The sequence below is a fragment of the Pipistrellus kuhlii genome, unplaced genomic scaffold (genome assembly GCF_014108245.1).
Source record: "Pipistrellus kuhlii isolate mPipKuh1 unplaced genomic scaffold, mPipKuh1.p scaffold_m20_p_6, whole genome shotgun sequence".
Lineage (NCBI taxonomy): Eukaryota > Metazoa > Chordata > Mammalia > Chiroptera > Vespertilionidae > Pipistrellus > Pipistrellus kuhlii.
This window is the reverse complement of record NW_023425562.1, coordinates 2,368,889-2,440,977: the sequence shown is the minus strand read 5'-3', so window position 1 is coordinate 2,440,977 and position 72,089 is coordinate 2,368,889.

Genomic DNA, 72,089 nt, shown 5'->3' with positions numbered 1-72,089 from the left:
CACATTCTATCATTAGAAATAATTTCTGAATGTATCAAAGCAACATTATAGAATTGTAAAATTGTGATGTCATTCCTTGAAATTACTATAAGAACAATTACATTATGAAACAACTATGCATGTTATTACATATGTGTGTGTCATTGTACCCACACATGTATATGTATATGTATATATGTGGAAATGCTAAGGGAATATTTATCCAAAAATATTACAAGTAATTATTTTTTGTATACCTGAAGTAAGAATGGGGTTATTTGTTAGCTTTTAGAATTAAATAGATGACAAAATCTCCGTAATGTTGTGACTATGGTGCTTTAATTCTTTGAAATAGTTCACCTTAAATCTACAATAAAAACTGCTTTTTCTGAGTAATTCTTATAAACCAAGCCATTTCTGTAAGGTTCAACAAATTAAATGTTTGGCATTATTATGCCACTTCCCAGAAGAAGAAAGCAAGGGTTTGAAAGACTAAGAAGCATTTCAAAAACCTCACTGTGAGTAGGGAAAATGGTTTGAGTTTAAGATATGATTTTCCTGATTTCCAAGTGCATCCCTTTACCTATTCTGACAATGTTACAATATTCTGTTTGATATTCATTATATTAACTGGTTTTTGTGCTACATGTTTTTTCTTTCTCCAAGGTTGAATTAAATTAGCAATCATTAGCTCAGACAATAGGAATCTTTTTGTTTATTTTTATCTTTGATATCTAATAAATTGGACTTGATTGACTCACTATCTTGTCATATTTTATCATTGTTGAAGCTTTATAAAGTCCTTGAATTTTTTAAATAATTGAATAGAAATAATTACCTTTGGAATGGATAAGCCAATATAGAGGCTGTCAAAGAAAGGAAGGACGGCTTTCTCCAGGGACAGATTCAGTGTAAAAACCCTCACCTCAATTGTGTGTAAGCAAAGCACAAATCTAAGATACATTTATCCAAAAGACATAAAAAATAACTATTATTTGTATACCTCAAGTAAGAATAGTTATTTGCTAGTTTGTAGAGTTAAAACTTTCCTCAGAATTTCCAAATAATAGACACACTAGAGGCCAAGTGAAAGGATTTGTGCACGAGTGGGGTCCCGCAGTCTTTCCTGCGCCCTCTTGCAATCCGGGATGCCTCGGGGAATGTCTGAGAGCCAGTTTTGGCCCAATCCCCGCAGGCCAGGCAAGGGACCTCACCTGTGCACAAACCTGTGCACTGGGCCTCTAGTATGCATATAAGATCTTTGGTTAATCTCTTCTGTCCTCCCCCCTCCCACCTCCCTGCTTCCCTCTGAGTTTCATCAGTCTGTTCCCTGTTTCTCCACCTGTGGTTTCTTGCTCCTGTGTTGAGTGTCTGCCCCCTGGTGGTCAGTGCACGTCATATCAGCCTGGCGGGGAGGGTCACTTAGGCTTTTCTATATATAGATACATGTGTTGGTCCCATCTTATAGTCAGTTCAGAATGTTGGAACCAATTGGCTCACTCGTGTTACTTTTATTTGTAGCATGGCTGTGGGCCAGATCCTTCTCGGCACTCTGAATACCTTCACACAGGGGCTGTTCCTTTTATAACAACTCTGCGACTCCAGGTGCCCAAAAGATGAAGATGAGTCTTCTAACATTACTGGTGAGTTTTAAAATGGTTCAATTATATCTAAAGAAAAACAAAGTAAGATAGACTGCAGACATGCCCCCCCCCCCTTTTCACTATGTTTATTATTTCCCTAATCTTAGACGGAAAGGCTAAATGAACTTCCTGCTTTGAAGTTGATGTTTATTAATATATGAATAATTACATATAAATCCTAGTTCTATTTTCTTTTCAAATTAATAAAATTTCTGTGTTAACATTCTTTGTAGAGACCAGAGTATTTACAAATAAAATGTTATCAATTGATATATGTGTATATTTCAAAGAATTTTTTAAACAGAAAACATTTTTCTTTCTAAACCAATTTTTAAATTTGTTGATACTCTTAATTACATTAGTTTCAACATATAATAGTTCAATGTTCTGTCTTACTCATTGGAAGATTAATTTTCCTGAAATATACCACATGAGTAATACTTTTTGTCTGAAATATAAATAATTAATAACCTTTAATTAGTAGACTAAAACAGAATGGAACCTTTCTACAAGTATCATTGAAATCAATAGGTTAAAGAAACTCATACTCAAAAATAAGAAGGTCAATATTTGTTAGTTATTTCAATAAATATCCATGTGTAAATTATGTAAGTACTATTTATACTATTGATTTGATTTATAAACCAGCTGGAGAAAGGAAGAGTTCCTTTATTATTTATTTTAGACATTTCAGAAATAGTTTTCCACTTGAATGGTTATGGCAGTGGATGAAATTCTTGATTATATTTTCCTGCTTTCTGGCACTATGTGCTGTATTTATCTTTTGAGGCATAGAAATGTAACTGCACAGAACTCCTATTTGACAGTCATTTTGTGACTTTGTAATGCAGCAATACATTTTAATATGAAGGAACATCAGGTATTGGGGTCTATATTTCACATACCTGTATGATTTAGCCATTCCTATGGAAAGAGATGGCATGAATAAAAAAAGAAGTAATTTCAGAAGCTGGTGAATAAACAGCAAAAAGGGGGAAGGAAAGGATTCAAGAAATAGAATTGTGAAAGACCTACAGTGAAAGAGGGCAGCATTAAAATTGAACTTGAGCAGAAGCAAAGCTACATTTTGTCCTGGTTAAATGCCTTTAATTTCTGGAAACTCTCCTCCTGTCATATACTGTATATGAATGCTGTCACAAATTTATTAAAATAGATCTACAGATAGGAAAGGAGGGAGATAGAGAGATAGACAGACAGATAGATAGACATACAACAACACATAGGTCTATTCACATATTTGACATATATTTTTGAGTTCCTGTTACAGATAAGACATTGTTCTAAGCACTGGAAATATATTAGATAAAATCAAGGACTAATTAAAATAAATGAACAATAAAAATCTGAAAACATGAATAGGAAATGAGTGATAACTTTTGCAGGATATCCACTTGATCTAGACAAAATTTTTAAAGCAATGTGCAGACTTAGGGACTGGTTTATGTAGTATACCCTTTCTGTCATTTAATTTCTACTTGCTCTTGCAGTCAAAGGTACAAATACCATTATAAAATCGTCCATCTTAATAACTCATTTGTACTGAATTCTACAGAAAAGTATATTCCTCACCTACTGTTCTTCAGATGACATGTTTCCTTTATACCATAAATAGCGGATTGCTGCCTCGTTGCTAGATCTCAAAGAAAAAAGAAAGTGGTCTTTCTAAGGTCATGGTTATTAATAGTCAAAGAGAAAACTATAAGTTAAAAATTGCTGCTCTTTGTAAAAAGTTTTTTAATTTTGCATATTCTTTTTAAAAATAAAATCTTTAAACTACTTGCTAAATCAGAAACAGGATTTTAAAAACACTATGAATGTCCAATTGTTATAAATTTGGAAGACCAAGAGAAACAATTGAAGGTTTTCTTTATACCAATAGGTAAACTCAACTGTGTTTCATTATGGAAAGCATTCCTTAAAAACCTTTAAACTTCAGGTTCAACAATGAAAGAGAAAGAAATAAGGTAGAGTTTTACCTATGGCTTTATGATCAACCCAAGTAAGATTTTCAAATCTATGCTGAAGTTCTCTGGCTTCCTTAGTGGCTGTTTCATGCCAATGAAATGGTGATGTGTGTGAATTTCTGAGCTGTGTTTTAAATTTGCAAGCTGTATTTTGTCCGACTAGTTACACACAGAGCTTGCTCCTCCAGATGGAGATTGTAGCCAGAGGTAAGTCAGTGGTGTCTGGGAAATATTACAGGCCTGGCTCTTGGGGGAGGGATGCTGATCCTGCACCTCTGCCCACTTATGTGGTGCAGAAATGTCCCTGGGTCTAACTTCAAGCCACCAACTTGCCATCCCCGGGAACACTGTCGGGATGAGATGCACTCGTGCTAGTATAGTGCAAGGAGAGCCAGGGGGATCTGGCCTCAGCCCACCACTGGGCGACCTGATCAAACACGAGATGATGTTGATGGTGTGACATCCTTTTCGTTACCAGTAAGAAGAAAGTAGTGCCGCCAATTAAATTCTGACTAAATGCTGTCTTATCATTCTATGTATTCATTGTATATTCATCAAAAAGCTCTTTCCAAGGTCCTCTGGCCCCAGAAGTGTTCCCTATCCTCCATTAGCCTGAGTGAAGGGGACAGGAAGCTATGTAGCACATCATAGTACATAGTATATCACATGTGCAGAGAGAGAGACATACTAGTAGACAGTTCTGGAAGGAAGTGTGAGAGCCAATAGGTACTATAAAGGGTTTTGACCCAAAGGAATCGGAGTTGCCTTGAGTGTGCTTGCCAGGTGGAGGAGTCAGTGTAGGGGTGTTAAGGCTCATGCTTGCCGTGAAGGAATTGGTACAAAGGGACTGCATAGACAGGGCCTGGGTGGGGACCACATAGAAAGGACCTGCGCGGGTACCCCCAACCATAAAATTATTTCCGTTGCTGCTTCATAACTGTAATTTTGCTACTGTTATGAATTGTAAATATCTGTGTTTTCTTGATGGTCTTAAGCTTTACAGCAGCGGTTCTCAACTTTTCTAATGCCATGACCCACAGGTAGAGAACCACTGCTGTGGAGCCTAAGACCATGGGAAAACATAGATATTTACATTATGATCCATAACAGTAGCAAAATTACAGTTATGAAGTAGCAAAGGAAATAGTTTTATGGTTGGGGTCACCACCACGTGAGGAGCTGAATCAAAGGGTCCCAGCATTAGGAAGGCTGAGAACCACTGTTTTAAGGGGACAGCATTTAAGCAACAAACATTTCAAGCCATGTTTTCACAGGACCAGCAGCACCACTTGCTTCGGGAACTATTCTTCCGATGGGCTCGGAGGAGAGGATCATGAAAGGAACAATAAACAAGGTGCGTTTCTTTATGTCTGCTGTTCCTGCAGTCTGTGTGCCGCAGCGTGCACAGTGATCGCCAGGTGAACAGCGAGACTATTGTCTGGGCTCCTTTTACGGCTTTGAACTTGAAGAGAAGTCAGCATCCAGGACACCAAAACCACAAAAGAGGAAACAAACGGGACACTCTAACACCAGACACGTCGGGAAGCAATTTAATCTGAAGAAACGTTTACTGTCTTGAAGCAAGGCCTGTGCGCTGCCCAGCGCAGACACCGCTGTGTTGATGAGTCCTTTGGCCACATCAGAGCAGCACGGCCTTCAGAAACTCTCAGAGCACCAGCCAATTATGCCCTAAGACAGCTTCCGTACCCAGACTTCAACATGATGAGGATGAGTAGTTGAAAAAGGGGAAGAATGTGGAAAGGGAGCTGCGGCAGACTGCAGTGCTCCAAGGAATTATTAAAATAGAAGATAAAAGAAGGAAGATGTTTCTGAGGGGGGAAAAATGTTGTTTTCTAGGGAAAAAAAAAGCTTTTAACTTGACTCTTATGTTTAGAGCTTTTACACTGTGAACTGTTTGGCTTTATGAGTACACAAAATGCTGTGAGGTTTCTCTGTGACTTTGTATGCATGTGTTGTGCGCTTTCACTCTTTAGATAGTTCTCTCTCTTCAAAATGTTATCCGTTCCCCACCGGAAAAAATATACAAGTTTGCCAGTGCGCGGTAAATACGCCCACATCCTGGCCCTTTTGTTAATTAAATTTAAAACAACAAAGTACAGAGATAAATATAAGCCTCATTAGTGTTTGAATATGCAACTACTTCTAAGTATATCATAAAACTAATTGCTTGACGTTAGCAGATGGAGAAGGTTAAAGTAATAATTTACAGTAAAGCTAAAGTCTAAAAGGCCAGGAAGGAGAATGGGAGCGTTATATGTTAAGAAACAGATACTATCAAATAAAACACGGTAGCCTGTTGAAATTTGCTTAAATATACATAATTTAGAGTGTAAGCCAGCCTTTTCCAAGCACAGCTTTGTGAAAACCATATCTACAAAAAATAATGTACTGAATGTGTGTGTTTTTCTAAGTCTGTATCAAATAGGCCAGTGGCCACCATGTAAAAAGCAAAGGACTGCCCCTCCCTTGTTAAAAGGTGTGGTCCCAGTGCCCGCCACAGGCGCTGGCCTGCGTGGAAATGGCACCCATCACTGCCACAAGGAAACAGGAAAAGGACAGAAGCAGATCCAGGAGGCTGGATGCGCCTTCATGGCCCAGGTCCTCCCATCATGCCTCAGCCTCATCCAGCTGCCTTCTCACCATGCCAGAGAGGTACCTGCCTAACTTTTTCTTTAAAATCTACTACAGGGAAACCAAAAAATGCGGAGTGTTTTGAGTCCCAGTTCTTGTCTTGTGAAAATTGAAGGATGATGTCCTGGACAAAAACAATTCATGGAAGCGAGGTTTGCTGAGAGCATCCATGCAAATTACAGGCTATAAGTGCATGTGTGAGGTCCCCGGCCAGGAGCCCCGTGGAGGCAGGGATGTGGGGTGTCCGCTCCTTGGGAGACTAAAAGGGGCCTAGAGCTTCCTTTTTGTATATGGATCCTGCCTCACTGCCTTGGGATGGTCTATCTGCAAGCGGTGTGTCTTACCCACATCCAGACATGTTCAAAGTCATGGCTCTGATGCCCCCCCTTCCTCTCACCCAGTTGGGGTGTCTTAGTAACTCCGCCTCCTGGGTTCTGGGTTCACCTCCTCCCCCCAGTCCAGCCCCTACCTGACTGCTTCCATCTCCATGGGCCACCAAAGAGAACAGAGCAGTCTCCTGCCTCTCCTAATTCTGTTTACTAGTTTTTGAGGATTCATTGAGGATTCATAAATTCTAAATCAACTTATTTTTTTCTGTATGCAAGTCATGTTTGCATATGTGCCAGAAGTAACCCTGACACCTTTGGAAGAAGCTGGTTTAGTTGATTGTTAAACTTTGGTGACCAATATGGGTCTATGCCAACCCGCCCTATAAAGAAATCACAAGTCTGTATCTTGGTTATTGACTTGGAATAAGATTTGCCCCGGTTCTCAGGAAATCTGAGTAGAAATATTTCCCCAGAGAAAGATAAAAATATGATTGTGTCAGAGGAAAGGTAGAAAGGATTCTCCTGCAGGAAATAGAGGAACCAAGCTCTGCTCTTAGCAAGGGCAGTGTTTGCATACTAAGCGCTCAGTACATCAGAGCAGCACTGAGGGTACAGATGCCTTCGCTGTCCGAAGAGGTGCTGGCTGAACACACCAGGACTGTGCCGTGGGACCTGTAGACCCTCAGGCCAAATCATTCAATCCAGAATAACCCAGTTACTCATCTGGATGGAAAGACACCAGCCCAGCCAACGTTAGAGAGAAATCAAATTGCTGGACACTCTGGGATACAATGAAATCACTACGTGAGGGTTTTTTCAGATCCTGGTCCCTGGACTACTCACCTAAAATCACTTGAGCTGCTTGATAAATGTTCAGATTCCCGAGCCTCAGCCAGACCTTTAGAAGAGGAACTGTGGAGTTTCTTTAGGGAATCAGAAGCTTTATTACACATTCTGGATGATTTTGATATTCACGCAAGTTTGAGAACCAGTGTAGTATCGGTACAGATCAACTTAACGGGAGCATTCAAGGACAAAGTTCCAGGTGAGTTAGCTCTGTAGAGAGAAGTACGTGGCATTGTGACTCTAACCACAACAGAAACAAAAGATGCAGTCAGTACATCTGTCCAAGAGTGAGTGTTTACATGAGTGCAATGAAAATGGAGTGATACGGTGCTCCCTGCGTTTTTCTACGGTAAGGGATACCTCTATGAACTTTACTCAGTTTGATATGTTTCCTAAATTTCTAGTTAAGAAATTAAATCAATTTAAATAATGACTACTTAATCAATTACAGAGAAGTAATTAATGCACGTGTTTTAAGCTCATTCTCTTTTCAATCTTCTACAAAAATTGAAAATACATATTTAGCATCATTCATTGAGATGTTTGTCTACTCCTTCCTGCCACACCAAGCAGACAAGATCTTTCTAGTCAGTGGAGAGGCATGCTTTGTTATAACAGTAGGTAATCCATTCTAGATAGGAAAAGAGCTTCCCTAAAAGATTTACTTTCCTTGTTCTGATTCCATACATCCCAAGTCACTCCATATTTACAAATTCCAGTTTTCTAAATTCTCTGATACCAGTAAAGTACCCATTGGTATTGTGTTATATGAATATACCGGAGATTAGTTTGTGTTAATTCCATTGTGTTAATCAACTTTCAATAGCTGGGCAGTAATCATGTTTCCAGATTTTTAGTTTAGAATATCAAGTCCAACTGATGACCCAAGAAATACACTGTTCAAGAATATTTTACACTTCTCTTTTCAAATGCATTATCTCTTCGACTGCTCAAAAAATTGGCCGGGCTGGTATGGCTCAGTCTGTCCAGGAGGTCACAGTCCAGGACGTCACAGTTCAATTCCTGGTCAGGGCACATGCCTGGGTTTTGGACTCAATCTCCAAGAGAAGGTATGCAGGAGGCAGGCGATCAATGATTCTCACTCATCATTGGTGTTTCTATTTCTTTCTCCCTCTCCCTTAAATTGGTGAAGCATATTAGCAATAAATCAAAAACAACTGCTTGAAAATACTGTTACATTGGTCCCCATGCTAAGGCACTACTAATAACACAATGAAACTTTTCAAGAGGAAACCATTTCTTCTCTCACATATAACAATGTGATATTACCTATTTGCCAATATTTTTAAATTAATCCTAATCTTAATCTAAACCTTGTGTTTTGAAATTTTGAATTATTTTGTTATCCTTCCACTTATCTAGCAGTAGAATAGAATCTTGACTATGCTTCTGAAGTAAGATAAGGAAAGTATGTTTCATCTGGTTGGCATTGTATAATTTTCTTGTCCCATCATGAGTCACTTTAATATTTAGAATCTAGTGTCTATGTTTTTATTTATTCATTCATTGCTTTTTTCCAGGAAACACTATTCATCCAGTAAACATGTTTAAGCACTTACCAGAATGCCAGGCCTGGAGCACTGAATCACACTCCTGGTGAGGGCTCTCTTCTCTATTAGAATTTGCAGAAAGAATAATGCTGGCCTTTGAAAACTAAAGGCTAAGTTAATTCATTTCTTCATCTAGAACAGGAAACTCATGGCCAACAGACGACTTCAGCTGAAATGAATGGTCATGGATATCCCTCACCCTGGAAGGCAACAGTTGAGACAGAAATCTGGAAAACTAGCCAATATGTGTAAGACCACACCAGATGTCAGCTTTTTGTTTGGATTCAGAACCCATTTTGGTGATGACAAGACAACTGGCTTTGGCATGACTTAGAACTTTTTGGATTATGCAAAGAAAAGTGTGCCCAGACCCAGGCCAGGCATCTTAGTTTGTTGGAGCATTGTCCCAATACTCCAAGGTTGTAGGTTTGATGCCGGGTCAGGGCATATGCAGGAATCAACCAATGAATGCATGAATAAGTGGAACAATAAATCCATGTATTATATTTCTCTGACTCTCTTTCAAATCAACAAAATTATTTTTTTAAATGACCCCAAACATAGACTTGCAAGACATGGCCCATATGGGAAGAAGATCTCAAGAAAACAGAAAGGAACACAAGAAGAGAATGAAGGAAGTCAGGAGACTGCAAAGGTAAATGTTGGTGCTGGCAGAGAGGAGCAAAAATTCTTCAGTGACTCATCTGATGTGATTCTGCAGATTTTTCATCGAGAAGATTAATAGACTAGAAACTTTTGCATCAAAAAATTGTATGTTTGGAGTCAGATGATCCAAGGTGCGACCCTAGTAACCACATGACTTATAAAAGTTACTGAAAGATTTCAGGCTTCACTTCCCCTTCTACAGAATGATTTCCAGTGACATGTGGATATATGGACAGGGTGGGGAAACAGTGCTGATTTTTACAAAGCAACCATTTCCGCCTTCTAGGGGCTAAGCTGAAACCTGTCCTTCCATGTGAATTTAGAATTTTCATATGCAGAGATAAGGGCCTATTCCTGCTTCTTAAAAATATGTATATATACACACACATATATATATATATTTCAGAGAGGAAGTGAGAAGGAGAAGGAGAGAGAGAGGGAAGCACTCATGATGAGAGAGAATCACTGATCGGCTGCCAACGGCATGCCTCACACTGGGAATTGAGCCCACAAGCAGGCACATGCTGTGACCCTATTCATAGGTCAATGCTCAACCACTAAGTCATGCCGACTGGGTGCCCTTCTTCCTTAAAAAATATATGCATATGGAGAGGAAGTCACATGTACATACTTGAGACAGGGCTCTAGGAATTATCTCTATTGTACAACCCCTTGGCCATGATGCCGTGACGGCCAAAGACTGGTTACCATGAGGCTGTGTGTGAAGCAAGGTGTGAACGGGTGGGAATGGGACTTGATTCTGGCCTACTTAATACAGACTTTGAAAAACACATGTATTTAATTCACCATTTTTTATAGATATGGTTTTCAGAAAGCTGTGCTTGGAAAAGTCTGACTTAGACTCTAAATTATGTATATTTAAGCAAATTTCAACAGGCTATCATGTTTTATTTTATATCTGTTTCTTAACATACAATGCTTTCTCCAGGTGGGGAGAGGTGTCCTTCAAGGTGACCAGCACCATAGTCCTCTCCTCAGGGCCTCTCCTGGTGTGCTGCTGCAGGGCGGGCTCCGAGCTGGACTCCGTTGTTCAGAGAGCTTGGGAACCTTGGGTTCAAGTGCACAAGGCAGTGGCATGCAGCTGGCAATTGCTGGTCATGTCCTCATGCACACCCTCTCCTGAAAGCCCCGCTCCTGTGTGGACACCTACACTAACAGGGTCCTGTTCTCCCAGCCAAGTGGCCATAGTTTGTGGGCTGGGTTACTGTCTGGCAGTAACAAGAGCCTATCTCTGCGAGGCCTCTCCACGTGTTACTCCTGTGAAACTAAGGAAATGCATAGATGTGAACGTTTATGTCTTGGTTAAGTACATGGGCACATCTTCCAGAAGTAGAAATTAGAGGAATATATATATTTAGTTAACAATAATTCATTAAATACTTTCTATGGTTCAACTACCGCACTGGTTGTAAACTGATAAAGTTTTTTTTAATTTTTTTTATTGATTAAGGTATCACATATTTGTCCTTATCCCCCCTTCAAATTTACAAGAACATAAATATTCTAAAGTTCCATTTTTATTGTAATGAATACGTATGAGTTGTAATTTTTTTATTACGATGGCCTTTGTTTGTGGGAACTCTCTGAACATCCAGGCAGCGAGTCCTTGCTATTTCAGGAGAGTAAATACCAGAGGAAGTGAAGTGTGCCAAGGAAACAGACACAACAGTCTGTATACCGTTCTACACTAAATGCCAACTTTTTCTTCTTGCCCACAAGTGACTATCTCTTACATTGTTTTCAGATATCTGTAGGCAGTAGCTATGCCAGTGGTGGCATCCAGTGTGCCTGGCCAGCAGTTGCATCCAGTGTGCCTGGCCAGCGGTGGCATCCAGTGTGCCTGGCCAGCGGTGCCACCATAGACGTGCATTTATCCGCTGCCTTTAGCAGCAGCTCACGCTGTTCCTAGAAGCAGCACCTGGCCGGTGCTGGGGAGGACGGACTGGGCCAGGAGCCATCTGCTGCCGCTCCGCTGGCTCCTCTGCTCCTGGCTCTGCTCGCTGGGCGGCTCAGCACGGCTGCCCTTCAGGAGGGAGACTCCACAAGGACACTCGCCTCACCCTCTTTCTGGGCTGCCTGTCCTCAGTGGGGAGGGGAGACTCGCACATGCGTTCTCTGCTGGACCAGGATCTGAGAAGAGGTGCGCTCTGTCCAAACAAGTCAGTGCTCACAGGAGAGGCCCGGGCTGAGAATCCACACAAAGGTGCTGCTTCTGGGACAGACCCCGAGCTGCTTAGGTCCAATCCCGCTGAACTGTGTCTGTCTGCCTCATGGAACAGCCTCAACCATCTGTGACTAGGAGGAACAGTTGGAAAAATAACTCCTTTTACTTGGTCTTCCAATTTATTTTTATTTTATGGTCTGACTACACACACAAAAAATAAATAAATAAGAAAAGAAATAAAACTTAGAAAATGTGTTTACTTTTTTATATCGACTTTCTGAGACTTAGCAATATAATGCCTGAAGATTGAATGTAATATACCTCATCTTTTTTTTTTTTTCTCATGAAGTGGAATTACTTAGCCAATTGATTATCTTTTCTCTCTCTCTCTCTCTCTCTTTTTAAAACATTTTTTTTCTAGCCCACTGGCTTGTTCTCTGATTGTTTCCATGGCAAAGATTGCTAGCCAATGATGCATTCTGGAGTAACATCTATCAATCCATTGGAATTCAGTAATTTGGGGCTATGATTGCATATTGATCTAGAGACTAAGGTACACTTTCCACTTTCTCTTATATATTTTCCTTTTGGCAAAGGAGTTTGTGAGCTTTGGAAAGGCTCTTTGGCTTTAGTCTTTGCTTGAAAATTCAAGAATATTTTTAAATGTTTATTTATTCTAAATGAAACAACATAAGTATTTATATTATACAGAACAAAAAAAAATCCTGAATCTCAGAAATGATAGATTTTAATGTATTAGTAAGTCCATTAAATCAGTAAGTACATTCTGGTGTATCAAATTGGTGTCAAGACAAAATGAATTTTAAAACTATCATTTTATAAATTAAATGAAATATAGAGCTTCTGATTTTTATTTCATGATTTGGACAAATGGAAATACTGGCATTTTATTCATCTAGACCGCAAATATTTAACTAGTACCTGCTTTGCTGTACAAAGTTACTTTAAGTGTCAGAGATAAAATAAATTATAGACACAAATGCTTCCCTCCTAAAGAACATAGGCACAGGTAAGCAGGAGATATAAAATTGGTTTACATTCAAAATGCAAGGTTAAAAAGGAAGAGAATGTATAAACGATAACCTAGAATTAGCATAGCATATAGTCTATTTGATTATCTTTCTCCTGCAATCCCAGAGTCACAGGTATTAAATTATTTTGTTTCTGCACCAATGATGCGGTATGTCCCTTTTCACTTTAGGAGAGAAAATAAGATAAAATGTGAGCCATGAAACTGAAAGCTGTGGGAAGAGAAGCCCTGTTACATTTGGTGGTGGTTAGGTTAATCTCTTATTTCAGATAGGCTTTATTTTATTATCTGCATACGATGGAAATAATCCCATATAATAGAAGTCTAATATGCAAATGGGATCCTCAGGCTGTCTTTCCACTGGGAGTTCAACCTAGAGACTGGGAGTTTGACCTCCCACTATGATGTGTGCTGACCACCAGGGGGTGGAGGGGAACATGGTGGGTGTCAGAGATGCTGCACTGGCAGCAGAGGGCCCAACGAGCCCTGACAAGAGCAGGATTGCAATGGGATAGTGGAGCAGGTGAGGTGCAAACAGGGCAAGGCAGGTGCAAGGGGGGACCAATCACCCAGCAATTGGTAGTGGCTGCAGGTGGTGAGGAGGTGCAGGGGGAGGGGGGTACCCAATCAATCAGCCCACAAGCCAGATGGTAGAGCAGGTGAGGAAGTAGCCCCGGACAATACAAGGTGCCAAGCAAGGCTGCAGGGCTGCAAGGTTAGAGGCAGGAGCCGGGGCTGTAAGCCTGGGGGTGCAGCTGGGCTTGATCCCTGCAGCCACCCCGAGGGACCCAGAACATGCACGAATTCATGCACCGGGTATCTAATATGTAATAATGAAGAACAGAAATGTACAAATGAAATACCAATATTTCCATTTCTACATCACTGCTAAGAATATTTTCCCCCCTAAACAGTTAATCTACTATGGTTTTTTTAAAAAATATATATTTGATTGATTTCAGAGAGGAAGGCCCGGGGCTGTCAAAGCTAACAAGTGAACACTGATGCAGTGCTTGAACTGGACTAGAGGCTTGTGTTTCCCTTGTCTTTCACTAACAGCCCTTTTCTGTTGGGGGATCTAACTGAGAACCCCGCACTGCGTTAAGCCCCCCTAGGCAGTGTCTCTCAGTGGTCCTTGTTCTTAATGAACCTGACTAGCTCGGAGGGTGCTGTGTGGAGAGGGGCTACAGCATTTGGACAGGTTCAAGACCGGGTCTATTGAGAGGACCCAGTCCTCTCGTGGCCACATGCAAGTCCCAGCTTGGAGGGCAGAGCCTCCCAGCACAATGATTGCCAACAGTTAGACTTGTAAGCTTGAGTGTATGGTCTGAACACGTGGCCCCACGTGCCTGAGTGATATAGCCTGCAAGCAAACAAAGTTTGACCAGGCGCATGTAGTGGAGTAGGATCAAAACCCTTGAGAAGGCTGTCAGCATTTTGACCAAGTCCTTACTTTACCTCCTGGCATCTGCTATAAAATAAAGACTGGGTTTGTGTGCTTGGGCGCTGTCTGTCAGGAAGCAGCATCCCACCGAGCCCCAGCTTTCATTCTCCTGTCTGTCTTTTTCAAGCTTTTCAGTCACCCCCTCTCAAGGCCACCCTGGACCCTGTGTGGCTGCACCGTGCTGCTCCTGTGTTTTGAAAGATGCCTTTTGGATTCTCTGATGTTTTCCTCATAATAGACTGGGGTTTGGGAAACAGCACCACAAGTTTGGAGCATGCTCATTGCACAGAGTCAGGGCACGTGATACCAGCACGATTTATCCATGGATCCCTGGTGATGCTGGCCTTGGTCACCAGCATCCTGGGGAGTCTGCCAGGTTCTCCACTATTAGAAAGATAGACATCTTTTATTACAGTCAAAAAATATAACTAAATATTTCCAGTTGTTTTGAAACAACCAACATTTTACTCTAAAGACAAGAATTTGGTTTTCATATAAAATAATTTTCGTGCAAAATAAATTATACTCTAAGACACCAATTCCTGTTTGTTGAATCACTTTCTCTTGCTTTATGACTCTTCCTATGGAAGAGTTACATAATCAGCACTAATTAGTTTATTTCCTTAGAATACTAGAATCCCAGCACTTTTATTTTTATTGTTACTTTTAATATGTTTTTATTGATTTCAGAGAGGTACGCAGATCTCCACTATGTTGAAATTTCCTTTTGGAAGATAAAGGAAAATAGTCTCCATCCTTTCATGACTTTTAAAGGAGAAGCTGCTAGTCTTCTGGACAGGGATCTGACTTTTTGTTAAAAAGTCCGTTTACTATTTGAGATCCAGTACCACTGTGGATATGTCCGATTGTTTTCCATTACCTGATGATGGTGTAGCTCATACATTCTTATCAGTGAGTGAGCAAAATCCTGCTTCCTGATGCCACATGAGGACGTAGCCCTTGGTTAAATGAATTCACAACAGATTTCAGAGTCTTTGGAAGGAAATTAAATTACACCATTGTGATTTGTGGAATACCATGGTGATACCTGGAGTAGACGCAGTTAGCAATGCACTGGAAATATTCAACTTAAGCAGATGGTGTGAAACTTGGAGAATAAAAGTGTATGTTACTCCAGTGCACACTGCATAACAGTATTATGGCATAATTAATCACTGGTAATGATACCTAATAATTAAGCCTTTACACTTTAACTGCTGGAAAAGGGAAGCATTGTGTGTGGAAGCACATCACCAACCCAAATGTTAGACTCTTATTCAGGTTCACCCTCCTTAAGTGCCAACTCTTTTTGCTGTTTTTAACCCAGGTAGGTTGGCTCAATGTGCCACCTGATACCTGGTAGCTGGTAGCATTTTTTTTAAAGGTTTCTTGTGAAAAATGTTTGATTTGTTACTAGTAAGTTTTCATTAAACCTTTCACTAAATTTTTCAACCTATTTTTAATATCCAAACTACAGTAAATACAAACTCAAAAACTTGATTAAGTACTAAATTATGCCCCCAAAATGTACGCTCAAAATCGAAATCCAGTTCACAGACACCTCACAGATAAACACAATGATCTTTTACTTAGGAGATTTCCAAAATATTTGCTGATCTTCTCAAGGCCCAGCAAGTGCTATAAAAGCTCCACTGCTGTATTTTTGAAATAATTGTCATGGACTCCAAAGTCATCAAAACATATTAAAATTCAATATTGAAATACCATTATTTTATCCTGGTGAACCTGTGGGACCCACCTGATTCAAATATAAATAAGGTTGGTGTCTGGTGACGTAAAGCTTTTCCTTTGTTGCGGAAAATGCTAAGCTCTTATTTGGCAGATACATTGTTAAGACTTGGCACTTTCCTTTGTGTTTTTATTCTAATTAGGTTCTAGAAGATTGTTTATTGTATCTATTTGGAGGAATGTGTTTCATGCTGTGTCCTTCATTAACAAGATTAAGTACTTGATCAATCCTTAACCTCTTAGTGTGTCTCATTAGTTTGGTAATTTATTCATCAAAAATACACTGTGAGAAGTGCTGGGATTGAAGATCCAGTGTTGATCCAAGAAATCCCACTGTGTGGTGTCATGAACCTCATCACTTAGAGTAATGTGCCCGCACAAGGAGAAGGAGCAGGATTCCTTTATACTACGAGGAGTATGGAAATGTTTGTCTTGCTGCTGCCAAACCAAATAACATCTTCTGAGATTTTCTATCTGTGAATCTGTTACAGGTAAAAATGATATAAAACTGTAGCACGTGGAGAGTTAAATTTATTTTTTTAAAAACTCTAGCAGAAGTCTGAATCAGGTTTTTTAAATGGCTCACTTTTATAGATTAAAGAATGTAAAATAGAATAATTCTAGAGGACTTGTATTTGAAACTGAAACCATCTCTTAGCCAGAATGGCTCCGTGGTTGAGCATCAACCTATGAGCCAACAGGCCACAGTTCAATTCCTGGTCAGGGCACATGCCCTGTTCCTGGCTTGATCCCCAGTGTGGGGCGTGCTGGAGGCAGCCTACCAATGATTATCTCCTATCATTGATTATTTCTATCTCCCTCTCCCTCTCTTTTCCTCTCTGAAATCAATAAAAAATGTAAAACAAAAACAAAACACTGAAATCATCTTAAAATTTGTAATATATTAAATTACCCCCCCAACTTAATAAAGGAGTTATATACTTTATATACGACTGTGTGCATCACACACACACAGAGAAAGGAATTAAATATTTTAAATGGGAATAAATTAAAATTCATATGCACTAATACATGAGGAGGAAACTGCTCTTGCAAGGCATATCAGGCCATAAAAATTGTGAACAATAGCCAAAACTGGGTTGGCTCGGTGGATAGAGTCAGCCTGTGGACTGAAAGGTCCCAGGTTTGATTCAGGTCAAGGACATGTACCTTGATTGCGCGCACATCCCCAGTAGGGGGTATGCAGGAGGCAGCTGATCAATCTTTCTCATTGATGTTTCTAACTCTCTATCCCTCTCTCTTTCTCTCTGTAAAAAATCAATAAAATATATATATTTTTAAATTGTGAACAGTGCACTGCCCTGGGGGGCAGAGGGGTCATTATCCCTGGCTCCAGGACAAATCATCTGATATGGCCTGGGGACCCCCAACACCTGGGGTCCTTCCTGAAAGCCCACAAAAGGGGGAGGACCCATATCTGCAAGACAAAGACTCCAGAAGGTTATAAAAAGCGAAGCCCTCTGCGTGTTTCCTCACTCTGATTTGGAAGTTATTCCCAGAGCCCACTGATGTCAATAACGGTCCCTCCCTTTCTCTAGGAAGCATGCTTGGTATTTGGTCTTCTGTAACACACATGCACACATACATGTTAATATAAGAAATATGCAAACCCATAGAGAATTTTTATGAGTTTGAGACAAACAAATGACAATTGCCAAATCCCAATGGATTGAGAAAATGCTTCAGAGAATTAGTTTTACCACTTATTTTATATATTAGAATCAAAGGAAAAAACAGAAGGATGTTCCCATGAAGTTCATTGGTGGTAGATTAGGAAGGCAAGAGAAAGCAAAACAAAGAATCTCTGAGCTTGGCTAAAAAGAAAACCAAGTAGACACATACCACTATTTCTCATATATATATAATTGATTTTTTACAGAGAGGAAAGGAGAGGGATAGACAGTTAGAAACATCCATGAGAGAGAATCGTCGATCAGCTGCCTCTTGTATACCTCCTACTGGGGATGTGCCCGCAACCCAGGTACATGCCCTTGACCGAAATTGAACCCGGGACCCTTCAGTCGGCAGGCTGATGCTCTGTCCATTGAGCCAAACCGGTTTAGGCACAGTATTTCTTTCACATGGGTAGGTACAGGATCGTTAACAATTAATTTACAGCAAATGGAGATGGTATGTGGGAAAACAAGATAACAAAGGAGGGGTTCTGTGGCTTCATACTGTGGTGGGAGATTGTACCCTGAGGGTTCTGGGAAAAGGGGATTGCTCTGACTTTCCAAAGTTATGTTATCCTAGATTCAACAAGATAATGAATAGGTTCGGTTAAGGTAAAGCTTGACCTTTGTCAAGGAAGATATTAGCCCAGGCCATGAAACTCACCATGACTAGCCTTTAGTTAAGAAGTTCTCATTCTGGATCATCCTATGTGATTGCATGAGGTCTCTGAGATTGTAAGGCCTACCATGCAGGCCTCCCCTGAGCTACTCAGGTTTAGGGTGCACTAGTTCAGGCCTCTTTATTCTGAAGTAATTTAGGGTAAAAAATAAACATATATCAAACACAAGCACGTATGTAATTTTGTGTATATTGATAAAGTTGAAACACAATGATTCTCAGGACTTATCATCAGGAATCTCCAATCCAAGCTTTCCCAATGATGACTCCAAATTGAACTCTTCTATCATAGCTAAGCTCTGGGTGGCCCTTAATATCCTATCCTCTCAGGAGCATTATCTTTTTAGCATGCAATTCATCGTTCCTTTTCTTGTTTGAGAAGACACATGCCCATCTGCTGCTCATCATTCTTACTGTTCAGCAAGGCCAGGGAAATGTCTTCCCTGTGTTTCAAGCTTCACCTTGAATAAAGTCTGAGAAACCCTGTGGATATCCAATAAAATTAAAAAGGAGGAAAAGAAGAAAGATAGAGGGGGGGAAGAAAGAAGGCAATAGCTAAGACAAAAACCTAACAGGGGAGAAGATTGATTTTATTCAGGCATTTGCAGCAGGAAATCCAGCATGGGGGCCTGAGCAGCACAGCCTTGCCTGTGGCCTTTACAGGGAGGGAAAGACAAATGAAAGGAGGAGTGATTCACCCTCACGATTATTTTTTCCACAGCAACCTGGGGACTCCCGGTCAGCAAGCTAACATGGAAATGATTATTCCCGTGTCCAGCTCATTTCAAAGGGGACAAACAGCTCTGATCTAAAGGACTCATCTATGAGACAAGGAAATGGAAGCAGGAGGACCTGTGTCTGTCTTTGTCAGCAGGTTCAGGCAAAACAGAAAGGTCCCTGTGGGGCTTTGTCATAGGGAACCAGGGAGTCCTGAGACCAGGTAGACAATGAGTTTATCTAACTCCGGTGGGGAAGGTGGGTCTTTGAGGAGAGCTGTTTCCCACAGCACAGAACGGGGGATTTGGGGCAGCAGAAGCTTAAGGGGATTTCCTAACCATCACTTTTGTAGAGCACAGAGCTCAGGGAAAACTTCAACACTGCTAAGAAAAAGAGGGGAAAAAATCAGAGATATTACATCTCTGTGAAATTTGCTCAAAGTTAAATTCATTTTACCACCGAGAGGTTTTTCTTCAAGTGTTCCTGTTCCAGAGCAGAAAGAACTGGCCCACCCCATGCTAACAGAGCCAAAAACTAAACACCGAGAATGACCGAGGAAAAAGATTGGCTATTTCATTATGATAATGCCACCCGGGGGAGGTGGCGGGGAGAAGCTATTGCTCAAAAGTCCAACACCATGCCTGGCTGGTGTGGCTCAGTGGTTGAGCATTGACCTATGAGCCAGGAAGTCACAGTTAGAATCCTAGTCATAACACATGACCTGATTACAGGCTCAATCCCCGGTGTGAGGCATGCAGGAGGCAGCCATCCATGATTCTCTCTCATATTTCTTTATCTCCCTCTCCATTCCTCTCTGATGAACAAGGGGGCTGGGTTTCTGAAACAAGGTGGAGGGCCCAGATGAACAGCTGAAAGTGGTCATGTCAACAAGGGGGAGGGTCCAGGTGAACAGCTGGAAGTGGTTACATAAACAGGAGAAGGGGTGGTGGTAGGGATAGATGAACAGCTGGTAGCAGTGACATAAACAAGGGGGTGGGGCAGGTAATCATCCAGAAATGGTCATGTAAATGAGGAGGTGGAGCCATTTGATCCGCTGTAAGTGGTGACTAAGCAGGATATGGTGGGGTGGGTAAGGCAGGGTGAAAGCAGGAAACAGTGACATATACAAGGGGGTGGGGCCAGGTGATCAGCCAGAAGTGGTCAGGTGAAGAATGTGTTGGGGCCAGGTCAACAGTTGAACGTGGTCAAGTGGATGAGGCCATGGGGCCCTGTGAATGAGGATCACAGGTGGACCCAAAAGCCCCACCTTTCTGCCGTCCAGACTGGATGCCAGCAAGAAGGTCCCTGTCCTTCAATAAGGGTGTTCCCCAGGAATGGGGCAGAAAGCTGGTCCTCAGGGTCCAGCGACCAGTAAGTAACTCTGGACTGGGCTGGACAGCGCTCCCAGAGTGGAAAGTGTTTTTGGGGACTTAACATAGCCCTCTCCCTGATGTCAAAGCCCATAGACAGGGCTGTGAGGGTTGCAGGATGCTCCACTGTGAGATGCCCCATGATGGGGATGATGGAGGTCCCTGGGATTATGAGGGCCCATAGCTGTCTTAGAGGGGGGCTGGCCTCCCCATTCTGGTGGACCTTCCCACTGGGTAGGAAGCAACCTGGGAGCAGAAGGTGATCTGGTGTTGGGGGTTTTAGGCACCTAACACCACTTCCAGAGATAGGGAAGTCACCCCTCCGTGGGAGAAGCAATGCAGCCGGGCCAGTGTTGCTCATTGGTCAAATGAACAAGGGGACAGGGTTTCTGGTACAAGGGGGAGGGCCCAGGTGAACAGCTGGTAATCAATTAAAAACAAAAAGTATTCAGCACAAGAGCCACACTGTAAGAGAACATTTACTAGGGTAAATGACAGAGGTAGAAAAAGTAACCCCAGGCAGAAAGGGGCTTAGCAAACAAGTTAGGTGGCTGAAGAAGAGTCCTTGGAGCTCGGGAATGAGGAAGCTGATGATAACTTTGCTTGGGCAAGGGGGTAGGAAGGGAAGAGAAAAGGAAAGGCATGGATGGGTATCTCCAGGGAGGAAGAGAGTGCTGGCCCGCCCTCCTAAGGGTTGTGAGGCCAGGACTTTAGGGGAGGTCCCAGGAGGTCTCAATAGACTATGCAGGAGCTTTCCAGGTGTGTGGTCAGTGGGGAGGGGAGAGGCAGGGCAGGGAAAGGCAGGGTGGGTGTCTCTGGGGATGGGGAGGGAGATGGCGCTAGGCCCTCCCTCCTGAGGGTTGTGAGGGCTGGGACTTTAGGGGAGGTCCCAGCGGAAGAGCTCAGTAGATGATGCAGCTGCTTTCCAAGTGTGTCCATTCAGGACTGTGGTCTCCACTGATTGGCTGGCTGGCAGGGTTCATTATTCCATTCAGCTGGTCCTGACATCAGCCCTGGCTGGTTTGGTGCTTACTTGGGCCCGGAGCTGAAATGCACCTGAGTCCTGGATGCTATCTCTAGGCAGGAAAGGCCAGGGGTCCAAACCGCCTGACCAGTGATGTGCTTGGGGGAACAGTCACCTTGGTGGGAGGTCCCATCCTGTGGGAACCCTTTTCACTTCCCAGGTGGCTCAGGGTTCAGGTTCAGGGTCAGGTTCCGGGTTTTGGAGAAGACCGCACAAAAATGAAAGAGCCTAGAAAAGTATTAATTTGGGAATTGAGGGTCAGGCGGGAGCCAACTTCTAGGGGAAGGACTATACCTCGCTCTGGCCTTGCTATCCCTTTTATTAAGGTTATGGGATACACCCATATCCTTTAGGCAGGAAATTCCAATAATAGCCAATCAGCAAGAATGTACCTAAGACTAATAGGTGGAGGTTGCTTCAGCCACCATTGTCTCAATTAAATAATAGTGAGTGATTGGCTCTAACCTTTCAGAGCATTTAAAATAGACCACCTCCTGGATTCCCTGTCCATATATCTCTGTAAGTGGGACAATGATCGGTGTCCAGCACCATCCTACAAGTGATTGTCCACTGCAAGGCACCTGGGCTCTCTGCCTGGTGACCTTCCGGACCTGGGCCATCGTCCTGGCTCTGCCATGTCTAACTGCCTAGAGCAGTTTGACCAAAACCCTGTCTCTGGATCAGTAGCCCCAGGATTTGTTCTTGAGATGATTTGATGCTGATTGGAATCTCGGAACCTCCGGAACCTTGTTGTCTTGGTCCTGAGGGCTTAATGACTAAGGGAGTGGCTGTTCAAGGGAGAAGGAAGCAGGTGAGTGGGGTGCCTCATGAGGCCAGTTTGAATTGAAAGGAAAGGAAAGAGAAGGTAACCTTTTTTTTTTTTTTAATATATTTTATTGATTTTTTTACAGAGGGGAAGGGAGAGGGATAGAGAGCTAGAAACGTCGATGAGAGAGAAACATCGACCAGCTGCCTCTTGCACCGTGGATGTGCCCACAACCAATGTACATGCCCTTGACTGGAATCAAACCTGGGACCTTTCAGTCCGCAGACCGACGCTCTACCACTGAGCCAAACCGGTTTCGGCAAGAGAAGGTAATCTTTAAGAAATGAGGTTTCTGTGGGGTTACAGCTAGAGTTGATACAGTTCCTGTAATGGCTTTGTGTACCTAATATTAATTAGGTTTAGAGTCAAGGAAAGGGATTTCTTGACACATCAATTTCAGCTCAAGGGCAGCCTCCGGTTAATTTTTTAAAGTGTAGCCCTGAGAAATCTTGTTTTCTTTAATCTAGCTTTGTAGTTCGATTTATTTTTCCTTTGACTCAAACTTGCCTCACCTACCACCCCAACTCACCCACGTCCCTGTCCCTCGCTTAACCATTAAACCCTCAGGACAAAGAGATTCTAGTAAGTATCCAATAGTCTTAGGAGCAAGACTATTGTCCTGGATCTATTGACTATTGGGAAAGAGTTTTCAATCAGATTAAACATAATATCTTGGCATCAGTTGTGTTTTAGCTTTAGACCCAAGAAAGTGGGATGATCCCACAGAACAAATCCTTGCAAAATTGGACAGAACAATGTCAAGGATGACATCAGGACTAAATGCAATGCTCAATGCTATGGGACCTTCCCAAGCAACAACCAATCAGTGGAGACCATGAACCTACCATCAGTGGAGACCACGAACCTACCTCTATTGGTTACCATGATTAATTATTTTTCCCTCTATAACCCAAATGCCTGGAAGCCATTTGGAGAGCCAAGTCTTTGAGCATGAGCTACCTGTGACTCTGAGCAAGACTCCTTAATAAATCCTTACTTTCTTGGCTGCAAACTACTGTTAGTGTCTTAATGGGCTTTGATGCCTACAGGCAAATAGACCACTTAAGTCCAACAGCAAAAGCTGGTCATCTAATGAAAAAACAAACCAAACATGAATTCTGTATGTTCCTTACTTACAGAAAGTTGAATCATATCTGGTCAAAAGAGGCATAAAAAAAGAAATAACACTGTTAGGGGCAGAATAGAATATTCTGGACTAGCTATACTTATAAGAAACCAGAGGCCCAGTGCATGAAATTCATGCACGGGAGGGGTGTGTGTCCCTCACCCTAGCCTGCACCCTCTCCAGTATGGGACCCCTTGAGGGCAGTCAGACAATTCTCACACAATCAGGAGTGCTGGCTCCCAACTGCTTGCCTGCCTACCTGCCGGATTGCCCCTAACTGCCCTCACCTGCAGGCCTAGTTGCCCCCAACTGCCCCCCCCCTTGCCAGCCTGGTCACCCCTAACTTCCTTTCCCTACTGGCCTGATCCCTCACTTGAATGAACCCCTTTCTTTTTGCATCAGTGTCTGTCTCACAAGTTTGACTTTAGTGGCAGCAGGCAGCTGAACTTGGGTTCTGGTTACAGTTTGTCCTTCTATTAAAAACAAGTTCAGAATAGAAGATAATTGGGTTGTCATAATCACATTCACAGAGCTGCTTACAATACAATTATAACATTTATTTTTCTTTATTTTTCCTGGCTTTGAAAACCTTGAAAGTGTACTTTCTCCCCCATGCAATAAATTAACTGCAAAGGTTTTCCCAGCAGGAATTTTTAATGTCTTTGGAAAGTATCTTTATATCCAATTGAAAAAAAAATATGCCAGTTGAAAACTAGCCAACAATAAATGGATATGTTCAAGCCAACCTAAGAGAGCAAGGCACTCAGTGTCATAGAGGAGATTCAAGAATCCATTCGAATGTACGCTCCAAAAGAGCAAAGACTTAGTATAGCTTACTCACTCATGTATCCCAAATGACTCCACTGATACTTGTCACATAGCTTCATACATGCTTGGGAAGTAAACCAGCCAGAAATGTAGACTTAATAATATTTAAATTTTAAGAATTGTACACATAGGATAGCTCTATGTGTCTTTTCCATGGACTCTGTACTTTATCCTTGATGCTAACATATGTCCCAACCCAGTTCTCAGTATGAGAAAGCACATCATAGTTAGAAGCCAAATGTTTAGTTAGAATAAAGTGTGTCCTTGCCTGGAAGGTCACCTTTGGTCAGTTTTGGAAAGGGATGTAGAGGATTAAGCAGTAGAAGGTCAAGATCAGAGAACTGAATTTGGGAAGGAGGAAAAAGACATAATGCCCAGTATGAAGGACAAAATGCTAACTGCTAATACTGAACTAATAAAATTTTTGTGGATGGTGCTTTGTGTTTTAGTTATAATGGTAATGATAATGAACAATTGGGTTCAAAATGACGGGCTTCTCATGCTCTTAATTTTTTGTTATTTTTGCCCATAATTCTATGTTTTCAAGCCAAAAATGTCCAATCAGAATTATATCAGGGTTTAAAAATCAGTGTGAGTGAGCCTGGATGGGGCCTAATCCATTAGTTAGGGAGGAAAATTATGCAGGAAAGACCCTACCCTTTAATGTTTGCTTCCTCTGTTCCACACGTACAGATTTCTCAAATGTTAACAGTAACGTAAGGTTTCATGAACGTGCACTGTTTGAAAAGCTAGACAAAGTGGTCCACTGGAACACGTCACACCTCTGTCATGTTTCTGATGGCACTCCTTTGTGCCTTCAGCGTGATTCACTTAGAGTTCTAAAGACTTCCAAGTTCTGTATATTAATCATCTTTCAGAAATTTTGGAGAAAATAGAACCACACGCAAGGGCCAAAGAGCAGCATGTGGCTTGCGAGCTGCAGTTTGCCTATGATGGCCAAGGCCATGAGTTCACTAAGAAGCTTAGCAGGAAGGATAAAAAGAACCTCGCATTCCAACAAGGGAAAGTGGAGCAGGAACTTGGCTTCGGTCTCCATGAATAAGTAGGCTATCCTAATATTTCTGAAAACAAAACTATGTTCTTTGGTAAACAGCCAAAGCTCCAAACAATTCTTCAATAAAGCCATATGAAGTTTACTCTATTGCATGTGGCACGTTTTCAGATCTGACTTTTTTTTTCTTTTTTTTTTTGCACAGAAAGATAGTTTTCTCTAAGAGGTGACTGAGTTTCTAAAAATGGCTCTACACAGTTGAGGCTATTCAGATTGTAGATGCGAATTAAAGGGTTCAGAATCTCCTTCTCCATCAGGATGCTCTAAGAGTTTTAATAGTCAATAAGGTAATAAGTGGAAAAGTGCTGTAAATTATTAAAATGCAGTTCCTACAGAGCTAATAAAGGGAATTGATATTCAGTTCGCTGCTCACAATTTAATCCAAAATGTTGTCTATTTTATGAGGTGCTATGATCACTTTCATTTGACTTCATCTTTCACCCCTTCTGATAATCATAAAATGTAGCCATTCTCTGTTTTCCTGGGTCAAACTCATAATGCCCTTTACATGAGGTATGCTAGAATCAATAGCCTCACTTATGCTCCTAAATCTTTCTGAAAAGAAATTATGTTTCATAAACATTAAATTATAATAGCATTACACCTATAAAATTACAGTGAAGCAAAGAAAATGTATTATATTAAGCATGCATGAGACTTCTAAGAAGTTAATACCCTATCACATACTGTTGGTGGTTTCTTATAATAGACTAGAGGCCTGGTGCATGAAAACCATGCATGGTTAGGGTCCTTAGGCCTGGCCAGCAATCAGGACCCATTAGAGCCTTCCAGCTGCTGGCTGGGGCTTCTTTTTTCCAGCTGCCGGCTGCCAGCCTAGGCCTTCCTTCATTCTGCACCACCCCCTGGTGGTCAATGCACGTCATAGTGAGCAATTGGTCTCCCGGTCAAACTCCCTTGGGAACAATTTGCATGCTTTTATATTTATAGATTTTAAACACGAGAACTCTGTTGCTGTCCTCAGTCACTGGGCCCAGCTCAGAGACATCCTGTGGTCAGAGACTGGCAGGGATGGGTGACCACTGATGCTGAAACACAGTGCTAACTGAAATAGCTGTCCGGACCTCAACTTTGTTAATGGGAAATCGCCCCCGAATGTATGAAAGCACTCTGTGGTGTTTGTTTTTAACAGAACACTTTCAGGCCGGGACATTTTCCATCTGCAATGCTTGTTCCATTACTGTATTAAGCTTTCCGCTTAGTTGTCAGCTTATCAGAGCGCTAACATCTGATCTAAATAGCACCTAGTCACTCCTGTTCCCATGAGTCCCCATTCCCCACCTGCTTTATTTTCCCCGATAGCACTGATTACCTAAACCAGCGTTTTTCATCCGCTATTCCGCGGGAGATGTTGCCTGGTGTGCCGTAGGTGCAGACAAGACAAGAATTTTATAATTTTTCACTATTTTGTTTACTTAATATTTCATAATAAAGTAATTATAAAATACTTTCTTTGTGTTTATTTGATTCCTATTCAAGAGAATTACTTTATATATAGTCAATATAGGCACAGAGTTAAATTTTTTAACATTTTCTAATGGTGGTGTGCCTCGTGATTTTTTTCATGAAACAAGTGTGCCTTTGCCCAAAAAAGGTTGAAAAACACTGACCTAAACTATCACCTTCTCAGTGTTTACTCTGCTCTCTCTCAACTGGAATGAAAGCACCATGAACACTGCCTTCGGAAACTATTTTCTGCATTTCTGTATCCCCAAATTACACAACATTGTAGAGTATGTAGAGGGTCCTCAGTAAATATCTGTTGAACAAATGAATGCCCAAATTTCATATCTATGAAATATTTATGTTTTCGACTTTGTTTTGAAGAAGAAGAAGGAGAAGGAGAAGGAGAAGGAGAAGGAGAAGGAGAAGGAGAAGGAGAAGGAGAAGGAGAAGGAGAAGGAGAAGGAGAAGGAGAAGGAGAAGGAGAAGGAGAAGGAGAAGGAGAAGGAGAAGGAGAAGAAGGAGAAGAAGGAGAAGAAGGAGAAGAAGGAGAAGAAGGAGAAGGAAGGAAGGAAGGAAGGAAGGAAGGAAGGAAGGAAGGAAGGAAGGAAGGAAGAAAGGAAGGAAGGAAGGAAGGAAGGAAGGAAGAAAGAAAGGAAAGGAGGATTAGTCACATGAAAGTATTCCTCTAATTTTTGAAGTAGGTTTTCTCAAGGAGCTGTATTCCACCAGCATTGATGGGTTCTGTCGCAAAGGGCTCCCTGAAAATTTCAGGGAAGTTTTGACTACAAAGGGCCAAGGTACTGAGAGATGCAGGTATCCGGTATTACATCACTGGGCCATATTGTCAGGTTCAGCCATGTTTGAAATGGGATTCACATCTGGAAATATGAACAGAAGTCATGGTATTATAGTACAGACACTGGTAGCTGCTGTTGGGGGTCTGCTTGGGGCCCCTCACCAGTGGTGCACCAGTCGCCCAGCTGCTGTGTTTACTGCTGATAAGTCAGATCCTCCCCCAGAGAACTGCACTGCCCACCAGCATCTCAGGACACATGCCCTTTTTCTAATTCAGCCACTGACTTCCAACACTGGCTGGCCTTGCCTTCAGGTGGCATATCTCTGTCCTGGGATTTCCTCTCCAGTGTGTCCCTCACAGAGACTATACTAGTCTCCTCCTGAGATTCCATCTTGCTTGGTTTTCTTCCCTGGCCACATCCTTCCTTCCCGCTTTGTCCCCTGAGAGTAACCCCTAATGACTAAACCACTTCTTCTGGAAGAAGAATCCCATGGCAAACTATAATACCTCTGAGGGACCTGACTCAGAATATCTACAGTTTCAAAATATCTGACTGACTTTAAGTCCTTTGCATATTGATCTAGAGGTTTTATGTTCTCTTAGTTTTTTTTAAAAAGCCTTTCTATGATCAGACTTGATTCAAATCAATAAATCAACAAACAAGTGTTGGTGAGGTTGCAGAGAAAGGGCACTCTCATGCACTGCCAGTGGGTATGCAGACTGGAGCAGCCACTGTGGAAAGCAGTGTGGAAGTTCCTCAAAAAATTAAGAATAGAACTACCTATGATACAGCGATTTCAATGCTGGTTTTACAGCTGAAGAAATCCAAAACACTAATTCAAAAAGATATACTCACTCCTGTGCTCATCGCAGTGTTATTTACAATAACCCAAGGGCCCATAAAGATAAGAGTAGGTAAAGAAGCTGTGATACAGTGAAAAAGGAGGAAATCTTTCCTTTTATGACAGCACGGATGGACCTGAAGAGCATTACGCTCAGTGAAATTAGCCAGTCAGAGAAAGACAAGTACCATATGATATTACTCATGTGGAATCAAATGAACAAAATAAAGTAAATAAAGTAAAATAAACTCACATAGAACACACTGACAGCTGTCTAAGGGGAGGGGTTTGGGAGCTGAGTGAAAAACGTGAAGGGATTAAGCAGAGAAAAAAAAAAGCCCTCATAGACTTAGACAACAGTATGGTAATTATCAGAGGGTAAAGGGCTGGAGGAGGTAGGAGAGAGGAGATAAATGGTGATGGATAGAGACTTGACTTTGGGTGGTGAATACACAATACAATATACAGTTGATCCTATAAAGAAGTGATATGCAAATTGATCATCACACCCTCGCACAAGATGGCCACCCTACATGTTCACATGTTCTCAAGATAGCCACCCCCATGTGGTCACAAGATGGCTTCCACAAGATGGCTGGCAAGGGAGGGCAGTTGAGAGTCACCTGGCCTGCAGAGGAAAGAGGGCAATTGGGGGGAACCAGGCCTGCAGAGGAGGGCTGTTAGGGACAACTGGGCCAGCAGAGGAGGACAGTTAGGGGCAACTGAGCTGGTAGGGATGGCAGTTGGGGGCAACTGGGCTGGCAGGGGAGGGCAGTTGGGGACTATCAGGTTGGGAGGGGAGCAGTTAGGCATCAATCAGGCTGGCAGGGGAGTAGTTAGGGGGTGATCAGGTTGGCAGGCAGAAATGGTTAGGTGCAATCAGGCAGGCAAATGTTTGGGAGCCAGCAGTTCCAGATTATAAGAGGGATGTCCAAATGCTCATTTAGGATCAGGCCTAAACTGACAGTCAGACATCCCCAAAGGGTTTCCAGATTGGAAAGGGTGCAGGCTGGGTAGTGGGACAGCCCCTCCCCAGTGTACAAATTGTATGCATCAGGCCTCTAGTTTATTATAAAATTGTTTACCTGAAACCTATACAATTTTATTAACCAATGTCACCCCAATAGATTCAATTAAAACAACAAAAACAAAAAACAAAAAGGACGTAGTACATATATAATACAATATTACTTGGCTGTAAAAAAAAAAAAAAAAAATGGAAACTTTACCATTTGTAACAACATGGATGGACTAGAGGGCATTATATTAAGTGAAATAATTCAAATCAGGAAAGAAAAAAACCATATTACTTCATATATATAAAATCTAAAGAACAAAATTAAAAAACCAAATGAAACAGACTCATAGATACAGAGCAAACAAACTGATGGTTGCTAGGTGGGAGGGTATTGGGGGACTGGGTGAAAAAGGTGAAGAGATTAAGAATTAAAAATTGGTAGTTACAAATTTGTCATGAGGATATAAAGTACAGCAAAGGGAATAAAGTCAAAATATAACAATAACCATATATGATGAAAAATGGGTACTAAAATTATTGGGGGAATCACTTTGTAAATTACATGAGCATCTAACTACTATACCATACACCACCCTGAGGGATCCTACTCATGCACAAATTCATGCACTGGGCCTCTAGTTTATCTATATAAGGAAAAATTGATAACTTAAACTTCATCAAAAGTAAAACATTTTGTTCCACAAAAGACCCCCTTGTAAAGAAGGTGAAAAGACAAGCTACAGATTGAGAGAAAATATTTGCAAACCACACACCCAACATCAAACTAGGATATACAAGGAACTCTTAAAACTCAATGATAATGATATAAACAATCCAATTAGATAAAGGACAAAACTCATGAAGAGACTTTCCACTGAAGACGATACACTGATAGCAAATAAGCACATACAAAAATTCAACATCTTTTTGGCCATTAGAGAAATGCAAGTTAAAGCCATAATGAAATATGTCTGCATATATATTTATCAGGCTGGTTAAAATATATAACCATGAAAACACCAAATGCTGGTGAGAGTGCAGAAAAAGTCCATCACCCTCCCATTCCCAGCAGTGATGTAAAACGATACAGCCACTCTACAAACCACTTCGACAGTTTCGTAAAAATTAAACATGCAGCTATCACATAAGCCAGTAATTACACTCCTGGGCATTGATCCCAGAGAAATGAAAATGTATGTTAATGCAACAATGGCGATAAATCTTCAAAGAATTATGGCTGAGTGGAAAAAAAAAGTCATCCTAAATAAAAGTTATCTCACACAATATAGGGTTTTATTTACTTAACATTTTAAAAGAATTGTGATGTAATAACGGAATACTATTCATTCATGTGCCACTTGTGACCTGGGTGGACCTCGAATGCATTATGCTAAGTGAAATATGTCAGATAGAGAAAGAAAAATACCACGATTTCCCTAAACATGTGGGCTCTGAGGGAAAACACACAAGCTCCTACATTCAGAAAGTGCACCGGTGCCTGCAGGAGGCGGGTGTGGAGGTGGAGTTGATGCATGAACTGTCATGGCTCTTAGTTTCAGTAAATTGAATTTTTACATTTTTGAAATGGAAATTTGTAGAACTGCAGATATGGTAGTGATTGCCAGTGGTGAGTCTATGGGGTGAATGTGGCTATCGAAGTGCCGAAAGAAGGATCTTGTGAAGATGGAAATGTTTATCTTAGCTGCACCAGTGCCAATATCTGGTTATGATATTGTACCAAAGTTCTGCAAAATATTACCATTAGAGTGAAATGGGTAAAGGATATGTGAAATCTCACTGTCTCTTATTTCTGACAACTGCATGCGAAGTTACAATTACCTCAAAAAAATGTCTAGCTATCAAAAATAGATGGCCTTCACATTTTTTGAATAATGACTGATAATAAAAAAAACTATAATTTCCTTAAGATTAAAAACTTGGAGTTATTTTTCTCTCAGATACACAATAGAACAAATCCAGTTTCATACATTGCCTAAAAATTCTCCATCTAATGAATATTATTAGAAGTGGTTTCTCTGTGATATAAGGTAAATTTATACCATAGCCCCAGTAATAGAGTTTGCTAATTTGGTTACCATGAAAAATTCCTTCTACATATACTTTCAATGATCCCTACCCATGAAAATGTGTAACAGTTTATGTACTATTTATTCTTAGGAGAGAATCACTGTCCCAGCTTTTAAAAATATATATTTTTTTATTGATTTCAGAGAGGAAAGGAGAGAGAGTGAGAGATAGAAACATCAGTGAGAGAGAATCATTGATGAGCACCTCCCGAACACCCCACACTGGGGTTCAAGCCTATAACCCAGGCCTGTGCCCTGACCAGTAATCAAATTGTGATCTCCTGGTTCATAGGTTGACGGTCAACCACTGAACTCTGCTGGCCGTGCTGTCCCAGTATTTTTTAATATCCCTCCTAGCTTTGTGTCTGAACTTCCAGAAGAATTACCAAAAATAAAGTGACAGAACCTAAAACCACGGGAGGCATTTAGTAAAAGAAGAGGGTTGAAAGTGTGAATGTTGAAAGTGTGAAGCTATATAATTCTTCTCTTTCTTCATGTGGCTCAAAACGTTTCTATTCTCTAGCTTATCTATAGCAAGCTGGATGCAAGCTCCGTTTCACCTACTAATATTACAGACAGAAGGCACAACTTTGCCCAAGAGCCTTGTAAACTTAAAAAATGATATTGCTGTCTCGTGAAGCCTTTTGTAAATTAGGTACACAAACTATAGCGAATAAAATTAACAAATTATAGCTATTTTTTAGCTATAGCTAATAAAAACCGGTAGCATTCTTACACTCTGCAGAAGCACATTACCAATAACTTTTTGAGTAGAAGTAGCTGGTGCTTCATGAATGCAGAGGATTAAAACGAACCCTGAGCAGGCCATGGACCAGCGTGGGAAGTAGCTGGATTCATGAGAAAGCCTGTGTGTAGAACAATCTGTGCAGAAGCAGAGTTAAGATATCAAAAATGATTGGTGGGAGCCAGGAAGTGAGCAAGGAGCAGAAACAGCTTGTCTCGTGGTACCAGGGAAGTGAATTGGAACTCACTCTTGTTCAAAGCAGTCTTCACAGAAGGAGCACTGTGTTGCCATCTTGACAGGACACACTCGCTGACGGGAATATTATGGATGTTGGCACAAGGCAGCGGAAATGGAAGTTGCATCCTTCTGTCACCGTGAACAAAGGGGTTTTAGGTGAGATGTTATCCTGGCAGCATGGAATCTCACGTGTGCGTACAGGTGACTGTTTTTATATGTGTGAGAACGCATAGAACAGGAAGCACATTGAGCATTAAGTACAGAAAGTGGAGTGACATTGTTGCACACATAAGTAACAAATATCCTCCTTATAAATGTGTAAATGCTTTTAAATAATCAGCATATTGTAAGTCAATCATGATTCTGTCAGTGGCCCCTGTTCCAAATGCTAACAAGTTTTTTTTCTACCCCTTTTAGTAGTTTCAACCAATAAGAAATCTCGGGAATTTTTACAATGACACATTATTTTCTTATTTTATGCTATATGTATTATTTCCTTTATTAGTCAGTAATTTAAATATGTTAAGCTACTTGAAATTTTCTTCATTTTCAAATAATATGTTTAGCAAATTTATTTTACCTTTGGTTTTTAAATATACTAGAGGCCTGGTGCATGAAATTAGTGCATGGGGGGCTGGGTCCCTCAGCCTGGCCTTCACCCTCACACAATCCCTCAGGGGATGTCTGACTGCTGGTTTAGGCCTGATGCAGCAGTTGGACATCTTTCTCACAAACCAGGAGTGCTGGCCCCTAATGTCTCACCTGCCTGCCTAATTGCCCCTAAATGCCTCTGCCTCAGCCTACACCACCATGGTTTCATCTGGAAGGACAACTAGAATGATGTCTGGAAGATTGTTTGTCTGTCCAGTCTAATTAGCATATTATGCTTTTATTATTATAGACTAAGGGCCCGCCCCCCCCATTTACCTGTTCTCCCTCGTTTTCCCTCTGGCAGCCGCCTTGCTTTCCTCTTCCTTTTCCTCTTCCTTCTATGCTATCTTTCCTCTTCACTCTTCCCTCCCTCAGCATATACAAATTAACCACCATCTTTGTTGGGTTAATTTGCATGCTCACTCTGATTGGCTATGGGTGTAGTGAAGGTACAGTCAGTTAGCATTTTTCTCTTTTATTAGTGTAGACAAAAGGTCTGTTGCACAAAATTATGCACAGAGTGTGTCTCTCAGCCTGGCCTTCACCCTCTCCAATCTGGGACCCCTTGGGGGACGTCTGATTATTGATCAGATTGCTCCCAAGTGACCTCCCCTGCTGGCCTGATAACTTCCAACTATCTTCCCCTGATGGCCTGATGGCCCCCAACTGCCCCCCCTGCTGCAATCCACCTCCTCTGCCAGGATCCACCTCCTCTGCGTGAGGCAGCAGAAATGCCAGGACTGGCCTCCTCCACGCTGCACAGAACCATGGGACCCCTGTGCCTCACTGCTTGGAGTAGCCGCTGGGTCCCGCCTCCACTGTGCGTGCTGACGTGGCAGGCAAGGGCCACGTAGGCTTTTATTAGTATAGACAGGAAATACTGTAGCATTATACTTTGCTGACCTATCAGAAGTACATAAATTTAATTTGTGAGTTCCATGACATTTTACACAAAATATCCATAAATCCATATGTGTGCGTAACACTTAATCAGAGAAGGATAATTTTTTTTCTAAATCATTCATATAAGATTGAATAAATATACCTATTTTCGCAAGGTATTTGTAATAAGGGCAGGTTCTTCCTCTCATTAAGATATGAACTATTTTGCACACCTCTACCTCGGTCCCTGCTTTGTATCTGGAGAACACCCATTGTTCTCCTTCATCCCCTTTAAAACCATCTGAGCAAACCGCTCCTAGGTCTTCTCTGAAGTTACAGGAACAAGGAGAGGGAATTAGCCTGGGATCTCGGCTGGAGATTACATCACTTTCCCGCTAGCTCATACCAATTTCCTAGCAAATCCTTTGCCCCTTTCAACATGGACACAGAGGACTTGGATGGAAGACATGCTGCCAAGGAGGAGAGGAAACAGGATTATTTTATTCTCTGGCCAGAAGACAATGTGCCAAGGGGAGTTCAAAGCCGGGGCATTATCTCTGCTTCTTAAAATGCTCAACAATAACCCCGCCTTCCCGCTGAAAGATAAGCCCCTGACGACTTTCAGAGCACAAAGCCTGCACATCAGGGAGAAAGTGAGCCTGATTGCACCCTCTGTGGGGGAGGGGGAGATATTTTCGAATTCTGCACAAAGCAAGTATGTGGTCAGATAAACGTAGCTGTAGGCAGAAACAATTTAATCAACAATGCTTCCTAAGATGCTTATGCCGCTTCGAGAAAACAGGGTGCTTTTCTAACAAAGATGAAATTGCTGGTACCACAGTGAGTGGTACCAGCTAGTCACATCCTGATGTGTCACAGAGAATAGACAGGGACTAAGACCAATACAAAAGGGAGGAAAGAAAAAAATGTTACTGATCAAACAGCTAGTTGTTTACAGCAGTGATTAAAAAAAAAAAAAAAAAATCCCCATCTACATCTAAGCTATAGAATGATTTCTAACAAGTGTGACAGAAACACCGCAAAAAAAAAAAAATTGTTTATCTGGGAACAAACAAAAGAGATTATTCATTTCAAAGCAAAACTGCAACACACAGCACTCTCCAGCAAAACTCAAATGACCATGTAAGCATTAAAGAATACCTTTGCACAATAGAAAAGAGAAATTAGCTAGTGAGTTCTACTTTTGGCCTACGAAGGCTCAGCGTGGATTAAAGGCAAGAGGGGGAGGAAAAGTAAAAAGCAGAGACCAGCAATATTTGACAAGAGCTAAATTCTTTAATCCAGTTCCTGTAAGATCCCATTTAGATTTCCACAGGAGACATAAACAGCCTTGGAAATGGTTTTCAAAACTCATTAGGTCTATAAAATGTATGTACAGCTTGCAAAATCTGCATTGGGCAAGTACACATAGATCAAATTACCCTTCCCTCTCCCCTGCCTCTTCACCAATGACAACTTCCACAGCTTCCAGGGAGTTAAAGAATATGCACATACTGTCTACATGTCAATAGACACTAAATTAAAACTGTTTCATTAGTTTATCATAAAATATGGCATAAGTACCTACATGTATCAGAATTTGTACTCAAATAAAATATGAAATATAACTTATATGTACAAAATGTGCATAGATATGTCTCTATAGCTTATGGACATATATATAATTTTGTATGGACATATATATAATTTGTATATATAATTTGTTTATATATATACTGGTGCCCTGGTGCACAGATTCATGCACATTGAAAGGAAATTAAAATTAATAATTAATTAGGTGGCCAGTGGGGCAGGACTGGACATACCCTGGAGTCATCCTTCTGTGGTCTCTTCCTGGCTGGCCACACCTGGGAGGTTCCATGGCTCAAGGGGCATCTATGGGGTGAGTGGGGTGCCTCTGGCAGGTGGGGTCCCTTGGCCTGGCCTGCAGGGATCTGGCTGAAACTGGCTCTCCAACATCCCCTGAGGGGTCCCAGATTGCCAGAGGGCAGTTCTCAGGTGATGCACCCCAGAATTGGGCTCCCTCCTCTCTGGTTCCAGGGTGAATCACCCAAGAACCTCAGCTGTCAAGTCACCACAGCTCGGCAGTGACTGCTCCCTGGTGGTCAGTGCACATGTTACCTACCGGCCCACTGATGGTTTCATGGTCGCTTAGCCTTTTATATATATGTAAATATCTCAATAGCTACATCACCAAATCCAGATATATTCCCCCGGATTACAAACTCATCACCCTTACTAAGGTAAATATTGTAGAAAGCTCCATTTCTGGGGAAGTTCACCTCTGAGCTTCCAAGGCCCCATTTCCCTTTGTCCCAGCAAGGAAGAAGTCCCATTTTGCTCGCAGCAGTGCAAGGATTAAAGCCATTTCCTCAAGTTGCCACCCGACCTCAGCACAGTCTAATCCAGCACCAGGTGAGCTGAGTTTGTGTTGCCTGCTGCAGTCTATCAGTCTGTGGGGTCCACACTCAAGAGCCAAAGGCACCAAGAGAGTGGAATTCCTTTGTCCAGGGGATTATGTACCCCCTATTTCCAGGCTTGTATTGGCCCTGCCCCCTCTAGCAATGACCTCTCTTCCCAGATTTGACTGAGAGACACCTTTCCTATCTCACCCTCACTCACTGAGCAGGACCTCATCTTCCCTTTGGTCCAGTCCCTCCCCCCCAGGGATTTGCAGGGAATGGGCAGTGGTTCATGGAGAGTGTCATTGGAGCTTCCTGGTGAAACTGCAAAATGACATGCATGATGCCTGGCTTCCCTCTTTGCTCCTTTACTATCCTATATAATAAAGAGGTGATATGCAAATTGACCATCACACCCTCACACAAGATGACTGCCCCCATGTGGTCACAAAATGGCCACCCCCAGTGGTCACAAGATTGCCTCCTCCATGTCACCACAAGATGGCCACCATAACATGGCTAGCAAGGAAAGGTAGATGGGAGAAAACAAGCCAGCGGGCAGTTAGGGGTGACTGTGCTGACAAGGGAGTGGTTAAGGGGAGATCAGGATGGCAGGCAGAAATGGTTAAGGGCAATTAGGCAGGCAGGCAGGCAGGCAGTTGAATGGTTGGGAGCCATAGTCCTGGATTGAGAGAGGGATGTCTGACTGCCCATTTAGGCCAAATCCCTGAGGGGTCCCAAATTGGAGAGGATGCAGGCTGGGCAGAAGGTCACCCCCCCCACACACCCCTAAGTACACAAATTTCATGCTCCAGGCCTCTAGTTTTTAATAGCTAGCTAATGATATCACTATCATCATCTATGTTCTATCTATTTATCTATTTTCTGTGCTTAATGCCAGACTGTCTGGGTTCAAAACTCACTCACATTACTTATTAACGGTGTGCCTTCATGGAAGTGACCTCGTGTCTTTGGGCTTCTGTTTAATTATTGTAGAGCTTGAGAAAAATAATCATGCCTCTGCATAGAGTCAGTAGAGGAGAAAATTCACATAAGCCGATACCACAGTGTTTGGCCTTTTTCCTCCATAAATGCAAACTCTTCATTTCTGTTTCTGCTGAAACCTTGATTTTAATCATTTCTCATTATCTCTGATTTTTCTCTCCATGCTGAGCTAATGCTGAGTTAATGCACAACCTTGTTTGTTTATCTCCTTTCAAACAATCCTCACTTAACACAGGATGATTTCATGTGAGCATCCTTCATTCAGATCTTGAGGAAGTACAAAGGCATTCTATTACAGCACTGCCCAGCAAATATTTTAGAAAACTGAATTACTGGTCAAAAAAATCTGTAACGATTGTGACCTCTGGGAATTCTTCACAGGTAGGTATTACAGAGCGATTACTCAGGTTCTCTTCTCAATTTCCCAGCTGACGACCCACAAACAACACCTGTCAAATTCTGAGGGGCAGTCTATCCAGAACCAGCTCACCTCAGCCTCTTTGGCCTCACATGCTTGGCTCAATAGCTTCATTAAGTGTATTTGTAAATAATTCCTGAGATGGATTCTGTAATTAGCTTTTAGCTGGTTTTTATCTTATAGAGAAGAAGAAAGGAGAAAAGGAAAAGAGGAAGAGAGAAAGGACAGAAAAGAAGAAAGAATGAGAAGAAAGCAAGAGCAGGAAGCCTTTAGAAGCCAGCCCACATAGGTGTAAACAAGAACAGTGTAAGGAACTCTCTTAATCCTCCTATCTAATAAAAGGCTAATATGCACATTGTCCCCTCAGGAGTTTGACCAACTGGGAGCTCAACAGCTCGCCATGATGTGCATTGACCTCCATGGGCAGTGCAGAATGAAGGAAGGCCAGGTGGCACCTGGTAGCTGGCAGCCAAGAGAAGGAAGGCTCTGATTGGCCCTGATTGCTGGCCAGGTCTAGGGACCCTATCTGTGCACATTTCATGCACCAGGCCTCTAGCATACACTATAAATGCTGTCTCCTTGCAAAAGGCACCTCGCTCAAAATAATCCTTTTCCAACACTTTCACCTGGTACTTGCTGCAGGAATTGTCATCAACTGAAGTACCCCAGATGCCTAAGCTTCTGCCCAAATTACTAATGGTGTGTGAGCTTACACCTGGTACAACTTGGTAATTTGTTTTTTCCTCAACAGCTCATTACACAGTAACCAGATTACCTGATCTTTAAGGTTCTTCCGATCCTGAGATCTTAGGGGTTGGGATGGCCTCGGGCATTTCAGAACCTCACAGGAAATGTGAGGATTTTCTAAGGTCTTGTTGGAATTTATAGAAAAGGCTAAATGCTACTTTCTGAATGGTCTCCTCAAACGAATTTGTATGCTAATGTTCCAGAGATATAGCCTGTCTGTATTTATTGCCTTGACGACTATTATCTACATGGACTTTTCTAAAATATTCACTAACCTATTTATTATCAAAGGAGTGCAAACTATGAAGGCCATTTAGGTTCAGAATTTACCTCTGTGTGGGTGTGTGGCCCATAGCTCAGGCAATGATCACTGGAAGGCATAGCCTATCTCTATGGACAAACACAATGTCTCCTTGAATTCACCTCCCAGACAGGGCAGTGAAGATACAGTCACCTGGTGGATCTTGCCGGGGTTAGGATTTGACCAAGGCGGCAGGCAGAATTCAGGTGCACTGCCTCTAGGGATGTCTTCCCCAGGGCTTCTTCTCACTAACTGTGCACATTTTTCCTCCTTTGTTATCTGAGCCCCGTGGCAGGGCTCAGTCAATTCTTTATTGCAGGCAGGGCTTTTGCTGCAGGATTCAAGGGAAGGCCCACCAGCAACAGCCTCGAGAGCAAGCCCCCGTCCCTGTGTCACTGCCTGAGCTGATCAACCCGTGATTGAATTGTTTTTAAACTCCAGGGATATATTGGAGGCATAAAAGAAAGGGGGAGGTGTGATTTCAAAACAGTTTTCTTCGTAGCTGTGCAGAGCTGACCTTGCATTTAAAGAAAGAGGATGGCGGTAAGCTATAGGAAAGTGTGAGCCCAGTGAGTAAGTGCTGTTTATAATAGAAAGCTGTGTTAATGCCTTTGCTACAGCTGAACAATGCAGAGAGGCTCAGCTCTGGGGAATGCACGCCTTTGCTTGTGATGGATCCAGCTATGGGTCTCTTCCTGCCCAGATGATAGAAGCAGTGACAGGGCAAATGGGCTTTAGTGACTTCATCACCCCCAAACACTAGAAATGGCCCTTATTTAGAAGTTTGCTATGAAAATATTTTATAGTGTGTCCCTGCTCCCCATCTAAACATTTAAAAAATACTTGAAGTTAAGTGAAAAGCCGGATTCCATGTAGAAGTCTACTTGTTTGGTTTTGTTTGTTTGTTTTCAAAGTTAATGAACTCATTCTCGGCAATGACGGTTGGAGTGATGCTAAGAATAAAACAGATTTTGAAGTGAGACAAGCCTCCTTTGGAATGAGGTGACATTCTTGAAAAAACACCCAGACAATTGCCAAATGAAAATAAAAACTCAGCCTACATCAATTTCTAGCTGCCCCTCTTAAAAAATTTTTTTAAAAAAATTGATTTCAGAGGGAAAGAGAAAGGGAGAAAGATAGAAACATTAATGAGAGCGAATCATTGATTGGCTACCTCTTGCATGCCTCACACTGGGGATTAAACCTACAACCTTGGCATGTGCCTTGATTGGGAATTGAACTGTGACCTCCTTGTTCAAAGGTTGATGCTCAACCACTGAGCAACACTGGCTGGGCGCTCCCCTTCCTTTTAACTATGTGATTTCTAGGTTTCTCTAGGAAAACATCCTATATAATAAAGAGCTAATATTCTAATTAGAAGGATCTTCGGGAATGACCAGTGGGCGGGGCCACTGCAGGCAGCCAAGACTGCAAGGGTTGAGGCAGCCAAGGCCGAGAGGGCTAAGGCAGCAGGGGCTGCAAGGGACGAGCCCCTTACACAAATTTTGTGCACCAAGCCTCTGTCTATATACATATATATATATATATATATATATATATATATATATATATATATATGGCTAATATGCAAATTGTCTCCTCAGGAGTTTGACCAAGAGACTGAGAGTACAATCACTCACTATGGTGAGTGCAGCACAGAAGGAAGGAAGGCCTCTGCCGGCCTATGGACCCTCCCCGTGCATAAATTTCATGCACCTCACCTCTAGTCATTCAGTAACAGCAATGCATTCCATATTAAGTAGCAAACTTCACAGTTATTTAACATTAACATTGCATCAGGCAATGGGCTAGTTGCTTTCACCTGTTCTATTACTCACTTCTCATTATGATTCTTCAAGGAGCCCCCACCATCCTGCTTAAGGAAACTGTATGCTGCAGTTATTAACGACACGCTGTGGGCATGCAGCTGAAGGGGAGCTTTGCCCCTTGGGCATGAGAATTACTTTGGTCTCAAGGCAATCAAAACCCAGCAAACTCAAGAAAATATTTTACCTCTCTCTCAACTCCTAAAGCAGTGGTCAACAAACTCATTAGTTAACAGAGCCAAATATCAACAGCACAACGACTGAAATGTCTTTTGAGAGCCACATTTTTTAAACTTAAACTTCTTCTAACGCCACTTCTAGACTCGCCCAGGACTAAAACCAATTTCTGCGCATGGGCCACAAAGTTTCAGTTGCACTGTAGGTGTGCACCCACACGTGGTATTTTGTGGAAGAGCCACACTCAAGGGGCCAAAGAGCCCCACGTGACTCAGGAGCCTATGTTTTCGGACAATTGGCCTAAAGGCATTTATTTTATTTTAATTTTTTAAAATATATATATTTTATTGATTTTCATACAGAGAGGAATGGAGAGGGATAAAGTTAGAAACACTGATGAGAGAGAAACATCGATCAGCTGCCTCCTGCACACCCCCTCCTGGGGATGTACCAGCAACCAAGGTACCTGCCCTTGACCAGAATGGAACCTGGGACCCTTCAGTCCTCAGGCCAATGCTCTATCCACTGAGCCAAACCGGTAAGAGCTGGCCTAAAGGCATTTAGATAGAGGGTAGCCTAGAAAGAGAGATATTGCCAGAGATAACTTTTTATCTGAAAGATCTGTCTGTAAACATCTCATTACCAAACAGCAGCTCTTATTGGTCTTACCAATGCCTTCCTCCCCTTTGACACCCAGGATGGCATAAACCTCAACTCCCGACTTACCCTGGGTCTCCTATTTCTCTGGGGCTCCCATATGCACAAAATTAAATTTGGTTTTCTCCTGTTAATCTGTTTTATTCCGATTTACTTATGAAACCAGCCAAGGGACCAAGAAGGGTGGAAGGATTTTTACCCCCCTCCATAGCTCAGCTTAAGGTGACAAAATAAGATGTGAGGGCGTGAGGTGGAGGGGTGGGGGGTCAATGGGAGGAAAAAAAAAAGGGACATCTGAAGTATTTTCAACAATAAATATACATTTTTTAAAAAAGCAATATATAAAAACAGATTTGGTTAAATCCAAGGTTCTTTTTGTCTCACTTCATCAATGTTCACAAATGTTAGGGCAAAACAGAATCCGTTGGAGGACTTGTAAAAACAGAGATTGCTGGGCCCCAGCCCCCAAAGTTTCTATTTAGTCTGGGTGTGGCTTGAAAATGTGCATTTCTTACAAGTTCCCAGGTAATGCTGAATGCTACTGGCCTGAGGCCCACAGTTTGTAAATTCTACTCCATACTGTGCTGCCTCTCAAAGAAAGCCATACTTGGGCCTGGCTGGTGTTGCTCAGTGGTTGAGCATCAACCTATGAACCAGGAGGTCATGATTAAATTTCTGGTCAGGGCACATGCTTGGGTTTCAGGCCCTGTCCCTTGTAGTGGGCATGCAGGAGTCAGCTGATCAATGATTCACTCTCATCATTGATGTTTCTATCTCTCTCTCCCTCTCCCTTCCTCTGTATAATCAATCATATATATAATTTTTTTAAAGAGCCCTCTTTAAAAAAATAAAGAAAGCCATATATATTTAGGCCATATTTTAATACTGACAAGATTTGCTATGCAAGGTAAAATATTTGAGCATCATTTCAAAGCTGAAATACTACATACTGATGAATTAAATTTTATTAAATTCTAATTTCTTATACACCTAGGAATTACATGCAGTGGAGATGAAAATAATGACTAAAATATAATTCCTGTCCTCCAAGAGCTCATCACCTAGTTGAGATTACAGTCATAAGTACATCCTTAAATTTATCATTACCAAGGCAAACACAACAAATGCTTCAGCAGGAGAGCTTTAAAAAATGTACTCTGGGAGTATGAGGAAATTTTATCTCTCTCTCTCTCTCTCTCTCTCACACACACACACACACACACACACACACACACACACACCACGTCTTACCTTCATTTTGCTTTACTTTCAGCTAAATTCCTTTCTCTGTCTCTTGTTTTTGGGTAAAATTAAATTTACTAGGGCTACTTCAAATCCCACTTTCACCTGAATCCCAAAATAAGGCTTCCACATCTGCACACTGGAGACATTGCCCTGGGAAAATTCACCAACCCCTTGCTAATTGCAAACCCAAGGACCTGAGAACAGCTGTGTTTCTGAGGCCCGGGGCACTGCTGATCGCTCTCTGCCTGGCCAGTGCCCCTGGTGGCCCAGGTCACCCCATCCTGCTGTTGCTTCCCCCTGGCTGGGACCTTTAAGCTCATGCCTCTTTGTTGTCTCTATCTCATCTTCAAATTTGCTGTTCTCTGAGTTTCGCCCTGGGCCCTCTTCTCCTATGATAGGAGCCTTTCTCCTCACCAAGAAGTGATTTTTACTAAAACACAAGTCTACTCACCTCACTCCCCTGTCAGAAGGCCCACTGGATCCCAGCTGCAGGAAGGCAAGGATGTTTTCTTATCTTCTGGCCTGACTCAATGCTGCCTGATCTCTTGCTTCTCCTTTTATTCCTCCTTGTAAACTGGCAGTAGGGCATCCTTTGAGAGGTTCCAGATTGGAGAGGGTGCAGGCCAGGCTGGGGCACCTCTCCTCACTGCACCCCCTTGCATGAATTTTGCGCACCAGGCCACTAGTTATGCATGGCATCTATATATTGTATTGTGTGTTCACCAGCCAAAGTCAAGTCTCCCCTACCTTTTATCTCCCCCTTTCTCCTCTTTACCTCCCCCATCCTCTGTGGTCAATATTCTGTGCTCTGTGTCTACAATTTTTTCATTTGCTAAATTCCTTCACCTTTTCACTCCTAACCCCACTCCCCTCTGACAGCTGTGAGTCTGCTTTCTGTACCTATAAGTCTGTTTCTATTTTGTGTGTCTATTTGTTTATTAGATTCCACATATAAGTGAAATCATATGGTGTTTGTCTTTCTCTGGTGGCTCATTTCACTCAGCCTAATTCTCTCCAGATCTCTCCGTGCTCTTGCAAAGGGTAAGATTTTCTTCTTGAGATTTTCTTCCTGAGATTTATTGAGATTTGTTTTGTGTCCTAACATGTGGTCTAGCCTAGAAAACATTCCACGTGCACTTGAAAAGAATGTATATTCTGCTGCTTTAGGGCGAAATGCTCTAACTGTAAGTATGTCAATCTTTGAAATAATTATACATGTCTCCGTTAAATTTTCATGGCAATTTATGTAACATTTCACGTTTAATAAATGCCACAAAAAGGTCTTGTTTCAATTTGTGCTAGCACTTTCTACAGCCAGCAATTTCCTCTACCTACACCCCTAACTTCACCCCTAAATATAACACGTTTCCCCTGTGTTTGCATCTTGTTTTATGACCCAATTAACTCTAAATTAAGAAGGCTTTATGATGAAATACCACCGACAAGTTGACATATAAATAATGTTATAAATAAACTCCCCAAGGATGAACAATGAAATGTGTTAATGCAACCCATTTTTAAAAGCCAGCTCTTACCAGCCTGATATAAATGGCATTGTTCCAATGGGAGTTTACCATTCTATTTGAAATAATTCAAATTGTGATGGAAAATTAATTTTACTTTTTCTGGGGAAAAAAAAAAAGGAGATGTCTTTTATAACGTATCCTGTATTTTGATCAAGTCTAACTCACACCTTTGAGGATTGTGAAATGAACTTTCATGAGCCTTTAGTTTTATTTACAGCATCTAGGTAGACATGGATTAGTTGGAATTCCAACAGTTGTTCTGCAGGAAATGTCCTCTCCCTTTGGAAGGAATGTTTTCAATGTATACATTTTTTGGAGGTAAATTTTATAGATAATATACATATATCATTTAAATAAACTTTAAACTTTTGAACAATTTTAGACTTACAGGAAAAAAAATTGAAATAGTAGAGTGCTTTTGAATATCCTACACTGCTCTTTCTCCAAAGATTGTTATTTGTTGTTGTTAATCCTCACCAAAGGATATCTTCCCATTGATTTTTAGAGAGAGTAGAAGGGAGGGGGAGAGACACAGAGAGAAACATGGATGTGGGAGAGACATGTCGATTGGTTGTCTCCCTTATGGATCCTGGATAGAGCCTGCAACTGAAGAAAGAGCCCTAGACCGGAATCAAACCCAGGACCCTTCAGTCCACGGGTTAACTTTCTATTCATGGAGCCAAACCAAGAATGAGTGTTCCTTCATTACTCATGTCTTTCTTTAGTATGTGCATGTGACATAACTAATGAATCATGTTAATGCATTATTGGTAAGGTATATCGACAGTGTATTAGAATTTCCTGATTTTTTACATTAGGTAGTTCCCTGTCCTGGGACCCCATTCTAGATGCTGCGTTGATTTTGGAATTATGACTCCGTAGGCTCCCCTGGGCCGTGGCAGTGTTCCCAGACTTTTCTTGTTTTTCCTGGCCTCACAATTTTGAGGAATCCTGGTCAGGTGTTCTGTGGATGCCTTTCTATGGAATGTGTCTGATGGCTTCCTGGTGATTACACTGAGGTTATGGGTTCTGTGGAGGGAAGCGCAGAGGTAAATGAGCTATTTTCTATCTCATCATAGCCAGGGTACATACGCTCCATATTATTTATGGCTGCTGATGTTCAGCTTGATTATCTGGCTGAGGCAATGCTTGTCATGCTTTTACACATTGAAGTTACTCTAATTTCCCCCTTTTTATACTGCACTCTTCGGGAAGAAGTCATTGTGCACACTAAATGCACATTTTATGTCTCTGTCTTCAATGAATGCATTTTTTAAGGTCCCATTTTACTGGCTCAAGCAAATAGAAGTAGTGATTGTGAGTACCCTGTGTTGTGCAACATTTTAGGGAGAAAGCTTTTAATATTTTACCTTTACTTTTGCTTTTATAAAATACTTTTTATTAGGTCAAGAAGCCACCTGAAATTCTCAAAATGTCAGGTACAGTCAGCTCTTCGTATCCATGATTCTGCAATCCTGGACTCAACAAATCACGTATCAAAAATAATTTTTAAAAGGTATTTCTGGCCCTGGTCAGTGTTTCTCAGTAGCTGGAGCATTGGCCCAAGCACTAAAGGACAAGGGGTTCAATTCCAGGTTAAAGGCATGTGCCTGGTTGCAGGTTTGGTCCCAGGTTGGGGCCCATGCAGAAGACAACTGATTGATGTGTCTCACATTGATATTTCTCTCTCTCCCTCCCTCTATCCCTTCCACTTTCTCTAAAAACCAATGGAAAAAATATCCCCAGTGAGGATTAACAACAGCAACACAAAGGCACCATTTACGAAATAAGCAGGCAAGTGGTAGACTGCAAGAAAATATTAGTGACCAAAAAAATACTGATGATAATAAGACTTGTATCCACAATCTATAAAACACTCCTAAAACTCAATAATCCAATCTAATAAAGAGAGAATATGCTAATTAACAGCCACACTCTCAAAGATGGCAGCACCCACAGCCACAAGATGGCAGTATCCAGTCCTCTCAGCCCCCCAGCCACTCAGGGCCAGCCCGAGGTGCAGGCAAGCCTCTGATGGCAGCTGCCCAGCTGCTCAGAGCCACCTGAGGCTCAAGTAACCAGGGCCGACACAGGCTTGTGCTGTGGTAGTGACAGCAGCAGAGGTGTGATGGGTGTCACTGTCCCCTGATTGCTGGGTCATATTCTACCCTTGAGGGCTCCCAGGCTGTGAGAGAGAGCAGGCCAGGCTGAGGGATCCCCTTTCCAGCATGAATTTTCATGCACCGGGGCCTCTAGTAACATGATGAACACATGAAAAAGCGACACAAGTCTTCAACAGTCACTTCATCAAGAAATGCTCCATGGATAGCCAATGCGCACGCAGATGGAGGTGCAGCATCCTAGGTCATCGTGCCATGTCTGCAGCTGAGGGTTGGGGATTGGCTGATTTGTTTCGCTCATAGCTCTTTCAGTGGGTAAGTTCCCCAATGTCAGGAGCTGCATCTTCCACCTCTTTTTTTTTTTTTTTTTTTTTTTATATATATTTTATTGATTTTTTACAGAGAGGAAGGAAGAGAGATAGAGAGTTAGAAACATAGATGAGAGAGAGTCATCAATCAGCTGCCTCTTGCACACCCCCTACTGGGGATATGCCTGAAACCAAGGTATATGCCCTTGACCGGAATCGAACCTGGAACCCTTCAGTCTCCAAGCCAGCACTCTATCCATTGAGCCAAACTGGTTTCGGCTCTTCTACCTCTTTTGACATCAGTAATTAGCATACAGTTGGTGTGCAACAACAACTTGAATGAATGAACTACACAAAGTCAATGATGCTTAAGTTAAAAAAAAAAAAAAAAAAAAAAAAAAAAAGCAAAGAAGAGAGGCCTGGAAGGAGGCTGGGGATGCTGTCTGGGAGAAGAAGGCAAGCCTCTGGGAAGCTGAGGGCTGTCAGAGAGGCAAGCACAGCCCTCAGCTCCATTTCATGAGGCTCTGCACATTTTCCTCTCCCAGCTGATGAGTCACTGGGCAAATTTCTTCCACTTTCAAGAAGGTTCAAGACATCATCCTGAAAAGAGGTTAAGGAGTTCTAAAGCTCTTCAAACATCTTGCCTGGAAACCCAGCTTCTTTCAGAGCCAAGGGTTCACTCCCAGCTCAGCGCCAGCTCTCTTCTCTGTCCTCCTGGAGGACTATGGTATCTTTTTTATTTTTTTTTAAATAAATATATTTTATTGATTTTCTACAGAGAGGAAGGGAGAGGAATAGAGAGCTAGAAACATCGATGAGAGAGAAACATCAACTAGCTGCCTCTTGCACACCCCCTACCGGGGATGTGCCTGGAACCAATGTACATGCCCTTGACCGGAATCAAACCTGGGACCTTTCAACCGCAGACCGACGCTCTACCCCTGAGCCAAACTGGTTTCAGTGACTATGGTATCTTGATGTTTTTGCACCAAGTTTTCCTTTAGGTTTTCAAAAGACAAGCCGGCCACACTCTCTTCCTGAAGAGCTCTGTGCCATCGCTTTTGCTTCCTGGGAGCAATTTTAATAAGTGCTAATGACTGTGGTCCCCAGATGGAAACTCTCCTCCTTCCACAGGTTCTTCCTCAATCCCAGCCTGGGTTGGCTCTGTTGGTTAACTCACTGAATTTGCCCTTTTCATGTCAAAAGACCCAGATACCTGATTATGTGAAAATCATAAATGACTCCAGATCAGTTTCAAAGCATAAGACTTATTCTGAGATCAAACACTTAGAGGAGGATGAAAACCTCATCTACTTAACAATTATCACACATGAGTCAATATATAGAAATTCTTTCAGCACAGAATGAACCCTGCTGTGTTAAGTGTGCCAACATCTTTTTAAAATTTTAGATGCCTTTCTTTTTGCTGATTTATGATTTTCTTCCTGAAAATCTGAACTCAATTATTTTAAGATCTTTTCCTCCCTGCGTAGCTCTTCCTTCTCCATATCCTAAACAACTTGTTTACTTTAAAGTTTAAGCTACTTGCTAGACCTTACAATAAAAAGAAATATATAAAAGAATTCTGTTTATTTTTCCCTTCCTATTCCTTCTCTCTCTCTCTCTCTCTCTCTCTCTCTCTCTCTCTCTCTCTCTCTCTGTCTCTCTCCCTCTCTCTCTCTTTTATTTTATTTTTTTTACTTTCTTGAATTGATGGGGTGACATTGGTTAATAAAATTATATATGTTTCATGTGTTCAATCTATATATATAAAAGCCTAAGTGACCATTGGACAGGAAGCTATGACAATCACTTACCATGAGGGGCAGATGCTCAATGCACAGGCATGGAAATATGGAACAGACTGTGAATCTCACAGGGAAGAGGCGGAGGGAGCAGGGTGGGAAGAGATTAACCAAAGCTCTTATATGCATACTAGAGGTCCCGACAGGTCCGGGTTGTGAGAGGGCTCAGGCCAGGCTGAGGGACCCTGCTGGTGCATGAGTCCATGCACCGGACCTCTAGTTCAATAATACATCATTTGTATACTGTATTCTGTATTCACTATCACAAGACAAGTACCTATCACTATTTATGCCTTCTACACCTTCTTCTGCCTCCTCCCATGCCTTTTTCCATCTGGTAGTCACTATCCTATTGTCTATGTCTATGAGCTGGAACTGTGGAAGATCAACTAATCCTCTCTTGATAGCCTTTGGTAAGCGTAGATGATTAAAGAGGTCTTATTACTGCCTGGCTTGTGTGGCTCAGTGGTTGATTGTTGATCCATGAACCAGGAGGTCACAGTTAGATTCCAGGTCACAGCACATATCCTGGTTGTGGGCTCAATCTCCAGTAGGGGGTGTACAGGAAATGACTCCCTCTCACCATTGAAATTTTTATCTCTCTTTTCCTCTCCTTTCTTCTCTCTGAAGTCAATAAAAACATATATATATATATTTTTTTAAAGGTTTTATTTTCCATTTGCTAAATATTAACTAGCATTTTGTTTTATACACTAATTCGGAGATTGAAACTGGATAACTACTTAAGTACAGGGCCAAATTATGATACTTTGTTCTACCTTTCCTTAAGAAAAATTTTTTAAAATATACACATGTTTAAAAATATTAGCTTAAATATTATATTAAAAAGATGGTGGGACATCTGTTTTTATGTTTGTTTGTTTGTTTTTCAAGAAAGTTTATACAAAGTGATACCATAACCTCAGAAACATTTTTTTTTTTTCACCTCAATTGGAAAGAATGGTAGAAGACAACAAATAATTCTCAGACTTATGCTGACTGAGGCAGTTGAGGCTGCTGTGATATGCTAATAAAATGCCCTGAAGCTTTCAAGAAACAATAGCTCTTCTCTGACCCCAGGATTTTTACATTTTGCCATTATGTAGATTGATTGTTTGGAGAGACCAAGGTGACTGATGATGGCTGGGTTTCACAAGGTGGGAAGGAATTTGATTGTGAGTTGGGAAGGAAATGAATACTCAAAGCAACTGTCAGTTACATTTTGTTGTTGTTGGCCTCACATTTGCTCCAAATTCAATAAAGCTTTGAGGTCTCTAATAATTTTCAAATGCTCATTGAATGACAATTTTAACAAAATTCAAAGGTAGAAAGACAAAGATGAAAGTTATAGGCAAATAAAAAGGAGTCTTGGATATTACTTCTGATTCGCATCATTTTTATGACCTAGCCTTGCACTAGAAGGTAATGCAATATTTTCTGTGGACGGAAAGGTTTTTCCCATAGATATCCTGGAGAGGTTCACCAGGGTGTCTCTCTTGTTAGAACACCTAAATGAACAATAGTTTTTGAAACAGGTACTCTCATGTAATCTTTTAATCAATGAGTAGGTTTGGAAATCACAAAATATTCCATAGGTCAGTAGCAAGAAAAATTGCTCTTTATAATCTAGGTCTATGGTTGGCAAACTGTGGTTCTGTTTCTGTCCACAGGTGGGCTTAATCACAAGGAACAACAGACTGTAATTATTAGAATCTAGAGTCTAGGTCAGTGGTCTGCAAACTCATTAGTCAACAGAGCCGCATGTGGCTCATGAGCAGTAGTTAGCCAACCACTGATTTAGGTCCTCTCCTTTCAAGAACGAGCACCTGAGTGGCACCAACTTACATTGGATTGGGTTGCCCTTTCTGACTCTCCTTTTTCATGTTCAGTGACCAACACTCAGTGTGTAATTTGTCTTCAAACACAAATTGGCCAATGGGGAAAGAATGCTGTGACCACTAAACACGAGTGATGCGGTTTGACAGCTCTAATTCTTCCTGGATGCTATTTCACTCACATCTTCATTTATACAATAGTTTCTGGGTGCTTGGAATCTATGGATGAGGGATCCTTGAGTACACTGACACAATCCAACTTATGGGCATGAAAAGTGACGATCACATCTTGGGTTGTTAGTCCAACCAGGTGCCGCAATACTGTAAGGTTCATCCTGAGAGCAAACATTTGGAATCCCTTGATTTTATCAGGATATTATTGCAAAATTCTCTTTAAAATTTACATTTAGCATTTTTAGTCAAGATGATGGAGTAGGCAAATTTGGTACTTGAAATTTGGACCACAAAATTACAATGAAAAGACCATCATTCACAACTGCCTGAAATCTAGCTGAACAGAAGTCCTACTGCTAAGGATGTACAGTGGACACCATATTGAGACTGGTTGGAAAGATAGAGATGTGGGTGAGGGTGGTCACACACCCACCTGGGGTGATTAGAAATCAAGAAGCATATCTCAGCTATTGAGGTCCTCCCTAAGGAGCAAGGGGTCCCAGACCCACACCAGAGTCAACAGACAGGCACCAAATCTGAGGCTCCATTAACCTAACCCTGTTTGCCTGGCCCTGATGATTCCCTAAAATCCTGCCCAACCCAATTTTCAGGCCCCCTGAAGCAGTTTCCAGTGGTTTTTCCATACAACTATTTGTCTTGTGAACTTTTCTAAAATCTGTCAAATAAGCAGCATCTGGTCTCAGCATGCCCCAATCCCCTCAATAAGGAGCACCAGCCTTGGTACTAGCAGCAGCCTCCCTTGCTTCACAACCTGGCTTCCCTGGGAACCTTCAAGCCCAGCACTGGGAATATAGTCAATAATCTTGTAATTACCATCTGTGATGTCAGATGGGTACTAGATTTATCAGTGTAAGTTAACATACATGTCTAACCACGAGGTTGTGCACTAAAACTAATGTAATATTGTACATCATCTGTAATGGAAAAACTAGAATTTATTTTAAAAGAAAAATATTTATACATAACAAGATCAATCTATCCTCTTATATAGTTTTTCAAAAATATTTTCTTTGTATTCTCACATACATTACCAAAAAATGTACTTTAAAGAATTACTGTGTATGTGTGCATGAGAAAGAAAGAGAAAGAGAAAACATAATTTGAGAAACTCTAAATATCTCTGTCTCCCAATTGTTGTGTTCCCACCACCAAGTATCAAGAAGAATAGACAACAAGAAACAAGGTATACTGGCTTAGGAGAAAAACAACAACAAAAACCTTGAAAAAATAAATAGTAATGCTATGGTCTAAATCACATGTGTCAAACACAAGGCCCGCGGGCCAAATCCGTCCCGCCAGGCCTTGCAATGTGGCCCGCACCGAGCTGTCATCACTGCACTCCGCTGCGTTTCCATCACAATGACAGTTTATGACTGTTCAGTAAACCATTCGGCCCGCGATTTAGGCTGGATTTTAGATTTTGGCCCCTTCTCTGATTGAGTTCGACACCCCTAGTCTAAATGTTTGTATCATCCCAAATTTATGTATTGAAATCTTAACACTCAAAGATGACGGTATTGGGAGAAAGAGCCTTTGAGTAGTTCTTAGGTCATAAGGGGGTAGCCCTCATGAAAATAATTAGTGCCCTTATAGAAGAGGTGCCAGAGAGCTTCCTGGGCTCTTCCACAATAGTAAGGACACAGCAAAAAGGCAACAGTCTTTTTATTTATTATTATTATTATTATTATTATTTTAAATACATTTTATTGATTTTTTACAGAGAGGAAGATAGAAGGAGAGAGAGTTAGAAACATCAATGACAGAGAGACATTGATCAACTGCCTCCTGCACACACACACACACACACACACACACACACACACCCCGGGGATGTGACCTCAACCAACGTACATGCCCTTGACCAGAATTGAACCTGGGACCTTTCAGTCTGAAGGCCGACGCTCTATCCACTGAGCCAAACCGGTTTCAGCAACAGTCTTTTTATTTTTTATTATTTTATTTTATTTTATTTTGTTGGGGTGAGAGGGGCACAAGGATGATTCAACATTCACTAATCAATCAACATAATATAACACATTAACAGAAGAAAGGATAAAAACCATATGATTGTGTCAATAGAGTCAGAAAAAGCATTTGATAAGATACAACATCCATTTATGATTAAAACGCTCAATAAAATAGAAATAGAAGGAAAGTATCTCAGCATAATAAAGGCCATATCTGATAAACCCTCAACCAATATCATATTCAAAGATGAAAAACTGAAAGGTTTTCTCCCAAGATCAGGAACAAGACAAGGATGTTCACTCTCACCACTCTTATTCCACATACTGCTGGAAGTCCTAGCCAGAGCAATATGGCAAGAGAAAGAAAAAAAGCACCCAAATAAAGAAGAAATCAAACTGTCACTTTTTATGGACAACATGATGCTGTCTATAGAAAACCATAGACTCTACCAAAATACTCCTGGAAACAATCAACAGATACAGCCCAGTTGCAGGATACAAAATCAATGTGCAAAAATCCATCTCGTTCTTGTATACCAACAACAACACTTCAGAAAAAGAAATGGAGAAAACAATTCCTTTTGCATCGCAACCAAAAGAATAAAATACCTCGGAATAAACTTAACAAAGAATGTGAAAGACCCCTATACTGAAAAATACAAAACATTATTAAAAGAGATTGAAAATAACACAACAAAATGAAAAAATATCCCATGCTCATGGGTTGGAAGAATCAACATAGTAAAATGGGCAATAGCCTTGAACCAAACAAAGGGCTCACACCAGAATGCAACCTCATTGGTACCTTGATCTTTGACTTTCCAACCTCCAAGACTTGGATAAATAAATATCAGCTGTTTATAAAACCACCTGGCCTGTGTGCCATTTTGTGAGAGCAGCAGATGGGCTGAAATAAATAAATAGTAAGTACAGATCAAGTAGAATAACTCCTCCCCATTAACACTTGGGCAGTAATGAGGGAGCCATCAATGCCATAGTTTCAGGTTAGATAAGAGGGTCAAGTAGAACAAAGGGATTAAAAGTGATTAAAAGCTGTTCTAACAGGTTTGGCTCAGTGGATAGAGCATCGGTCTGCGGACTCAAGGTTCGATTCTGGTCAAGAGCATGTACCTTGGTTGCAGGCACATCCCCAGTAGGAGGTGTGCAGGAGGCAGCTGGTGGATGTTTCTCTCTCATCTATGTTTCTAACTCTCTATCCCTCTCCCTTCCTCTCTATAAAAAAATCAATAAAGTATATTTTTAAAAAACTGATTAAAAGCTTATACGCAGATTGTGGAGTTTGAATCCCTGCTCCCTTTTGTAGCATCTGCCTCCGTTCTGCATCTCAGGGTGGAGATGACAATAGCACTTCCAGGGATGATGCCGTGAAAGCACGGGGTGAGCAGAAGCACTAATGTGAACTCATTATGGCAAAAGCAGACCTTACAAGTTTGCCACCTTAAAAACCACCAGCTTACAAATGTGCTGACTTGGGTTACTATGACAACTGTTGCTTTCCTGGAACACTTAGTGTTATCTTTGTTTTAAACAAACAAACCTCGAATAGCTCACACTCATACTGGAGAGCAAAGGTGAATCTCTCTTTTTTTGAGATCCCTCAGGACGGCATGTGACTCTACATAGATGACAAGCCCACGTATAATGAGAGGGTCCACTCTCCCACCACAACTGGTAAAAAACAACATGCTTACTGAAATAGAGCTAGGTCTCCATATGTACGTACCTTATATTTTCACATTTCTATATGCTTGTCAATGACATGAAATATTTATTGGTGATTTAAGGTCTTTTTTTTTAAAAAATAGTAAACTTTAGGTATAGAAATGTTTTCACAGCAGATATGTTTCGTTGATATTTGTGGCATTTTACTGTAGATTACAAGATGCTATGAATATACAGAACAGCAGTTATATTAATGCAGTCCCATTTCTTCCCACAAGCAATTTATCATCCAAAGTAAAATAAATGGCTTTCAAAGAGAGATGTAATCGTAAGCTAAAGAGAAATGGAAGCCTTAAAGACAAGATTTAAAGACAAGAAATGAAGCCATCAAGGGAGAGGCAGATGGGGTGGGCAGGAGTGTGTCCTGTCGGACTGTCCCCCCGGGCCTTCCTGAACCAAGGCCTGTGTGTGGGGTTGATTGGCATGTGCCGCTCACTGTCTTCAGCTGGTTAAATGCAAATTATCTGTTGAATGAATCCCTCTCTGTAACCAATGGTTCCCCAGAAGCTAGGGTATCTATGATGGTCAAAGATCTGTGTTCATCAGTTTATTTTGGTTCATTAGATTCACATATGAGTGAGATCACATGATACTTATCTTTCTCTGACTGGCTTAATTGGCTTAGCATAATACTCTTTAGGTAGATCCAGAGACACAGAAGTATGAACATACTGTTGAACCTCTGAACCTCGGAGAGAAGGGAGGGGAAGGTGGGTAGACATCAACCAATGAACTTGTCTGCATATATGCATAACCCGTGGACACAGATAATGAGGTGGAGAAGGCCTGGGGGAGGTTAGTAGGGAAAAAGGAGGACCTATGTAATACTTTAAATAATAAAGATTAAAAAACAACAACAAATAGTAGATCTTTTAAAAATATCGATTGGTTACAACACCAAATTCTTATGAGCAAAAGGAGGGATAATCTATCTCTAGATCAAGAAGGAAATGAGAAATGGAACATCCCAAGATTTCCCCAGTTATTCTAGAAATATCCAAATACAAAGTCCAGTGCACGCTTCTCCAAGCCCTTCCCCGCCACCACGCCTGGCTCTCTCTGCCCTGGGAGAGCCTTGCAAACGTCAGGGCTTGCGGCTCCTTCAATGTCCCCATGTACAGCTCAGAGGCTTTTCAGGTTAGGGTTAAGACAGTGGTCCGCAAACTGTGGCTTGAGAGCCACATGAGGCTCTTTGGCCCCTTGAGTTTTTAGCAAAGGCCAGCTTGGGAGTACCCTAATTAAGTTAATAACAATGTACCTACCTATATAGTTTAAGTTTAAAAATTTTGGCTCTCAAAAGACATTTCAATCGTTGTACTGTTGATATTTGGCTCTGTTGACTAATGAGTTTGCCTACCCTTGGGTTAAGAAATAAAAGCAACACACACACACCTGCAGAGCTCACAAGTCTTCATAAACATGCCCATGCCTAATAATTATGTCTATCTTCTCCCATATGGTGTATTACTGCTCCTTCTCATTTGAATTTTTCTGAATAAACATTCAAATGTTATCCTTGCTACACAGAGGTGGAAGCTTACTCTCTCCTTCCTCACACTGCCCCTTCCCCCTCCAGCAGGGCATGAGGGACAGGACTCAGACCAGGAGGGAAGAAAGCAGGCCCCGTAAAGTGCTCACTCCTTCACTCCTCAGAACCTTCCAGTGGCTGACCCCAGCCACACCGCCTGCCCCAGCGCGGCTGGTTATAAAAATGTGTCACTTGGCTCCCAAAAGCAGCTTCCTTTGGCTCAACTATAATTACTCCTCTTACATATGTGTGTGTGTGTGTGTGTGTGTGTGTGTGTGTGATCTGTGTTTTCTCACTAAAAACATCCTTTGGAATCTTTGACTTCTATTAAATTATTTTATTATTTTTGAAAAGCTGTTGCTGAAAACTGCAACTCCCGAGGTGAAAGGCCACTCAGCACGTCCAGGGAGCCCAGGGCATAAATGAATGCGGAGAAGCTCCCCTGCAGAACAGAGCTAACATCTGAAATCAGTGTTCTCTGAGAGGCGAGCGTGAATTTTAACAAGCTGGCCGCTTCACCTCAGGTCTTCATCTTTTCTTCTTGTTTTAAGCCATAAACATGTTTCCATGTCTCCCATATTTTTTCTAGCCAGTCTATTAGTACTGAAACAAATCTATGTGGTTTCAAGCATTCCGACTGAACTACTAGGGAATACAGCCAGCCTCAATTTGTTTTAAGAGGAATTCATATTGTACAAAATCATTTTTATTGAAAAAATTAGCTTACCAACCGTGGTATAGCTTCTGGATAGTAGGGAACAATGTGTGCTACAAGAATATGCTATGTAGTGGGCAAAGGCCTTAGAATCCATACGGCATTGTGTCTTTTATCTCACACGTTTTTTGTCTGTTTCAAATCCCTAAACTTACATGATACAGGGAAACTGGCATCCAGAGCAATCCTTAGGAAAAGCTTTCCTGTTCCATGGCTTCAAGATAAGAGCTTCCATCTGCTAAGAGAAAAGTCTCTGTCAACAGAATCTATTTGATCAAAGAGCTTTTGTCAGTTATTAAAAGAGGAAAAGTCCACAGTTTGTGATTCTATGTTCTCTCTCCCATTTTCTGTTTGCGGCTTATACAGTTTTCATGCTTTCAAATCTCAACAATGGTTTCCCATTTTAAACACATGCTTGGCACACCATTTGAGGAGCATTAGGGACATTTGCATATTTCTGTTCTGTAGCAGCTCAGCGGGGATTTTCCTCTGCCCAGATTGCCCCAAAGGAAGGCAGCCTTGCTTTGCCTCCATGCAGCATCTCCAGAAATCCAAGTCACCTTAATTGGGACTGAACTGGCTCTGAACAATTCACTCAGTGGAGGTGGATAATTCTGTGCTAGCCCCTTAGACCCTGCAAGCAAAGATGTCCTTGCATTTGGGCAAGAATCGGTCTGTTTAAGGAAACCCTGCTGGGCCAGCACAGCTCAGTGGTTCAGCGTTCACCTAGGAACCAAGAGGTCACAGTTCCATTCCCGGTCAGGGCACAGCCCCGGGTTTTGGCCTCCAAACCTAGTGTGGGGAGTGCAGGAGCCAGCAGATCAATGATTCTCTCTCATCATTGATGTTTCCCTCTCTCTCCCCACCACTCCCTTTCTCTCTGAAATCAATAAAAATACATTAAAAACAAAAAAGAAAATCCTAAGACATTTACACAATTAAAATAAAATTATGTTTCTGTAGGTGACCTGAAAGATAACAAGAGCGTAATATGGGAGAAAGATCTGAAAGCTTTTTCTGGCTATTTTTCTACAAAGTAAGGAGAATAAAATATACTGAGAGGTCAGATTATTATGATCTCTGAACGCATAATCATCTGGCCACTCACTGTATATCCTATAGAATAAAAGGCTAATATGCAAATTATCCCCTCGACCAGGAGTTCAACCAGCAGGCAGGCTGGCCAACTGACAGGGAATCGAACCAGTGAGCTCCTGGTGACTGGGTCAACACTCAATCACTGAGCCACACAAGCTGGGTGATTTTTTATTTTTTTTATTTAATGTAATTTAAGTAAAAAAAAATTAAATTATTAGATGAACCTTGACATTTATTTTATATTATGCAATAACGATAATAAAATGCAAATACAAAAATCTATTAACTTGTATATGGAATCACACCAAAATGACACAATTTTGTAGTTTATAGCTTGTTTATGAATATGCATTTGATTCTTACCAATAGTGGACGTACACGCCGCACAAAACTATTGTTTGCATTTTACCTCTTCCTGCACACACATTCCATTACCACTCAGCCCCAGGATTACCCTGTCTTTCCCTCCCCTTTCTGCATTTTTAGTGCGATGGTGAGCTCACTCAGGGAAGTTCTACTTCTGAGGCCTTGCATGGCTGAAAATATATTTTCTTTACGTCCAAGCAGTTTGGGTAAAGAATTCAAAGTTAGAAAAAATTTTCAGTTAGAACATTGAGGCCAATGTGTCACTATCGTCTAACTGTAGATGTTACAGTTAGGAATTCAATGCCTTCCTTAATGCCAGTTATTTGTATGGGATCAATTCTTTTTCTCTCTGAAAGCTTCAAAGATGACAGGTGTTTTATTGTTGTTGGTTTTCCCCTCCCCCCAATATTTCTCTTGCATAGCTTCTGATAATATATCTATCCTTGTTCATTTGTATATAGCAATGGTTGGCAATCTGCGGCTCTTGAGCCACATGTGGCTCTTTGGCCCCTTGAGTGTGGCTCTTCCACAAAATACCTGGGAGAGTCTATTTTGAAGAAGTGGCATTAGAAGAAGTTTGAGGTTAAAAAATTTGGCTCTCAAAAGAAATTTTAATTGTTGTACTGTTGATATTTGGCTATGTTGACTAATGAGTTTGCTGACCACTGGTACATAGCATGACTTTGTAGTCTGGATGTTTTAAATTTTACTTTGTATCATTGATTTTGAGAATGATAATGATAGAACTTGGTAATGATAGAACTATCATTTAATAATGATAGAGCATGGTCTAGTTTTTCTTTTTTCTTTTTATGTTTAGGAAAAAAGGACATTTAAAGCTCTATATTCATTGAGATTTGTGGGTCTGGGGGTTTTTGCAACTTTTCAGCTATTGTTATTTTCAAATATTTGCAGTTCCCCTACTGCTTTCAGGAATACCAATTACATGCCCATAGGTCCCCTTGAAGTTGTCTCACATCTCACAATTACTGTTCATTTTAAAAAATGCTCTCTTCTCCCTATGCTCCATTTTGGAACGTTTCTTTTGCTGTATCTTAAAGTCCTCTGATCTTTTCTTCTGCTGTTAATCTCAATGAGTGTATTTTTTATCTTAGATATTTTATTTTTTATTTTTTGGAGTTTGATCTTATTCCTTTTTATATCTTTCCTTTCTCTACTTAGACTTTTAAACATGTGCAATACAATTATAATAACTCTTTTAATGTCCTTGTTTGATAATTCTAACATCTGAGTTAGTTCTGGGTCACTTTTGATTAATTTTTCTCCACATTATGGGCCTTATTTTTCTACTTCTTTTTATCCCTTTTAATTTTTTTATTGGATGCTTTCCAGTGTGAGTTTTATCTGTTTGGATGTTACATGTGTTTGCATTATTATCACCATTCTTAGTCTTTGTTCTGGGATATGGTTTAGCTATTCAGAAATATTTAGCACTTTTGGTCTTTTTTTAATATATTTTTATTGGTTTCAGAGAGGAAGGGAGAGGGAGAGAGAGATAGAAACATTGATGATGAGAGAGAATCTTGCACACCCCATTCTGGGGAATCTTGCCCAAAACCTGGGCATGTGCCCTGACCAGTAATCCAACTGTGACCTCCTGATTCATATTTTGACTCTCAACTACTGAGCCACACTGGCTGGCTTAAGATTCTCTGGAAACTGGATATCAATTCTTAGTACCTCTCCAGGATTCTCTCTCTGAGCTTCTCACTTCTTCAGTACTTTGCCCTTGAACTCTATTTGGATTGCTCTCCCCAGAGATTGTCCTCTTCTGGACTTTTTCCAAAGTCAGGGGGTCTTCTAGGCTCTATCGAGTTCTTCCTCCCTGTGCCACAGCCTGAAAACTCTCAACCAATCGCTGAGCTCATGACAGGGCTCTGTTGATTTGTTTCCCAGTGTTCAGATCATGGCCCTTTGTTGTCTGATGTCCAATGTCCTAGGGCCACTATTTCATATGTTTTGTCTGTTTGGGGTTGTTATGGGCAGAAGAGTAAATCTGTCTCTTGCCACTCTGTCTTGAAAAGAAATAGAAGTCCCATCTATGTTGTTAATTTCAGAGCATTTTTTTTAATGATTTGGCACTATTTTTTATCATTAAGAAAATAAAATCCATGCCTTGCCTGGTCTTTCTGAAGCCTCACTTCCTGTTGGCTTTTGCAAGTTGCCGTCAGGATGTCCAGGCAGAGAGATTGCTCTCCATCTCGATATCCTTGTTCTGAGAAGACCCACAGTGGGCTGGGGGCCCAGCATCTCTCAGACTGGACCTCTGCATGACATCCTCACTACCCACAGTGGACTTGGCATGAGTAAGAAGCACATGTTCATAGGGTGAGCCTGAGGTTGGAGGTTGCTTTCTACGGAGCAGAAGTCTAGTCTATCTTGACTAATATCCTACCTTCCAAAGAAAAGGTTGATTGCCCATAGAGTCATATTTCCCTGACTTTTTGTGTTTTGCTTATTAATTTGTATTGTACAGTAGATCCTCGGGTTCTGTGGGAGATCTGCTCCTATAATGGAACACGATTTCTGCCGGAAGTCAGAACCTACAAACATGAGCACCCGCGTCCCTCACTTGGAGCACAGACACAGCAGGAATGAAGTGAAACAATAAAAAAATGTAAAAGGAAAATAACAGCCGAAACCGGTTTGGCTCAGTGGTAGAGCGGACTGAAAGGTCCCGGGTTCAATTCCGGCCAAGGGCATGTACCTTGGTTGTGGGCACATACCCGGTGGGGGGTGTGTGCAAGAGGCAGCTGGTCGATGTTTCTCTCTCATCGATGTTTCTAGCTCTCTATCTCTCTCCCTTCCTCTCTGTAAAAAATTCATAAAATATATTAAAAAAAAAAAAGGAAAATAATTCCTGACCTTTACTTGTAAATAAATAGTAAAATAAATAAGCCGATATGTACAGACGTTGAAATGATGGGACTTTTTTTTTTTAAATAAATAAATGGGAGATGGAAATGTCACCATGAAACGATGTACGTCGAGTCCCACACAACCGAGGACTGACTGCCTGTAATGTGTTCTCTCTACTGGAAGCTCTTTGAAGAGAGAAGGAGTAAGTGCCAAAGTTACTCAGAAAACACTGTCTGAACAGATGAATGGTAGAGTTTAATTATTTTACTGTAACATATTAAGTGTAATTGATATTTATAATTATAAAAACCACATGGATTGAAACAATGTAGACCCATTAGTAGTAAAAAATGAAATATAATAATATAATTGCCTTCATATAAAATATTTGGGAAACATTTCTAACTTTTCTTCTTTCGGCTTTTCTAATTCTTTTAAGCAGTAAGGATTCATTGTACAACTAGTAATCATATGCTGTGTTTCTTTCTAGGATCTGGCCTTAGGAATCAGGAGAGAACATTTGAATTGAATTCTAAGACTTACAACTTTATCAGGGATTCCAGAAAAAAAAAAGGGGTGGGGAGGGATAATAGATTTTTTTTATTAAACAAAAATGTATGGTCATATCAGTTTAATGCTTTCTGGAATGACTGTGGATACTATTTTCTATTTTGGAAAGTTTATGTCAAAATACGAAAGCATTTGCCTATGAGCTTGTTGTATGGAAAAGTGAACAGAGAAACAGCTCTAACTATCTTAGCTCTAAAACTGTGTATGGTAGCAAGTTTTCTTTAGTTCCTTCTTCCTCTTCTATTTTCCCTCTTCTGTGGAAGTAAGCTTTCACTCTAATAAAATACCCATTTACTCCTCAACAGGAATTCATTATTATTGAATATTCACTCAATTTGTCTGGTTGGCAAATTTCGACAATCGTATTTTGGTTCAGTCGTTTCCTTGTTTCATACAGAGAGTGGCAGCTGGCTGGGGGCAGGGCAACAGCCAAAGGGTATCTGTTGCCATGAACACGATGTAGCTGTTCACATAGATAATCTACATGGAGTTCTCTTAACTGCATGAGCCCATAGAAGCCTTGCTTAACCTAATCTCTCTCAGAATTTCTTATCTCCTACCAGCAATATTTTTTAAGAGCATATTATGTGCAAATCATGTTTTGAAGTGCAAGGGTCTTAAAAAAGGAAGAATAAAGGTAAACTTTCCTCTCCTGAGAAGTTTATGATTCTAATATTTGAAGATCATATTGTGTCAAATGCTGTAGGCAACCATAAATCTGGGAAGAGACAATAGAGCTGAAGAATAATGATGGTGTTTTTCATAAGTTGATACTTGAAGGTCTTACAATTCGAATGAGTATCTAATAGACTCTATAAAAAATTGAACTTTTTTTTCATAAAAGGTTGCAGTATTGCTATGTGCCTTTTTTAAAAAATAGATATTTTTATTGATTTCAGAGAGGAAGGGAGAGAGAGAGATAGAAACATAATGATGGAAGAGAAAGTCATTGGTCAGCTGCCTGCTGCACGCTCCCTAATGAGAACCAAGCCTGCAACCTGAGCATATGCCCATGACCAGAATCGAACCTGGGACCTTCAGTCTGTAGGCCAACACTCTATCCACTGAGCAAAACTGGCTAGAGCTGCTTTTATTTTTATATCTGTCCTTAAAAGGATGGTAAACAATAAGTGACTTATAACAGTTCCTGGGTGGAACTTGTGAAATACACTCTATTTAATATATTTAAAATGCACTGATCTAAAAGGGAAATGCATATATATATTTTTCATTGTATGGATTGAGTATTTGAAATCTTGATCAAAGCAACATCAAATGAGTTAGTGTTAAACCTGGAAATAGAATTCATATCTTTTCATTTCAGTAAGTGTGCCAAGCATAGCTTACACATGACAAAGGAGGTGCTTTCTTAGTGCTAAATGTATTTAATATTAGAAAGTAAATATTTTTCAATTTATGTAAGTATCTATGAAGCCTGCTATTTTATTTAACCTGACAGCAAGTCATCAAAATCTGGAAGAATAAATTCACAGATATTTCTTTGTGATTATTATATTTTGCTTGACTTGGTAACATGTCTTTTTTGAACAATGTTTGGACCTCAGGAGATCTGATGCTTGTTTTCAACCTAACAGTTTTTTGACTGATCTTACCCGAGTCTTATAGCCGCCTGCTTGAATTTCCTCGTCTGAAAAATGGAGATAAGAATAGCTTCTTGCTGTTCCTGTTAGGATGAAAATGTGAATAGCTCTAAAGCTTTGGTGCACAGAATAATCCAGACAGTATAACAGAACATGGTAACTTTAGCCTGATTCCGCACACAGTAAATTTATCCACAAGTCACAATGATTATTTCAAGCCTGACTTTTGCAAAGGTCAAATCTAACTCACCTGTCATGTTTCATTGGGATCCCACTTTCATCCATTCTCTGAAAATGTAAAGTCAACAATAAAAGAAATAAAGGAAAGGATAGCTGCATTGTTAATAACAGAACTAGCTGAATGCACTCTCTCTCAGGTCTGTCCACTTCCAGCATCTGTCTCCAGACTCAAATGGACCATGAGCTATGAGAGAGAGCTTTTCACAGTCAACTTCTCTACTCCACAATGCACATGGCTGAAATGCATATTCCTTTATTTAAGGAGCTTAGGGTCAAATAGGGGAGACAATGGTAAAAATGGAAAACAGCAACAAATTATTCAGAAATAGACACCAAGGCTCTTTGATGCAGATGATAACACATGTCAGTTATCGGGTATATCTTGTGATTAGGTATATTAGGGCAAACTATATTTCTTTTTTTAAATATATTTTTATTGATTTTTTTACAGAGAGGAAGGGAGAGGGATAGAGAGTTAGAAACATTGATGAGAGAGAGACATCAATCAGTTGCCTCCTGCACATCCCCTGGGGATGTGCCCGCAAACCAAGGTACATGCCCTTGAACAGAATCGAACCTGGGACCTTTCAGTCCACAGGCTGATGCTCTATCCACTGAGCCAAACCAGTTTTGGCCAAACTATATTTCTAACCATGCCATGCCATCCCTTTGAATCAATAACACATATACTGTCCTTATGTTCGTTCATTCATTTATTAATTCATTCATTTTTAATGCTCACTGGAGAATAAGTTTTTCATTTATCCTAAAGAAAGAGAGGAAGAGAGAAGGAAAGAGAGAGAAACATTTCATTGGTTGCCGCCCTTGTGTGCCCTGAACAGAGATTATTGAGCCCACAACCTGGGTATGTGTTCCCACCAGGAATCAAACTCATGATCTTTCCCTGCATGGGACTATGCTCCAACGAACTGAGCCACACTAGCCAGGGCTTTCTGTGCATTTAAAAGTCTTCTATTCATTGTCACCTCTTCCTACATCTAGAAACTAAAGTCATTCTCAACTTCCCAATTTTGCATTAAATTAAAATAATTTAGAAATATACCTCTAATTAACATCACATATTTTTTCATAAGTTTCTAAACTCAATGAGATGCAACACCTTGTATTACAAATATCAATTTTAAAGGATTTTTTTTTTAATTTGAGAGAGAAAAGAAGGGAGAGGAAGAAAGAGAGAGAAACATCTATGTGAGAGCAAAACATCCATCAGCTTTCTCCTATATGCCCCCTATTGGGGATAGAGCCTATAATCAGGCATGGACCTTGACCAGGAATCCAATCAGTAACCCTTTGGTGTATGTGATGATGCTCCAACCAGTGGAGCCACTTGGCCAGTGCATCTTATATTACACCAAAGGCTTGGTGCACGAAATTCATGCACTGGGGCTGGAGGTGGTCCCTCAGCCTGACCTACCCCCTCTCACAGTCACAGAGCCCTTGGGAGATATTTGACTGATGGTTCAGACCTATTCCTCGCTGTACTCACCAGCCATGAGCCCGGCTTGTGGCTGGCCACCAGGGGGAAGCTCCCGCATTGAGTATCTGCTCCCTGGTGGACAGTGCACATCATAGTGACCAGTCTTTCTTCCATTTGGCCTATTTGCATATTAGCCTTTTATTATATGGGATATATATATATATATATATATATATATATATATATATATTTAAATGATTATAAAGCTCTAACAGTAATATAAAGAAAGGTGATAAAAGTACCTCATAATTATATCCATTTCAGTTTGAAAATGTTTGGACGTGGCTACACATAGAAGACATAGTGAATTAATAATATCACACCCATCGTTTGGCACGAACTGGAGGAAAGTAGTAACAATGGCTGCCATTCAGCTCCAAGTGACTGTTACCAGGAGCTTATAATTGTATTGTTGCAGCTTATAACTTTTCACAAAAACCCAGAATTCTTATATATCAGGAATTTTGATATATAATCTCTTAATGTTTAAATACTTACAATTCAAATTTTCAAAGCATTGAAGAGCAAACCATATATCTCTTTTGAAAACTGACATAAATGGAGCCATTTTATTTTATTATTTTTAAAAAATATATTTTATTAATTTTTTACAGAGAGGAAGGGAGAGGGTTAGAGCCGGAAACATCCATGAGAGACAGACATTGATCAGTTGCCTCCTGCACACTCCACACTGGGTATGTGCCCACAACCAAGGTGCATCCCTTGACCCGAAATGGAACCTGGGACCCCTGAGTCTGCAGGCCGATGCTAGTGGATATTTCTTTTATAAATTTAATGGACTGAATAAAACTAAATGCAAAGCTTAAGAGACAGGTAGCAACTTGGGAAAATAAGGTGAGTTTTTGGCAAAAGTAGACTCCTACTCTAAAACTTTGCATCATTTGCCAGCATAAAGGACATCTTTATTTTTTCTAAATCAGGCCTTTGAGAGAGATATTCAATAAGTGGGAGAATCATTTCATTCCTCATTTACAAGGGAATTAGCATAACAAAGCTGCTTAAAGTGAGAGCTGGAAAAGCTCTGATTAGCGCATTAATCCCAACATTTTACAATGGGATCTATTTCTGCAAACAACTTCTATAAGAAACCTTCTCTACTTTCGTTTTTTTCTTGTTTTTTTCAAAGCATTAACTCTTTGAGAACTGTCATTTCACTGAGTAATCTGTGTTTCAACCGAGGGCGTGGCCTCTTCGGGGGAACATGGTGTGGGAAAGGTTCGGGTCTGTTCCTGCCTGAAGGACCCAGGATGTTGTTTCTGTGCATGTTCATACCTTATGTTGCCTTTCATTCTCTAACGGACCCTGAACCAGCTTTTTCTTGCTCAACTCCTTGCTGGGCCAGTTCTGAAACTCTCTTTTTTAAAATACCTATACCTTTACCTATATCTATACCTATAGACTTTAGAGAGGAAGGGAGAGAGGGAGAGAGATGGAAACATAAATGATGAGAGAGAATCATTGATGGGCTGCCACCTGCAAGCCCCCTACAAGGGATTGAGCCCAGAACCGGTCATATGCCCTGTTCAGGAATCGAACTGTGACCTCCTGGTACATAGGTCGATGATGGACACTGAACCATGCCGGCTGGGCTGAAACTCTCTATAATGATTCCTATTAGTTATTGCTATGAAGTGCTCCAAGAATTCAACGAGGCTTCATTCGCCTTCGCCATGTGTGCACACATAAAATACTCAACATTTTAAATTCAGGAAGGTTAATGTGTGATTCAGGATTCAGGTTTTTCTTTTTGCAATTTCCTTGGGGAAAGGGCTTGACTGGAAGCCTAAGAATCTGACCAGTGCTGAAGCGCGGCCACTGGCAAATACTTTCCCTTATTGAATGTCCATTTTGGCACTTCATTTTCTACAAGTTTGAAACTATAAAATCAATAAAGCAAACATAATTTTTTTAATTTTATTTAAATTGGACTATGAGATCTTACTGGCCTGACTTACTGAGAAATTTCATCTGCTTTGTTAGGGTCACTCTCTGCTTTTGCTTTTCCTGGAGGTCATAAAAGACTTAAGGAAACTTGTCTGCCTGTGGAAGAACTAGAAAGAAGCTTCTAATCATTGACCTTCAATAATGTCCTTTTTTTTAGGCTTACATGGTCACTTACATGTGGGTCACTTAAAAGCACACCAGCATGGATGACAGGGGTCTCCTTGCCTTGATTCTTACAGCTGAACCTCTCACAGTCCTAGCCATTTCCCTGGTTAAGCCCCAAACAGGACCCACCAGGCCCTGTCTCCCCTTGCCCGCAGGTACCATGCCTACACCCAGCCCCCTTCAGCATTAACCCAGACAGGGATCTGGTATTCAGAAAGCCAAGTCCAGAAGAGGGATCTCCTGAGGGCAGCTTGTGTTCTAGCTTCAACACAAAGATCTTTTCAGCCAGTTTTGCACAGAAGCCTGGACTCCTTACTGGAAGCAAGTACAACCAGAGATTACTATCTCCAGAATCCTCCTATAACATTATTCCATCTAAAAAAAGTATACTTTTTTGTTCTGTTTTGTTAATTCTCATCCAAGAATATTTTCTCATTGATTTTCAGAGAGAATAAAGGGGAGGGAAACACATAAGCCAAGGGGTCACCAGTTTGATTCCTGGTCAGGGCACATACCAGGGTTCCAGGCTTCAGCCCTGATGGGGGCAGGCTGGAAGCAGCAGATCAATGTTTCCTCTCTCATCAGTGTTTCACTCTCTCTCCCTCTCCCTTCCTCTCTCAGTAAAAATAAATACAAAAATATTCTGTTGTTATTGGTAAAATTCAAACTTATTTAAAAATATTAATCCATGCATAATATCTTTCTACATTATGGATTTTAAAAATCAATGGATGATGAAAGCAAAAATTATTATCCTTTTGAGAGGGAATACGGTCAAGAATTCTTTTGACATTAAAAATTGGTGGTAAAGGGCCGAGACCGGTTTGGCTCAATGGATAGAGTGTCGACTTGGGGACTGAAGGGTCCCGGGTTCGATTCCAGTCAAGGGCATGTACCTTGGTTGCAGGCATATCCCCAGTAGGGAGTGTGCAAGAGGCAGCTGATCGATGACTCTCTCTCATTGATGTTTCTAACTCTCTATCTCTCCCCTTCCTCTCTGTACAAAATCAATAAAATATATTTTAAAAAAAATTGGCGGTAAAGGAATTCAGAAAAGCCAACGCTTCTATGGCATCAACTTGAGAAAAAGCCAGAACATTTCTAAAATGAAATTCAATTCTTAAAGGCATCAAAGAACTGTGAGAGCAATGGAGGCCAGGACCACTGCAATCACAGAGAAAAGAGAACCGCTTCAGTGAGATGATGATCTCAGGTGGGTGTAGGTCTTGGGACATTTGTCACTTCTGGGGGTGGACTGAGGATCCTGTCAGCCAGGCAAAGGACTCTGCTGAGGGGAAAGAGAAACTGGAAGAGCTTTTTGTTCTCTCTGATGCAGAATGAGAAATCTGGCAGTTGAACAAAATCATATGCACAGGCACTTGCTCAGTTCCGGTGCAGGGTGGTGGTATGGAGAGCTCAGCTGAACTCTTCTGGAAGGTAGAGTGAATTTCCTTCAGTCTTTCAATGATCTGAACACAAAAACACTCTGAATAGAAGGTTGGTTCCTAAGACAAAGGTAAGGTGTTCTGATGTTAGTGTGGGTGCAGCTTTGAGTTTTGTGCAATGTCTTGTAAGGGTGGACAGTCACATATTGAGATATGCGCCCCTTCTATTTAGAGCTTTCTTCAGTAGATGACTGATGGTTAAACATGAAGCATTATAGGACTCTTTCACGCCCAGTGTAGAAAGAGTTTCAATTCAGGGTTCAGGTTCTGGAGAAGGGCTGCACACAAATGAAAAGAGACTTGAAGAAATTCAAATTGGTTATATGGGGGGCCAGGCGGTAGTCCAACTCTGGTGGGAGAAGTACCTCCTGCTCTGGCCCTGCCATCCCCTTTTATTGAGGCTTTGGGGAAAACATCTTAGGCAACATAAACAGAAATTTACATGTAACTCTTAGGCAGGAAATAACAGAAACTTTCACGGGACAAACAAGGTGGAGGCTGCTTCATCTAACAATATCTCAACTAAAGGTTAGAGCAATGAAGGTTGTTGACCAGCCTTCCTGGCTTCTTGTCAACATCTCTTTTTTAGTGAAACTGATTTGGTTTCCAGCAAAGCATTCCCTCAATGACCATACTCTTCAGAAGTGAAACTCATACAACAAAACATGAAAGCTGATAGAAGGACATTGATTTTCTGTGCCATCCGAAGGAGGGTCGCACAGGAAGCAATAAAGCACATGGTGCTGGGCAGGATGGGCCATTTTTGTGGAACTGGGGTTAGCAAAGCATAGCCCAGAGGCAGAGCATTAATCTCAGAAAGCATGTGTTGACATCCTGATCTTTCCTGCCCCATTCAGAAGGTGAAACCCACCACAGTTTATCATTTCTTTTCTAAATTCTCTGGTGTTTGCAAAGCTTTTCCCTCTCTCCCTCTCTATCTTCCTTCATGAATAACCTCTTCAGGTGATTTTGCGTAATTGTTAGCAGGATATGTCAACATGGGAGAATTGGTGAGCAACTGTGTGTGTTTCTAAGAGGACTCATCTGACACAGCTAATCAAGGGTCTGGTCCACAGGCTGAGCGGCATGGAAGCCAGTCGTTGGGGAGAGCAGAAGTTCTTGCTGAAAAGCTGCCTGGTTGGTGGTTGATAGAAGAGTGTTGGCTCTTTTTATTCCTAAACAAAATATTTTTTTCTTAGGCTGCAAACTTTCTGTGTGTGTGTGTGTGTAATTATTATTGAACTGCCTTCCTTTGGTGTAGAACTTTATGTGGTAACGAAATAAACGGACCAACTTAGTCATATTAGCCTCCCTATTGACGAGGCAATCTGTAAAACTTCAGCAGTGAGCCAGACCACAGCCACCCAATCATGTAGAGTTCATCAAAACACTTTGTCTGGGAAAACACAAAAACTGTATCTGGGATTCATACTCTCCTATGTATACCAAGAGGCAGAGCATATAAACACAGATGTCAAAAGACAGAGAAAAGAGAAGATCTAATCTTCTTCTAACTCTGAGTGGTTGGGCTTCCTAGCCGTGTCCTGGGACCCAATTACACTGGATCACTTGCCAGTGGGATTAAAAACCATGCTGATAACGCTCTTATCTACGACTGGTAAATATTCGTTCTGCTAGTAAGCATCATTATCCCAGGTTGTAAGAAACTATAATAATTGTCCTATTTTCAATAACAAATTCAATTATGAGTGGGAGCAATCAAATATTCAGGGGATTTTTGTTTGTTTAATGCTTGTGACATTTGTTTGCTATTATGGCTCTCACATTACGGTGCCAGTTCTCCCTGGGAAACTTCTTCATTCCTCCTGGGAAGGATGCTGGTAGTTCGTACATCTGTCACTGAAAGGAAGAATGAACCCTTACATTATCAGCCCACATCACCCATCTAGGCTTCCTTCCAAAGGGTAAGTAAGAGAGAAAAGGAATATTACTTATGCTAGCAACGCTTCTGGGTCTTAAGTCAGAATGCATGTTTACAAATAGGACCTGTTCAAAAAATGCTCTAAATGTGCTAGTTATCTATAATCTATAATAATAAAAGTGTAATATGCTAATTAGACCAGAAGTCCTTCCAGATGACCTTCCAGGCAAAGCCAGGGCTGCGAGAGAAGCCCAGGTCCCAGGTCCCAGAGGGAAGGAACGCCTGCTCTTCCATGAATTTCACGCATCGGGCCTCTAGTATATTATGTGATCCCATCTAAGCAACGTGATCTTTTTTACCAAAAACAGTTTTACTGTCAAACACCACAGACTGGGGTGATTAAGAACCTTCATAATTCAGACCAAGATTTCCATCCTTTTGCCCTATGAGGACACAGTGAGAAGTCCCTGGCCGTGGACCAGCAGGGGGCCTTCCCCGGAGTCATCCACTTGACCTTGGACTTCCAGCCTCCAGAACTACAAGTTCAGACAGGAACCCTACACATTCCAATTCTTGAGCTGACATTATGGAGAGGGCAACATCGGTCCTTCCCAACGTTAGCTCCCCTTACAAGAAGACCAACTAACACTAACTCACCACACAATTGTGAAAACCCTACAGCCCCTGGGGAAGGCTGAAACACCAATGTCAGACCACAGAGTCCAAGAGGAGCTCATTGGAAAACTGAGGCAGGTTTCACTCTGAATGATCTGCTCTCCCCGAGGCCAGCACAGAACCCACAAAGAGGAATCCGTGAGCTTGTGGTTTCTCCAGCAGGAAAAGAGCCCCAGGTGAGCATCCTGCTTCCCCAGCAACAACAGGTGGGCCTCCTCCTGGGGGGTTAATGGGGGAATCTGTGGGGCTTGACAGATGGGGATCAGATAGAAGCAGAGACGGGAGCAGGGCTCACAGGAGCCAGGACCTGATCTTGGCAGATTGCAGTCTTGCTAGTGGCAGTATCTGAGCAGAGGTACTAGCCAGAGGCTCTGCCCTCTGCAGAACCCAGCGGTCCTCGAATGCACTGACTGAAGAAGTTAGTTTACTTCGCTCTCACGTCACAGTTCCGAGGTACACAGGCCAAAGCTTTGGAAGAGACCTCCCGCCTTCCTGTCTCTGAGCCACAGAGACAGAGAAAGGGACTAAGGGAGGATACGGCCAAATTATTTTTTTAAGTGTAAAGCGGCGAGTGTCAAGTATAATTCCTGTTCATGTCACATTGACAAAATAGGTACAGAAGGCACTAGAAAATGCAGTCTTTTCCAAGGCAGATAGAACCCCTTACCATGAAGTGAAGGGACCAGGGACCTTAGGCCGCACCACACTCAGCGTTCCCTGGGCATGCAGTTAGGAGTGCCTCCCAGGGAATGTACTACCCCAGGCTCATCAAAGTCTGTGAAATGTTACTGCAGCAAACTGTTGGAGACGCTGTTTTCTTTGGCAGGAATTCCATTTTCAATAGGAAGAAGTCAGTGTCATTTTGGCTCACTTTCAACTAATAGTAAAGAGTCTCACAGTGAAAAGCTCAAGACATATTCCATGAATCATATGAGGTTAATGTTGCTTGTTCTCGTCCGGAAACGATCTTTGTCTCATTAATAGAGAGATGTGGACAGGAAACCC